At 46.3% G+C, this 70449-nt stretch overlaps 7 protein-coding genes across 7 annotated transcripts in view; 1 reads left to right on the plus strand and 6 right to left on the minus strand.

Annotated features, from left to right (window-relative positions):
* Window positions 1–1881: 1881 nt before the first annotated feature.
* cfap206 (cilia and flagella associated protein 206) lies at window positions 1882–8544 on the minus strand. The gene is made up of 12 exons (XM_030345994.1): window positions 8327–8544; window positions 8167–8250; window positions 7985–8075; window positions 7506–7694; window positions 6784–6942; window positions 5976–6190; window positions 5465–5584; window positions 4554–4752; window positions 3930–4070; window positions 3462–3655; window positions 2766–2906; window positions 1882–2259 (listed from the first exon to the last, which is right to left on the minus strand). Exons 1-12 carry the CDS (start codon window positions 8432–8434, stop codon window positions 2038–2040), a joined length of 1863 nt encoding a protein of 620 aa, XP_030201854.1. The 5' UTR covers window positions 8435–8544; the 3' UTR covers window positions 1882–2037.
* A 538-nt stretch (window positions 8545–9082) lies between these two features.
* LOC115534534 (uncharacterized) lies at window positions 9083–28050 on the minus strand. Its single transcript, XM_030345576.1, is given in 24 exon segments — window positions 9083–10704; window positions 10706–10833; window positions 11198–11331; window positions 11874–12067; window positions 13600–13724; window positions 14299–14491; window positions 15477–15605; window positions 15719–15841; window positions 16199–17791; window positions 17983–18084; window positions 18586–18694; window positions 18839–19882; window positions 20258–20526; window positions 20760–20945; window positions 21571–21699; window positions 22452–22554; window positions 22870–23016; window positions 23790–23950; window positions 25504–25620; window positions 25718–25828; window positions 27085–27187; window positions 27306–27429; window positions 27531–27605; window positions 27833–28050. Coding segments are annotated over 24 exon segments (5526 nt in total). The 5' UTR covers window positions 27852–28050; the 3' UTR covers window positions 9083–10596.
* A 980-nt stretch (window positions 28051–29030) lies between these two features.
* Window positions 29031–30362, minus strand: smim8 (small integral membrane protein 8). The gene is made up of 2 exons (XM_030344825.1): window positions 30055–30362; window positions 29031–29592 (listed from the first exon to the last, which is right to left on the minus strand). Exons 1-2 carry the CDS (start codon window positions 30181–30183, stop codon window positions 29434–29436), a joined length of 288 nt encoding a protein of 95 aa, XP_030200685.1. The 5' UTR covers window positions 30184–30362; the 3' UTR covers window positions 29031–29433.
* Window positions 30363–30691: 329 nt separating this feature from the next.
* Window positions 30692–33009, plus strand: gjb7 (gap junction protein beta 7). The gene is made up of 2 exons (XM_030344823.1): window positions 30692–31075; window positions 31603–33009. Exon 2 carries the CDS (start codon window positions 31633–31635, stop codon window positions 32449–32451), a length of 819 nt encoding a protein of 272 aa, XP_030200683.1. The 5' UTR covers window positions 30692–31075; window positions 31603–31632; the 3' UTR covers window positions 32452–33009.
* On the minus strand, window positions 32759–48466 carry znf292b (zinc finger protein 292b). Its single transcript, XM_030344822.1, has 8 exons — window positions 48255–48466; window positions 44753–44907; window positions 44174–44252; window positions 43523–43658; window positions 42748–42953; window positions 41584–41720; window positions 40749–40890; window positions 32759–39812 (listed from the first exon to the last, which is right to left on the minus strand). Exons 1-8 carry the CDS (start codon window positions 48429–48431, stop codon window positions 33180–33182), a joined length of 7665 nt encoding a protein of 2554 aa, XP_030200682.1. The 5' UTR covers window positions 48432–48466; the 3' UTR covers window positions 32759–33179.
* A 458-nt stretch (window positions 48467–48924) lies between these two features.
* On the minus strand, window positions 48925–51101 carry htr1e (5-hydroxytryptamine receptor 1E). Its single transcript, XM_030345552.1, has one exon. It carries the CDS (start codon window positions 50383–50385, stop codon window positions 49183–49185), a length of 1203 nt encoding a protein of 400 aa, XP_030201412.1. The 5' UTR covers window positions 50386–51101; the 3' UTR covers window positions 48925–49182.
* A 15360-nt stretch (window positions 51102–66461) lies between these two features.
* Window positions 66462–70449, minus strand: part of pcare2 (photoreceptor cilium actin regulator 2) — a 4264-nt gene continuing 276 nt past the window's right edge. The window contains exons 1-2 of the mRNA XM_030346203.1: window positions 67814–70449; window positions 66462–67077 (exon numbers count right to left, since the gene is read on the minus strand). The exon at window positions 67814–70449 is cut by the window's right edge and continues 276 nt beyond it. Of these exons, the coding sequence (XP_030202063.1) occupies window positions 67017–67077; window positions 67814–70398 (2646 nt within the window). The 5' untranslated portion in view covers window positions 70399–70449 and the 3' untranslated portion in view covers window positions 66462–67016. The remainder of the gene's footprint in view (window positions 67078–67813) is intronic.

Here is a 70449-nt window from a genome sequence, read left to right on the forward strand (position 1 = left end):
TGTAGATGGAGAAGACAAGTAATAGCCAGTGATTATAATAAACCGGGGGTAAAACTGTTTTCAAAAGAATGGGGGAATAAAAGAAAATAAATGCCCTCCATTCAGATGCCTTCCAATAGTGTCTCTCGGACAATGACCTTGGACATCTTTTGACTTCATGTGGTGGGTGTATGGTGAGGAGAGAACTGTCAATCTGTTGGATTATTTTCGGTTGTAAGTAGAATGGCAAAGCAGAGTTTTTTGAATCACACCAAATACTGACAAATTGTTTTGTTACACCAAGGCAAATACTATGCATATATTCTGGGACAAAATGTTTGATAATGTCGAAATTAGAAAGTAGCAGCATGTTGACTAGGTCCCTTAACCCCATTAACATCTGTGTCTGATTGTATTGCAGCAGATGCCTGATGGGTAGTCTTGTGTTCTTAGTTGAGGATACTCAGTAGAGTGAGGATATACACGTGTTAACCCTTTTCCCTTCTATTTCCGTTCTATTTCTCCCATATGCAGACAAAACCCACACCCATATCTGCCGTTAAATTGTTTCATGTCCTGTACCATGGCACGGGCTGGCGCATCACATATGCGATAACTTTCTGTTATCTATACTGAAGTTCAACCTCGGAAAAATAAAATGCCTTTATTCCTGTAGCATCCAGTAGATGCCGCCACCGACAAGGCAATAATCAGGCTGATTCTTTCTCAGATTCAAACAATTGAGTCTCTTATTCACCCTGCATAACACCAGAATAAATATTTTAATTTGACATTGATAGGCCCATCAATACCATCAACATAATACACTTTCTTTGAACTCTGTTTTTGTCTTGGCAATTTCTGTGTTTTAGATATATTATCTTGAATCTGGTGTGAAGGTAACATCGTGTGTGTGAACACCACCAGGGCCCAATATCAATTAATCATTCAATCCAAGGCTGATCCATGATCTTAATTGAGGATAAATGGAACATGGACGTCCATGCGACCGGTACGTATCTGTCCGCGGACGCAGAACACTTAAAGTACGTCCGAGCCTTAAACCAAGAGCAAAACTTCCCTTGCACAGAATGCACCACTACTCGACTCAGTCCGAAGGCTTGCCATGCAGCAACCGCACCATGTCACATTGATCCAATGGTCCCGTACGATCAATGGTTTGCTGCTTTAACTTCGAGTCGGAAGAATCTTTGCATTCAAATTTAAGTTCAAATACCAGAAGGTATGAATCAAACCAGACCACGCCAGAGTATCTCGAGGGGCTCTGAGTCCACAAACAGCAGTCATGTGCAGCCAACTCATGTCCCATGTGTAGCCATTTCAAGCTATTTATGGGCAGTCTATTCAATGTGTAAAAGCATGCTAGTGTATGCAACAACCAAATCTTGGTCATTTGAGGTTTTAAAAGGTCAGGCCCTATTTGAGGTGCATTTACCGATGCACAGAGAACATGAGGTAATGCTATAAAAGGAGCATCCCGGGTGACACGGCAACTATAGAACAGGCTCCGCAGGTCATGGCGCTAGCCGTGGTGCTGATCTGTCGGTTGATTCTATTAGGCAAAAGGTTTATGATAATCTCCCATCAACGGCTCAAACGCACTGGAAGACATTCAGTCAGATGCATTCATTCATCATGTTGATTGTTCTGATGATCCCCCGCTCACTGCCTGAGAAAACGCTTCACAGGAGAAAGCTCACTCACACTGGGGGACACAGGATATCCCATTTAAGTAATGGGAAGACCCCCAAGGTGTCCCCAAAGGTCACACTACAGAAGAGACACAAGAGGACCTTTGAGTCTTTTAAGATCCAAGAGTCAGTAAAGAGTTGCATTTCAGAGATGGAGACCATTTAGAGCCCTTTAGGATTTCAAGACGGATGTCACATTAGCTGGTTTATTGTTTGCAACATTTAATCAATTACAACTATCAGCCAGTGCTAATGGTTTATTCAACAACTATGAGAGCCAAATAAACCAATAAATCAACTTTTAAACTGAAAAGTGCATACATGAAAATCCATCAACCAATCAGGCTCAGTCTTCCACAGGTCTGGTGAGGTCTGTCTTGACGGCGGGGTGCTCATGGCGGCCGCGGAGCCGGGTCATGTGCACCAGGGGTTTGGGAACGTTGGTCTCGCCGTCCCTGGTGGTCTGGCAGGCAGTGTCTTGGGGGGGGTACGTCTGGGAGTCGTTGTCTCGCCTCATGTGGCTCAGGTGGGTCTGCGTGGAGTGGGTCACCCTGCTCTGCAGGTTGGCCTAGTGGGGGGGGGGGGGGTTTGGATACAGTTTGTTCCTGAACAATTAGGTTTGTGAATAAAGTTTAAATACGACACTGAAGGTACTGCAGTGTCAACACGGTTTTTACCTGCGTATTAAATTCAGAGGCAGCCGACTTTCCAAAATAAATGTGCTGGACGGTGTAATTTAGCCTTTTCTTTTGCACTCAAACCCTACAACCCATCCATTTAACCTTTAATTCTTTGCAGATGTTATAACTCCCGCCGATTTAGAAAAAGGGTTGGCGAGTGGCAAGTGTAAAGAGGATCTGCTCAGCAGGAGCACAGCGAAACATCCCCTAAAAGTACGATTTTATGAACGCTATTGTGACGCTATTGTTGTGTGTGAAGTGTGCAAAAACCAGAGGTAATAATGTTGAAAAAGACTTGCAAGGAGGTGGTTATCGAAGCGATTTTTTGTAACTATTTTGTAGTTATTTTCCATTCACTTGGGATTGGTGTGTTCATTGAGATAGACGAACAGACCAGTCGGATGGCCTGCCGGCGCAGCTCCCACTCGTTCCACTGGTACGTGGTCGCCAGGTTGGTCTCCAGGAGGTGGGTGTCCGTCTGGGTGCCGCTGTCGCACCGGCAGACCGCCTTCACCTGTAGGGTGCCCCCTGGACCCTGGACCCCCACGCACACACACACACACACGTACACGCGCACGCGCACACACACACACGCACACACACACACACGCACAAACGCACACGCTGTGTTTATATAATAGCCTAAGTAGGCACAGACAAAAATACTGGTCCATCCAGTTGATTGAAATAGCTCAGTAAGGCAACGAAATATTGCAAGTTATAGGGATATTGCATATAGAGACAGGACCATAGACACCCAGATAAATGGCCCTGCTGGGACTTCTGGGTGCATGACGACCAGTTTCCACTACGCACGGCATAATAACCTACTGCAGCAATCAGGGTACCTAACTGCCATGTAAACACAGAAGCCCGGTTACTGAGGACTAACCTCAGAGCAGGGCGGTGCTAACCTCAGAGCTGGGCGTGGCTAACCTCAGAGTAGGGCTTGGCTAACCTCAGAGTAGGGCGTGGCTAACCTCAGAGTGGGGCGTGGCTAACCTCAGAGTAGGGCGTGGCTAACCTCAGAGTAGGGCGGGGTTAACCTCAGAGTAGGGCGGGGTTAACCTCAGAGTAGGGCGTGGCTCACCTCAGAGTAGGGCGTGGTCCCGGTGAACTGATGGTGTAGCTCCAGCAGCTGGATGAGCTCGGGGCACCTCCGCGCCCGCTCGGCCACGCGGGAGGTGAAGTCGTCTGGGCAGCTGGAGAACTGCTCTGCGGCCTCCCGGGAGCTGAACACGTAGTACTTGTCCTGGAGTCTCAGGACGCCGATGCTGGGATTCCCTTTAATTAACATGTGTGGCATTGTTGTTTCTTATACAAACAGACGCACCAATGTTTTAGTCATTATTATCTGATTCTTAACCATAATTCAATACAATAACACAATTGAGAATACATGGATTTGTGAATACGTGAGGTCATTAAGGAGCAGGTAGAGGTTAAGCGCATGGATGCCTGCAGGGAGGCTGAGGACATTGGGGTACAACATAACCTGGGCGCCTGAGCCCAGCCCCCCTCTCTGTAGAGGGGTATGACCCGAGGGGTCCTGGCTCACCCGGGAGCAGCAGGCCGTCCCTGGCGGCCAGGCTGTAGCCACACATCCCTCGGTACTGCAGCGGCAGCTTGGAGAAGTTCCCCGTGGTCCCCGGGAACAGCCACTGCCGGCCTCGGACCTCCTGGACGTTGACACGTTCCTCTAAAGATAAGGAAGGTGGTCAATGGTTAGCCCCTTTCCCAAAGTTCCTGCCTGCCATTGATAAAGGATCATCTTATCTTAGAACAGGAACACACTGGTAGGAATCCTACCAACATAGGAACTTTAATATAACTTTGGATGAGTCTAACAGCCAACTAGAGAACGTTTCGACATGATCGCCAACAAGAAACCTCATCTGACAACCAAGAACTCATCAGGTATGACACACTGGTGCTGCTTTTACTTATTTTAAGCGCCAAATGTACATTGCGCGCTAAAAATGTTGTACACCTTGACCGCAATTCTGTGTGCACACCACGACCAAACAGAAAGTGTGAATGTTCAGTTCACAAGGATATACATGCCACAGCTCGGTGTAATATACAGCGTGGGAAACATACGGAAGTAACCAGACGGACAGAATAACCTCTGTCCCAGACTGAAACCTAGCTCGTATTACGCCCTGCTCTGCGTCCCACTCACCCGCCGACTCGGCCATCCGCTGCTCGTCGCTCCTGACCTCCGACCCCTCCAGCAGGAGGTCCAGCTGTGCGGGGGGGAACAGCTGGGCCTGGGCCAGCAGGAAGGGCTGCAGGCCCAGGGCCACCGCCTCCTGCACGTTGAGGAGCACCATCTCGTCCTGGAGCCCCGCCCACAGCTGGGACAGCACTGTGAAGTGGGGCTGGAGCACCGCACTCTGGGTGAGCTTCACGCACAGGTTAGGGGAGTTGTGTGCTACACATTCGGCCATTTCGAGGCTACCATCGGCAACACTGTGAACTCCCACAGGCAGCGGATCGAGTGCGTTGCCTCGGGTTATCATAGGAGTCGGGGACACTAGCGTGAATATAGATGATGCAATCGGTGCAGAAGCTATCTTGTCAATGCAGGAAGGTGATCTTTATTATTGTTAAAGGGCCCTCTCGCGCCTTGACCTTTCCATGCAGTGATGTAACCATTCAACCTTAACAATAAGCAAACTTGTTATTGTAATGGCTTTATATACCACCTTCCAAACTTGTGTATAACAATTACGGTTTTGATAATTTATTCCCCCCTTTTTAAATATTATTTACCTTAATTAATTTGGTTGCTTTCTTTTCAAACTAATGAAGGAAGAAGGCAAGGTGGGAAATGCTCATTCGTCCAATGAATTTGTGATAACGTGTGGTGGACGTCAATTTGTACCATTTAGGAGAGAAATTTGTCTGCTTTTGAAATTGTCTAGAGTGGTTGTGTGTCTCCGTGCGTGTGTGTGAATACAGAAGCATGCATTTGTGTTTGTGGCGAGCCCCAAGAAAAGATATTTGCACCAAGGACCACACAGGAGGGAAGATCTCTGGTTTGTAGTCACGGTAACAGTGAGAGTAGGAGGGGGGGGGGGAGATACGTACGAACACCACCGCGGTGGACACGGCCGTCCTGGTCTGAACCGCTTCCTTCAGGTTCAGGAGGCGCGACTCCAGGTCGTTCTGCAGGGTCTCCACCTGCCTGGCACACAGAGCCACATCAGCCTGCAAGACAGACAGACAGAGCCACATCAGCCTGCAAGACAGACAGACAGACCCTCATCAGCCTGCAAGCCAGACCGACAGACCCACATCAGCCTGCAAGACTGACCCTCATCAGCCTGCAAGACAGACACACTGACCCACATCAGCCTGCAAGACATACAGTCAGACATAAGCCTGCAAGAAAAACAGACCAACATTAGCCTGCATGACAGACGCACAGACCCCCCATCAGTCTGAAAGACAGACAGACAGACCGACAGACCAACATCAGCCTGCAAGACTAATATACCTATATCAGCATGCAAGAGAATGCCTAACTTCCCTTGTAACTTAAGTATAAGTTAGTAACAAGGTCTCACTCTCCTCTCCTCTCCTCCGCCGCTAAACCCACCAGTATGGCTTTGAGGAGGGCTTCGTGCTGTCGGACGTTGTACAGGGCCTGTCTGAGCAGGACGGGGGACTGGTCCTTCTCCCCGGCCGGCTCCTGGCCGCCCGCCAGCATCTCCAGCAGCGCGGTGTACCTCCAGGCCAGGCCCCGCGTCTGGAGCAGCGAGGCCTCCATGGCGCCGCTGAGCTCAGGCAGCGCCTCGTTCAGGAGCATGGGCACTGTGGAGCACGAGGGGACAGGCGTCAACGGCCTGCAGTTACACACACTGGAACCAACCTGATTGGTCCATTCACACAAGGGTGCCACAGTAGACATTTCTGCTGACTATTATTCACCATGATGCATTGTGCCGCCTGCACAAGATTCTTACAATGATTTTCATCAAAACAAACTCCATAGCCGTTTCTCCCATGAAGTCTAACCATTTTGAACCGTAGACCAAGGCTTAACTTAAAGTTCTGTTTCGTCCTCTATGGCGACACCTATGGCAATAAACGGTAATGGCGGTTCTGTTTTTCGACCAAACCACATCCAAGTGAGCTGAAGAGGGAGAATGTTGCGTTAACTACCCATACCCCCACTGATTGAAAAACCACGGCTGGGTGATGGAAAACTCTGGGATTTTCCCCTTAGAATCACACAACCGACAGTCCATCATGGTGTTCCTAACATTCTTAAAAACGTCCCAAGGGGGCCATAGGCTGCTTTGGGTTTGGAGTCCAAACCCTAACCCAAAGACCCTCATCCTCTTTCATCATTTCATCTGAAATCTTTCTCATCTGGTATCCGCGGTAACGATGTGTGAACTCACAGTCGTCGATGCCCTCCCCTCCCTTATTCAGGAACTTGTTGAAGATTCGTATCCCCGTGACGACGGCGGTCAACTCGGCCAGCTGCTGCTCCTTGTCCTGACTGGAGAGGGACAGGAAGGTCCCAAGCTCCTCTTGAGGAAACACACTCTGCAGTGCCGCTGGGACAGGAAGTAGACACAGGAAGTACAGAGGTTTAGAGTGGAAGTAGACACAGACAGGAAGTAGTCTCAGACAGGAAGAAGGGAGGTTTAGAGAGGAAGTAGATGGATACAGACAGGAAGTAAAGAGGTTTAGAGAGGAAGTAGCCACAGACAGGAAGTGTGGGGGTTTAGAGAAGAAGTAGATCGATACAGACAGACAGGTCCCCAGGTCATGCTGTGGTAACGTATTCTGCAGTGCTGCTGGGACAGGAAGTAGACACAGACAGGAAGTATTGGGGTTTCGAGAGGAAGTGGTCAGATACACTCTGAAAGGTCCCGAGATCCTGGTGAGGAAACACATTCTCCAGCGCTGCTGAGACAGGAAGTAGACCTACAGACAGGAAGTGGATACATAGACAGGTAGTAGAGAGATACAGACAGGAAGATCGCCACCTTCCGCTTAGGAAACACATTCGGCAGCGCCGCTGGAACAGGAAGTGGACGGACACAGACTTCCTGTCGGTGTCTTTGGACGGTGTCCTTCCCATGTACCCGTTCCCCGTTCATTCAGAGACCCCTACCTGCGGCCTCCCGGACGGTGTTGACGTCGTTGGGCGAGCCCACCCCGGAGCTCAGCAGCATGTAGCTGATGATCCTGCGGTAGAGCTCCTCCAGGTCCGCCTGCGTCCTGGCCTGCATGTCCATGATGTCCCGGGACACCGGCCCCAGCCGTGTGGCCAGCAGGCGCTGATGCTCCTGGATGAACTCACCTGCCGGTCGGAAAGATTTGGTCAATTACCAGTACAACAGCCAAGGGTTAGTTTACTAGGCCAATTATCCAAAGACTCAACTGAAGAAAACACCATTATTCTATGTGGAGGATAAACGTTTAACAATTTGTAAAAATACAAATAAAGGTTGATTTAAAAATTGGACGCACCTGCTACTATTTCTAGGACAAAAGGATGCAGAATGTTGAATACACAAATACAGACAGAAACAGTGAGTGACCCGATCATGTGTTATAAATGTGATTTAATGAGAACAAGGCCCAACTCACGTCGAGATGTGTAGTTCATGTCAAAGTAAACCTGCATCTTTAATGTGTCGAGAGCTGGACTGCCTTCCTCGGTCAGTTTACCCACACACAACTATGAAAAAAAAAACATTTAAAATGGTCACATAAATGGTAATTACTAGGTCGAAGTGTTGTTAAAGAGTGTTTACTGTCTGTTACTTTACCTCTACCAGCTGTCTCACGTCCTCTCTGGTGAGAGTCCGGTCGACGTTGAACCCGTTTTCCGGGTCCAGAACCACAGCCTTCACCTGCGGTCAATTTATTCTCTACATTTATTCACAGGCAACTCAGTAACGCATTAAACATTACACAGTATAAACTCACCATGAAGGCCACCAGCGTCTCGGACGCGGCCTGGCCTTTTGCTGCGCATTCCTCGCCGATATCTCGGATGATGTTTTTAATCACGCTTTCTGCCTGAGCCCTGGACATCTCTACACAAATGAATTACACTATGGGCAGTCATACATGAACGGGTCGATCGATACTGAGGTGGTTTGAAACCAAGACAAACATTGACTTGTTGAGAGTTGTCAGGGTAACTGACTGCCTCCTGTCCACTAGATGGCGCCCTTGTCCACAATACAGCCGACTTAACAACCGTTTGTCAATCATAATACTTGTATATTGGATTGGACCCTGCACACATATATGTACATTATAATTTAGTAAGAAATAAGTTGTAAATCTATATAGCCTATTCATCTTTGGAAAAACAAGACTACAAAGGACATGTCCCTATGTTGCCCAATTCAACTACAATTAATGGTGAAAAATAAACTTTAAAAGTTAGGATATCCTTCGCTGGTTTATAGGCTATTTATGTGCCTGTTAAAGAGCCAAAGCGTTTTAATATCCACTTCAACTCAAAGTATTTACAAAGTACATGTCCAGTTGGCACGAGTTCCACAAGTGGTTAGAGTGCATATTTGGGACGCCAGCGACTTCCACCAGGGTTTATGTGGGAATTGAAACCAGCTGCGGACTCGGGGTCCGTGGCTTTCTGTGGTCGGACTATTGTAGCCAAGCTTCCCATACCCCCCACTTCTCATATGAATACAATTATAAATGCAACACACATTTTAAAAGATAAAATATTTATTATTAAAAAACAGACATGCGACTTGGTGCAAAACATCCATAGGCTCGTCACACATCATACGTTCAACAGAGTAGTAAGTTTATTCTCCGACCCTACGAGGCCAACCCGTCCCACCGATACAGTCCTCGTCTCCCCCACCCGACCTGAGCCGCAGAACCACATGACCGCCACGTACATTTAAACAAGGGCAGTACACAATATTAAACACACTTCAGACACAGAACCATCAAACATATATGTAAACAGAAACCAAGCAATACACAAAGTTATAATGCTTAGTTATAAGCTGAAATAAAATACTTCCATAGCACACAAAAAGTTTAAAAACCAAAAGCTGTAGCAAAACACTTGTAAATCAGCTGGTGTTTCTAAATGTTTAGGTAGTTTAGTTTTAGGCAAAGAATTTTCTAGTTTCAAGTAAAGTAAAAATGCATGTATTTTTGGCACAGAGGGAAAGGCTTTCACAAATGTAGAAAGAATACTGCTGAACAAGATGGAGGTAAAAGCTCAAAAGCAACATCACACAAATATAAAAAAAAATACACAAAAGACACTCATTGATCTCAAACCATGCAGTTAAAAACATCAAACAAGTCATCAAAACACCTGGAACAAGTTGGCAGTTATTCTAAGAAAATAAATCAGCGTTTCCCACCATAATTCTCTGCATTTCACAAACTCGCTCAAAAAGACTTTGCATTTGCATTGGCTCAGGTAGATGAACAACACGAGGAAAGTATAAAGACGAGAAGTGTATTGCATTGTAAAGTCAGAGTGAAGTTTATAGTTCATTCAGTTATGTGCCCCCACGCGCAAGTCATGAGGAGCCGATTGGTAGCGTTGACGTCTAACTACAAGATGTTTCATTGGATACCGGTCGTTATGACAATCAACCTCTTCATCACGGCCCATGTACTCATTTGTCTCATTCACCAACGTACACCAAATAAACATGTATCAAAATAAATCGTTCCTTTTTTTAAATACGAATTTTTAATTAATTTAGTCTTAGAATATTATTTCATTTGATGTTAGTGTGTCTCTTAAAAGGCTTAGGAGGATGGCGTTGAGGCTGAATGGGCCCACTGTTAATCATTGAACGACATGCACCCAATAATCCCTGAACTGGATTTAAAGACCATGGCAGTCAAGGCTTGTTTGGTAGTAAAAGACAAGAGGAAAACATATTGGTCCAAATCCTACCGTGGGTTTGGGTTACCTGTTGGACATTACCCCCTTCTGAGAGATGTGGAATCATTCATGAAGTAAGAGATTCATAAACACGCGTTACAACAAGTTATGGACGGACAAATTAATCGGAATACGTCATCTAGAATAAGACACTCATTTATAAATAGATTCCCAGAGCAGAGGAGAGCACCATGGCACCAGAGTAGAAGAAGCTATAAATATAAAATAGATTTGTATATTAAATATCATTTTTACACACACATATTGCACGTGACGTGTGAGGCAGACACCTGAGGCCGGCTCAGAAGCACTTCCTGAAGACGATCTGGGGGCCGTACTCCTCGTACTCCTCCCGGCTGATCCAGGCGCAGCCCCCCGGTGCCGGCATGCTGGCCAGCGCCGCGCCCCCCCCGCCACACCGAGGACCCTCGGTCCGCGGGGCTGGAGACCCGCACCCGGCCCCCCGGCCCCCCCGGCTCTAGGCAGCCCAGCTCGCGCTGCAGCCGCTCGGGCAGGCCCGCCAGGAGCGTGTTCCCGCCTGTGGGGACGGACGGACAGACGGACGAATGCTGTGATTGGAGAATGGATTGGATCTCCTGACACATGGAGTCGTCATTGCAAATCATGGAATTTCGTTCCGTGGTAAACAAAGCGGGAAAAATGATGCTTTAACCAAGGTTCGATACTGTGGACAGAGGCCATGTTTGTTTCAGGATGACAGCAAGCGCCACTGCTCAAACCGTACAAAGAACCTTAAGGTATTCATTAAAGGACCCACACAGGAATGTTAAAGGAGGCCAATTTCCGGTTAAGATAACACGCTGCCAGCGTGCTTGCTAGAGCGTCTGCAGGTTGAACGGGTGACCATGGCTGACTGGTGAAACGTGACCCGGGGGCTGTACCTGATAGGACGATGTTCCCCAACAGTTCCCTCCGCAGGTCCACGTCCGTGCTGAGGACCGACTTGTAAAGGCTCTCGTGCATCCCATAATGATCCCGGCCAATCAGCTCAGGTCTGAAGAGAATCTCAGGTGCCCTGAAAGAACCACATGGAGCAGGTGAGCTACAACTGGTTTCAATAAAAGGTTTAAATAAAGTTAGGATACGTTGAATGAGAGTTTGGCTGTAACACATATCATGATGGATAATAGAAGATTAGCTTCCTATTATTAAGTCACTTGGCAGGTGTTATTATTCATAGTGAGTGACAGCAGATTTAAGTTACTCGGGGCTGGTAAGGGTTAGGGACAACTGGCTCAAGAAAGGCGACAGGAATGGATTGGGGATCAAACCGAGAACAATCTGGCTTGGAATGTTCCGTGTCCCGTAACCGTTACACTATCCCTTTGCTGACCGCACAGCAGATATTTTGCAACATTTCAATAAAGCAAATTAAAAAAACAAAACAAATCTACACTGACACGTTGCCACTCCAGAACTAAATATAAAGGCTCACATAGGCAAGTAGCCAGTAGCGGATGATGTCGTGGAAATGTTTTAAACACCACAGAATAAAATGGATTCACAAACATTGAGGGCATGATGTCACTTTAGTTGCCCCCCCCCCCCCCCGCTCACCTGAACCTCTCGGTGTCCAGACACACCACCTGTCCGTCGGGCAAGGTGTAGCTCATCTCCCGCCCTGCAGAGGGGCCCCCGGGGGCCAACTCCACCTCATAGTCCAGGGCCACGCGGCAGCACCGCTCCTTCATCTCCCTGACGATCTCCAGCTCGGCACTGGTCCGCATGCACACGCCCTGCTCCTGGAGGAGCTGGGACACACACACACACACACACACACACACACACACACACACACACACACACACACACACACACACACACACACACACACACACACACACACACACACACACACACACACACACACACACACACACACCGTGTGTAGTAAAGGCTCTACATTCTCTAGTATGTGCTTAAGTACAAAGAAATCTGTATTCATCAATCATCAATCTTGAGAAATCTGATAAATCCTTCAAGGCCATACAACCAACTGATAAAACCCCCGAAAAACAATATCATGCTGCCATCAACAATGTGTCCACGGCAGGAATGTGCTCCACACGTTGAGGATTTAATAACGCCCAATTTCACGTCAGACAGCCTTCGCTCAGCGTGACCGGAAAATCCCTTCCCCTAATGCTGATTGGTCGGATCATTTATCAATTCTTGGAAAGGGCCCTCAATAAGATCGAGGGAACAAACAGATCTGCAGAGAGAAACAGAGTGAACTCTCCAGAGCAGGACACTGTCATGGAGGCCAGCTGTCCCCAGCCAGATGCAAGGGGCTGAGGAAGGGCTGTTCGAACGCAACGTTCAACGGCTCCGGTCGAGCTGCAAGGATCAGAGACCTCAGTGAGGCTCACAGCCGCCTCATGGCGGAAGAGGTACACATGCAGGGTGGACTGTACAGATAACAACAGCTTCAGGCCGTATCCTCTCCCCTGGTTGTAACCGAAGAGGGGGGCTGTGTATTATTCATGAGCCCTCTGGCGGAGACTGGGCAGGGGGTAAATGCTCTACCGGTAGAGGACCGATAACCCACTTGCAACTCAACCGAATAGGCCACACTTTGAAACACCTCACAACCACAGCAATGAAACTTGTACGTTTAGACTAATATAGAATGGGCACAGATGATATAAGAATGGCCAGTGTTGAAAGGTTCCTTCACCAACTGGTGAATCAGAACGTTTAGCATCTTGTGCTTTCAAGGATCTCAAACCCAGCTATAGACACAATGGCCACAACATAAATGATTATCACTATGTAGATCATATGGAGTTATCGTTTATACAGCTCCTGTTTGATTGAAGTGAGGGGAGTTGCCTAGCAACCACGCATCTTCTTCCCTGTATAAATACATTTTAATTACACCTAATTAAATAGACCAGAGATAATGACCACTGGGATAATTCAATGGTTAGCTCAACAATTTCCATATGAATATTACCATAGATCTCAATTGCAAACGATCCATAAATCTAAACCAAGAGGATCATTATCTGGACAGATACAGACCGAATAATCTGAGATTAAAATGTTAAAGCTGCAATAAATCTCTTAGGATCTGTTATTTTTGAACCCCAGATGGGTCATTAGGATCTCACAGCACAGCTACAGGACAGTTAAAGTCCAAATAATAAAACAATGGATGGAAAAGTGGAATGAAAACTAGCAAAGGATCAACAGGTAAAAGGCCTCTACATACACAATGAGTAGTAGAAATAAACCATGAACCATGAACGAGCAGACACCTGAGGCCAGCATGGGGGGGTACCTTGGTGAGGTGCAGGGTGACGTCGAGTCCGGCCAGGGGGAAGCGCTGGACGGCGTGCGGGAGGCTGTAGCCCTCATACACCGGCACGCTGTGGCTGGCGCCGTCCCCAGAGTCCAACACCACGCCTGGGGAACCACAGGGCGCGTTACTGGAGCCCCTGATGCAGAGGTACCCCGGTCCACAACCATCTAGTAGTAGCTTTGTCTCAAGCTATATGTTATAGTCTAATGTTTGAGGAGATATTAGACTCAATTAAACGGTTTATTGAAACATTCTATCTCAATGCAATATAACTCAATTTAAACTCTTATGAAAATCCCTTTTGTCTCATACGTGCAATTGTTGGTTTAGCTTAGAATTGTTGGTTAACTCTTATTGTTCGGAATAATTGAAACACAAACCTATTAATAACATTTGACAGTACTTTAGGTGATAACTAACAGTCAAATATTAGTTTTGGAATGTGTTGAAAAATATAATGTCTCCTAACGCACACTTGCTCAGGTGTAGCACAGGGAGTGTGCGTTTTTGCTTGCGCGTGTCTTCCTTTTCCTTTTGAGGAGGGAGTTTAAAGAGATGCCCCCACCTAAAAGGCATTTTGGGGTTGAAACTAAGATGCCCCCCTCTCAAAAGAAGGACCCCTTTTAGTCTGAGCTGTCCCTAAGCGTTGTGTCCCTAGAGTCCTCTGGCCGGCCGTACCTGTGCAGCGGCCGGCAGCGTACAGCGCCAGCACGGCCTGCATGGCCACGTAGACGTAGGGCACGCAGAAGCGCTCGAACATGACCTCCACAGCGCGCTGCCGGTTGTGCAGGGGGCTCATGGGGGCTTCGGTCAGCATCACCGGGTGGTCCTCCGGGTCGGCACCCAGCTGCTGGAAGGCGTGGTGCCAGATCTGGAAACATATTACAAATGTTGATCTGTTGTAGTGTACTACAAACATTAGAACTCAATTAAAAAAAAAAAATTGGTATGAGAATAATATTGCAAAATGTATAAAAAATCCCTATGCAAAAAACATGTACATTTCTATATGCATTATTTATTAGCATACAAAACATACGCAAGACATCCTCAATACAACATAATACTGACATAGCATACACAGCTGTAAGTGGCTCAGAGATTCTGAAGGAATCTGTGCCACTGGAAGGAAAGATTTAATCTTTCCTTCCATAACGTACATTTCTATTCTGATTCTTAGGGTTACTTCACACTAGGTGCAGATTTTTTCAAAACTCGATCACAAAGCACTTTTTTGTGATTGCTCCAATTTCATATGCTTCGACTATCCTCCACCTTAGACAGTAGAGTCTGTTAAATTAAGCTTTAGGGTACGTTAGGTACAGTAGCCCTAACTCGCAGAACCACATTCACATCGGTGGTTTTTCGAGTAGCACCGGAAATTCGGGTGAGGCTCAACACAACAGATTAAATGTAATTGTTTCATTGTTTGGCAGGCAATATTGCTCATACCTACAGCCTACTTAATAAGTGATCAGGCATTTGACACACACACACACACACACACACACACACACACACACACACACACACACACACACACACACACACACACACACACACACACACACACACACACACACACACACACACACACACAGGTACCCGTCCCAGTTCTATACACACTGGTACCCGTCCCAGTTCTATACACACTGGTACCCGTCCCAGTTCTATACACACTGGTACCCGTCCCAGTTCTATACACACTGGTACCCGTCCCAGTTCAATACACACTGGTACCCGTCCCAGTTCAATACACACTGGTACCCGTCCCAGTTCAATACACACTGGTACCCGTCCCAGTTCAATACACACTGGTACCCGTCCCAGTTCAACCCACTGGGTGCTACCCGTACCTTCTCCATGTCGTCCCAGTTGTGGATGACCCCGTTCTTCATGGGGTACCTCAGGGCCAGGACCCCCCTCATGTGCTGGGCGTCATGGCCGATGAAGCCCTCTCGCTCCGAGCTGCCGTTCATCATCTCCTGCAGAAGAACCAGAGAGCGCTGAACAACTGTAGCCCTTCAACATCTGTGGCATCAACATCTGTTTAAGCCTTCTATGATCCGACCACGATGACCTGATCTGCTGACATTACCTCATACTTTGGCAGGCCAATGACGGTGGGGAAAATAATCGCCGGAAGTTCCTCATCGGCAAACCCGGCCTTCATCACCCCAGACCCCGTGTCCAGGACGATGGGGGTCTTAAAGTCTGAGATCTGAGGCGAAAACGCAGATACATCAATTCATGTAAACGTCATGAGGAGTTGGACGTAACCTTGTTTTACTCAACTTCAACATTTATCACTCCATCAACTGGCTTCATTTGATGGAGTTTGAAACAGATGTGAAATCGTTAACCAGAAAGTATTATTAAATAGCAATTAATCTATCCATGTGTGACATCACAAGTGGGAGTGATGGACTGATGAAGCTTAGCACTTGGAACAATCCACTTTGGAGGTGACATGGCCATCATCCAGACATCTCACCGGAAACTTGTGATGTAACCAGTGGATTGTTTTTTAAACAGCTTTCAAATCACCCTCGCAAGTAAGGCGCCACACTGCCAGTACCTCTGAGTAATCCTCTTGCTTCACGGTCGGCTGGTGAGCCGGTAAGAAGGTTCTGCTGATCCTGGTGGACGCCGAGCGCTGAAACCCGTCCGCTACGTCCTCACAGTCATCCGACCTCCCGCAAGGGTCGCACGCCATCAGCTCCCCTGGGGTCTCCAGAGGGGGAGAGGGGGGGACGGAGGAGCAGAGACCCATGGGGGTCTGGCTCCCGAGGGGGTATTGTGATGTTCCGTTGCATGCCGGCGCCATTGCAGCGTTGTCCGTGTCCAACGCGTCCTCCATGAAGGACGCCGGAGACTCCTCACTGAGGGGGTTGTTGTTGTTGTGGTTGTTGTTGCTGTGGCCGCTGACGGCTGAGCCAAGGAGGCCATCGCCACCGGATAAGGGTCTGTGCTTCCGCTCTTTGGGTGGAGCTTCGGTTGGTGGATCGCATAGGGGTGGATCGCATGGGGGTGGATCGCATGGGGGTGGATCGCACGGGGGTGGATCGCACGGGGATGGATCGCACGGGGGTGGATCGCACGGGGGTGGATCACACAGGGGTGGTGTTGGTGTTGGAGAAGGCTCTGATGTGGGCTCCACAGAACAGGGCCTCTCCTGTATCTCCATGGAGACTGCTGTGGCCTCCAGGGAGATTGCCCGGGGCTTAGGCCCAGGAGGCAGCGTTGGCTCACCGCCGGGGTCAAACGCTCCATCCTCTGGTCCCATCTCGGGGATTAAGGAAGCTTCTGGTTTGCAGGTGAGGTCACTTCCTCCTGGTTCCATGTCCGTTTCCATCTCAGCCCTCGCGCTCTGAGGCTCTAAACCCTCTTCTGGAGGAAGTCCCTCAAGATCATATTGGGAATTGCGGATGGTTGTAAGGTTGAGAGTTGGTAGCGGCTCTGAAGTTTCATCAACATCAGCCGCGAGAGGGTAGAGATCACAGTTCAAGGATTCTTCATCATGTTGTTCATCCGAGTCTTCATGACACTCCTGTCCTGGAGTGTCACGAAGAGGCTCTTCTAAGTTCTGCTGAAGTGCCCTATGGGAACGCCGCCGGCTCCCTGATAGAAGATCATCGCAGAGTTCCTGGTCGTCCGGATCCAATGTTCCAAACGTCACGAGGGCCGAGCACTTGACCACCTTCCTGGTCCGGCTGCTCCCGGAGGCCAGCTCCTGTTTCAAACTCGTCTCCATCCTCTCCACCTCCATCGTCTCCTTCTGCAGCTTGTGACGAAAGGCCTGCCGCTCCTCCCTCTGACCCACCGACCCGCTGCCCGCCGAGGGATGCTGCTCCCCGCGGTGGGCCCCCCTCCGCTCCTCCTCCAGGGTCTCCACCTGCCGTCGGAGCTTGTGGATCTCCAGGTTCTCCTCCAGGATCAGCTCGTCCAGGATGTGGATGTTCCTGAGCTCGGGGAGCAGGTCTACCCGGTCTCCTGGCAAATCAAACCCTGAGGGAGTCCGGTCTTCAACACGGTAGCAGCTGTCCAGCAGGGACTCGGACCCAGAGGAAGGGGTCGGTGTTGGGCACCAGTCACGGGTGTGGCAGTCGGGGTAATCGAGGTCCTCATCCAGGCCGAGTACACCAGCTTCAGCCAGCTCACTAGCGCACATCTGAAAGTGCAAAAAGGGCAATGCATCCGACAATTCTCAAGTCAAATAATGAAATGCTAATTTTTCGATAGAAGTTTTGCCATATGAAAACAGTCAAAATACAGTTAAAAGCATTATAAAACATATTGATATGTTGATTGATAGATTATAGCTATATTTCAGATTTCGTCCATTTGTGTTTATGAACATACCGGACCAAGCTGCTCCTCATTTTCCCATAACTCCCAGTGATGAGTCTCAGACCTCACAAGGTCCTCAAACATGGCTTCCTGGGAGAGGACGTCCTCTTCTTCCTGTACATCAACACAGAAGTCAATCATAAACACTTTTTATATAAGTAGTCATTTTATAACTATTTTTTTCTCGTTACTCCTGGCCAAGCAAATGTCCAACCAACAGCATTTGCAATGTATGAAAAGTGTGCCTAAATAAATCTTGGGTAGTGCACAGGCTGACTACCTCAGGTATCCGGTAGGTAGTTAGGTAGGTCGATAGACCGGTTGGCTTATAACAGATCTGGGAGACTAGATTTTGTTATTTTTGGTCAGGGCATTTGATTTATTGATTGCTAGGAGGTAAAGAAAATTAAAATAAATAAAGAACAAAAAATAATGGCTTACCATTGCCTTAACTAACCATTATGGAAAAATTGTTGGTTGACTTTTGTGCAAAGAATTATTATATTCGATTTTGTCTTGAGTTTTTCTGCCCTCTAGTGGCCAGGGAGAAAGTATTGCCCCTTTAAACAAACAATTGTTTTCATGATACCAGGGATAAATATGAAGTCACCGTACCGCCAGGATCCCATCAGCCCGCTCCAGGATCTCCTCCACGTTCCTCAGGTCCTGCTGAACCGTCACGTCCCAATCGATCATGGAGAAGTCCTGGACACTGCCACTGGGCCTGGACCAACAAAACCAACGACACGCAATGATTTCCATGATTTCCATCAATTAAAGGTCAACTACACTATACTAGGTCAACTCATACACATCATGTGTGACAGAATTCAATAGGTTTCCCACTCAAGAAGGAGTGTTGGTGTACCGCTCATGAGCGTGGTTCTGGTCGTGGAAGTCGTACGAGTCCCAGATCAGCGTGGGGTTCCCCTCCGCTGTGCATTCAGACTTCTCCATCCCATCCGTGATGGTGCTGGACAGGAGATGACGGATCGGGCTAAGTCCCGGATCCCGGTTACCACCGAGCGACGGCAGGATCCCGTCTGCTGCTGGCGGCCCGGCGTCGGACAGAGGACTGGCAGGTACCTCTGTCTGTGTGGGCTGGTCTCGGGAACCACTGGAATGGTTCCTGCTGAGATCTGGAGCCTTCTGCTGTCCCGGGGGATTCTGGGTAATGGTGACGGTGTAGGAGTTCTCCAGGTCGTCCACTGGGAGGCTGAGCCAAGGGTTCTGCGGCGGTGTGGCCGACCTTTGAACCTTGATCTGAAAGTTCAGCGAGTCGAGTTTGATTTTAGGGACGACCTGGACGCTAGCCCTCGATGAATTCCCCACGGAACCAAAGTCAAAGGCCTCCTTCAGGTCCTCTGCATCCAAAGCGCCAGACGAGTTCTCCGCGTGGGTCCGGGGCGGCGCTCCAGAGGGCCTGAACGACTCCCTCGATCCGGTCCCACCGGAGAGGCCTTGCCACGCCTCCCTTCCGCCGCCGCCACCGCCGGCTGCTGCTTCGAGGGGGCTGCAGCCGGCGCCATCGAAGCCAGAGTCGAAGGAGCTCAGGGAGGAGGGCTTCCCCTCCGTCTGAGGGGGCATGGCCAAAAGGACCTGCTGCTGGTGTCCAGAGTCCTTCCCAATCCTCCAGGGGCCCGGACTGGTGGGGGAGCACCGGCAGTGGGAACGACTCACTGCCGGTGATCGGATCTCACAAACGGGATTGGAGCGTGAACGAGGGGACAGAGAAGGGTTCCTTTCTGTTTGTTCTGCAGTGCCGTTGGGTTTCGCAGCCTCAGGCGGTAGAGCATGAGGGGGGCTGACATGGCTGCTGCTCAGAAGGTCGTACTGCCATTGGATCGCTATCTGGAGGTCACTGAAGGCCAAGGTGTCCTGCGAGATGAGGAGCTTCCTGAGAGTCATGCACCTAGAGAGGGTCGACAAAGCATAAAACCTTTCAGTTGAAAACATCGAGAAAGTTGGTCAGGGACACATGGTCGATCTAGTTCAAAATATGCAATAATTCAATTTAATTGTATTTTTATAGCCCTTAATCACATGTACCGTCTCCTAGGGCTTAACAGGCAATACAACTGCACCCTGTGGATGCACTAGTAAGTATGTGACTCACACTTTAAACGATTAAGGTCTGAATTTACCAGCCACATGCAACAATACTAGACCACAAAGAATTAACACGCCAGATTTCCCAACCATCAACCGCTCCTGAGGTCAAGTCCCTCATACTCGTCATTATCGTCAACATCACCCCGTCTGAGACGTAGGGGACCAGACCACTCACCGCTGGGCCACCTGGCGGCCGGCCCTCTGCAGCCGGGGCTGGGGCAGGGTGTGAGCCAGCTGGGCCAGGACCAGCAGCTCCTGCAGAGCCGGAGGGGGGTTCCCCCGGAGGAAGGCGGCCAGCGCCTTCCTCCGGGGGTCTGGGCCGGGCCCCTGCCCCGACCGGCCCTGACGTTGGCCGGACACGCAGGAGGGGGACTCCTCCTTCAGTCCCAGCAGCAGCCCCTGGAGGAAGTTCTCCCGCAGGACCAGACCGTACCACCTGTTAGCCTGGAGGGAGGGGGGCAAAGGGGGTTTAACGCACCACTTCACAGCGTTTTTCAAAAGGTTAAACATGGAAGACTGGTTCCAGACCAAGCTGCCATGATTCTGACCTGCTTTAGCTCCATTGCTAGCAGCGGCTAAATGCGTTTGGTTTCATCCCCCAGATGAAACGCTACAGTACCGGTGGTCGCTGGGGTGTTGGAGCCGAGCTGCAGAGACCTCCCTGAGCCTGAGCCTACCTTGCTGAGGCAGCGGTGGAAGTCGCACTGAGCGCCGATCGTCTGGTGGAGGGGCTCCACCGCGGAGAGCAGCTGGTCCTTCAGCGCCTCCAGCTCCCCCACCCAGGGCTCCCTGCCCGGACCCCCCCCCCCGGGGACCGTCTCCTCCAGGGTGTGGAGGACGTCTTCTGAGCAGCGGACCAGGGCCTGCACGGGGTAAAGTATTTAAAAAATTCTGAATTTGTAACTCACTGCATAGACTCCTTCATCTAAAAGTGATTCATGAGAAGGTAGGGGTAAGGCATCCGGCTCAGGGATAATATAGAGTCATAATAACAACAATACATCTTATCTATGTATCATTTATCTGGAAACTACAATAAAAGTTACAAAAGTAACTAGAAAGTAGTCAAAGTAGTCAAATCTAAAATTAAAACATACAAAAACATACAGCGTGCAAATTAAGTAGCAAGTTCATGGACGTGGGAATTGAAGGCTCAAACCCAAAGCCGCGCGAGAGCCTGAGACCCTCACCACTAGACCAGCCTGTTTTGACCCGGAGAATAAGGACCTCTCACCGGACTAAGGCCCAATCCCATTTCTACCCCTTCCCCCTTCCCCTTCCCCCTCCCCCTTGTTTGGAAGGGGGAAGGGGAAGGCGTAAGGGGTAGAAATGGGATTGGGCCTTAGGCCCAATCTCATTTCTACCCCTTACGCCTTCAAAACAAGGGGGAGGGGTAAGGGGAAGGGGAAGGGGTAAGGGGTAGAATGGGATTGGGACTAAGTCCTAATTTCCCGAAACCAGGGCACTGGTAGCATTAGATTCTCTCACCATGGCCGGAGTGTAGACGGACGCCTCAAACTCTGCCGCCGTCGCCCGGGCCCTCTCCTCGTCTTCAGCGACCTCCACCCTGTAGGGCTGGACCCTCTCCGTCAGGAGGGCCTCCATCTGATCTCTAATCTGAGGACAGCCACATTGCACATACAAGGATTTGTTTGTCTGGTAGGTTGCCGCAGTGGGGTATGAAAAAGTCCAAAATACAAAACAGTAAACTATAAATTAACAGTTTCTTTATTTGATATTATTAACAGTCGTGTTTCGTGCAGACTCGCTTTGTATCGGCTGTTATTCACCAAGCAGCCATCTTGGTTCTAAACGCTGGCTGAGCGACGAATACCACCTTCAGTTCCCCCACCCAACAATCTGAAATAGCCTTTGTCTGTCCAGAGACGCGAGTTTCTGATATGAACACTGTTCTTATTTTCATCTTCCCATTCGCAAACATCCCTACAGAATGGGCGTGGGAGCAAAACCAATATGCCAGAACAAATAAAACATGAGCTCACAGATTGGTCTGCAAGCTCAGACCTCCAGTCTGATGTCTTGCAGAACTGGAACTGTTACTCTCAATTTGATTCTATGCTTTGGTGTTCCCATTGTATCGTCTGGATTTAAAAAAGCGTCTTCCGTTTGACGAGATGCAAGAACTTGAAGGTTTAGCAGTCTGCAGTGACAAAAGAGAGCAGAATGAGCAGTGGAGCACCCAGGTCAAAAAGCAGGTTGTAAAAAAACACAAGGATCAACAGTAATTTGATCCCTCTGTACACATTCCTGGTTAACTGGTTGATACTAGTAGTGGACTAACGCGCTAGACAACAGTTTGGTCAACAGTTCAAATTGAGGACAGAAGTACTACTTATTATTAGCCGTACCCTCAGTGCTTCCTTGTGGAGCTGGAGGAGCCTGAGCTGGGCATGGGCCTTGTAGAAGGCCTGTTGCCATAGCAACTCAATTTTGGCCACGGCGGAAGTTATTCTGTAAGCGTGAGGGGAAAACTGTTATAATTAAGAAACTTTAAAACTATATGATGAAAGTCCCAATTACATAGATGCGGACATGATGAAATGAACATGGCTGAATTAAAATGACCCATTTAATCATCCCATTCCATCGAGAATTTCATTGTGGGAAGTCAAATCAGCGGATTTACAGGAAGGTGAATATGACAAATTAACCAAACATAAAATATCTACAGGCCTACACGTAATATGTGGAGCAAAATGTAATTTAGAAAGCAGCTTGTAAAGGTCTTAGATATCCTACGTTATTGAAGGGGGTAAAGTGCACTACCTGCTGTAGTGGTGGAGCATGTCCCTGGCCGTGTCTGTGAACAGGGGGGTCCCGGCCATGGCCAGGTAGCAGGGGTCCTGCTCAGGGAACCTCAGCTTGCTCCCCATCTGTTCGCAGTGGTCCTGGAGCTCGTCCAAACCCAGCTCCCTGCAAACCCAATCAGAGACAAGCAACCAGTCACCCAAGGACCAGGACAGGGGCGTGTCCAGATACGTTCAGGATCAGGGGGCCCAAGGGGGGCAAATAATAACACAGAGCACATGATCGTAGCGGACTAATGTTTGATGGAAATGCAGAATAAAAACAGGACTGGTATCTCTACAATAAGAACATGACTGTGCTCCAGGCAGTGAACCAAGACGATGTTATCCCTACAAAAAAATACAGAACCTGTGACCACAGTCTAGTTGCATACTGTTCGGAATCAGGAAAGCGGATGGCAGGCTAGCGTGTTTATCTGCATAATGCAATTTATTCCCAAGATCGCATCTTTATTTTACCAAGGCATTTGGGCCCCTTGCTACAAAACCACAGCATAAGATATGTTACAAAACTGGATTGAGAGGATTTCACGTGATGCACGATTGATACTTTAGCCATTCTTGGGGCATGGTAGCAAGCAGGAAAATTGCTAGCATCAACAATAAACATCCCTGATCCCTCCTACAATGGTTGAATCCCAAATATCCTGTAAATACCAAATACCCCAAATATCCATGGGTCAACTTCATGCTAGCAATAACATGCTTCACTTTTTCCTTATCCACTCAAAGGCTAAAATAACGATCAACCGAATTCCTTAAACATCTCTTACCCAACTCCTTAACGAAACCATCATAACCAGCCAATAAAATAAGCATCAGCACATCAAACACATAGGATGTGAAAACAAATGCAAGAGTGAATTGCTGCACCCTGACCTTCTGAGACGGAGGAACAGGTTCTGGTTGGCGGAGCAGAAGTCTGTGAGCAGGTGGAGGTCCTCTGGGATGGGGAGCCTGGAGATGGACTGGAGGGTGGAGATACAGGTGGGAAGACGCTGCACCACAGAGAGGAACTCCTGCAGGAACAGGTCTATCTCCTGTCACAAGAGAGAACCGCAGCCATGTAACGCTCAAGAGAACCAGGAGGTACCAGAATGTGGGGTTAATGACTGGACAACGAGTGGACGCGCTACTGCCGTTCAAGTTCTGGAACTCCCTAGACCTCGGTCTATAATACTTCCAGATGTTCTCCTAGGTGGGCATTGTACCCCACCTAACCAATATTTTGTAAGTAAGAGAAGCAGCTTAAAGTGGCAGAGGAAGCATCCTACACAGGACGAGCTTGAGATTTTTTTGATAGATGTGGGACCACAAATTCAAAGTTAACTTGCATGAAACTTCTCAATAGTCGGTTCAATTGCTTTATTGAAATAACCATTGTCTTTCTACGTATCTCTGATAGACAGGACCTATAAACTCTATTTACTACAGTCCTTAAATCTGGCTAAACAGTTGCATTCTTGTAATCGCTGCTTGTGGTAATGTATGATAATGTAATAGCTGTATAGTTTATGATGGCCCACTCCTCGTCTCCATGTCGGGGGGGGGGGGGGGTATACACGTCTCCAAGTATACCCCCACCACCACACTGAGTTATTATGGGTCCGCTTGCCACACAATCTATTCATTCAAGCTGTTGGACTAATTGTTATGTCAGAGAGAACAATGAGTCTTCACAGCCACTAGCTCATGTTTAAAAGAGGCTCTGGGGGTGGCCTAACCTCCAGAACTAGAACGGCCTAGTGTGAAGCCTTGCATCAAGCGTTGCATTAACCACGAGCCCTCCCGACTATGGACTCTTGACGCTACGCTAGGGCGACGATAGTGGTCCAACATGGCCGTCCGCCCCCTTTTGAACATGACTGAATATAATCTAATGACCCCGTGAACACAGAAGCCCCTTTCACTTGCTAATGAGGTCAGCTGATTGCACGGCGCTCTTGCGCAAGCAGCGCCATGGTAACAGACAATGAAGGAGAGGTGCTCTGACGTGAATGTGTGTGCGAGTGCGAGAGTGTTTGTGTCTGTGTATGATCATAAGATCGGGTGACTCTCTAAATATGAACATAGCTGCTCTTGCCAGGGGCCTGCACAATAAACCTGAACCTAGCCCGAGTCTCCTGAGCCAATCCCACGCCAGATCATCCCCGCCCCAAAATAGGTGGCAGAGGCACTTATAGGCTGGGATGAAAACCTGCATCCTAGTAGATCTATAGTAAGCATACTTTTAAGGTTTCTTACTTCCTACAGCAGGGTTACGGTGTTCATTCTTTGGGAGCTAGAGAGGCAGCATGGAGTGGCTTCATGAACGGGGGGCCATCAGTCTTTCCCACACACAAGAGGAGTTTTCGACTAAAGTGTTAAGACCTACAGTGGACCCTTATAGCACCGCCAGTTTGCTTGTGATTGACACAGATAATCAACACGTCACTTTTAGTTTCCTCGAAGGTAAACAGGAAAAGTGCTTGGGATGGAGCCTCCGCATCCCTTGGTTTGATTCTCCTCATGTAAACATCCAAAAACACTGCTAATACCCAGAGATAGAGAATAGAATGGAGGGTGGGCAGTTGTTTTATAGTGCTGGACGCACCTTGATGAAGGCTACCCAGCTCGGGTGATGGTACATGAAGTAGCCTCCTAAACAGGGTGGCAGCTGGCTCCGGTCGATGTAGTTGGAGAGTTCAGCAACGTCCTTCAGCAGAACTTTCTGAAAGCAAACAGAGGAAATCCACTGGGTCACAGCCAAGAGACGGAGCGTATGGATACGAGAAGAGTTTCTCTTCTTCTCTGGGCTTTGACTCTACCTTGAAGGCGGTGTTGTGGGGTTTTGAGGGAGCGATGCTTTTCTGCAACGTCTTCAAGACGTCTTTCTTAATCGGTAGGACGAGGTAGGCCGTGTGGACCGTGCTGGCAGTCTGGTGAACAGACAGACAAATTAACATTCCAGGAAAATTCCTCGGCGTGTGTGTGTGGGGAAATGTGGCCGTAGCAAACCCAGCGATCCTAGACATGTGCAGGGCAGGAGCTGGGGAATGTGTGCACTTTAGAAACCAACACAATATAAGATCTGGTTTCTTATAGAGGGTTGTGTTTGGTAAACAGCTCAACCACAATCATTTCCAACAGCCGTTATTTTTCTAATTAAACATAATGGCTCTCTTCCCCGGTTTATGTACTTCCCCAGTGGTTCTTGAATGCCCCGAAACATGTGACCCGACTGATGTGACATCATCACCCAGTTCACTACCCATGCTCCTGTTCGCCTAGGAAGGAATTCCAGTATGCCCACATCCAGCAGGAAACTGCATTCCCAGGGTGCTTTGCACTGCGGATCACATAGTGCAGGGCAGCAATCTGCATTAAAACGTTGCATAATATTCAGCATCACTCAGGATTGAGTGAGCTAGCCAGCTAGCAAGGGGATCAACTCATAACAGCAGGTAGGCTGGTCAAGACTGGTACCCTCCCTTTCTCCTCCCTCCCTCCTCCCGTCGTTTTCCTTTGGCTTAGCGTGTATGGTTGTGCAAGGCAGGGCTGGAATCAGCAGCTTTGCATGTTCTGCCCTTTGCAATCAACACTGAAACCCTGCTGCCGGCCTTTGAACGTTCAGGGAGGACCGCCTAAGTCTGGAGGTCTCGCTCCGTGATTGGATAAAGTGGGACCGGGATACAAGAAATTCCTTCTTGTTTATTGTACGCCGAAGGGACTGGGAGATCCAGGTTACTGACCCAACAACTCCACATAAGAGGTGGGTTGTCGGAATATAGAGCCATTTAACACATTTTTAAAAAAATATATCGCTTACAGTGCCTTTAACTGTTGGAACCGAATTGTATTTGCAGTGGATATGTTAACCCCATCACTTCACTCACTGGTTTGCAGTAAGATCGATAGGAAGATAACTTTATTAATCCCTCTGATGAGAAATGTGTATGTAACACAGGAGTCCTTGGAAGTACTAACTTTAAAAACAGTGAAACTTGTCTCATTGTGTATATTATACATTTAAACGTGTATGCTTTGTGAGAATAAAACATGTTCCAAATCATGACCAATACTGCAACCAATTTACAAGATGGATTGTGGTCGTTTCCCATTATTCCTCTGTTTCAACGTGGCGTTTGATCCTTTCCATCTTAACTAGACCTAAAGCACATGGCAGTGTTTGTACCTGAAGGAGGAGCAGTGTTTCCGCTATGATTCTTGCGGCAGAGAGAGGTGCCTGCCTCAAATCCGCCACGACGGAGACCAGGCTGTCTCGGTCCTGTTTTTTACTGTTGACAGAAGAGTTATTATAAAACACCCATGCATGGACATCGGTATGAAAATATTTGAACCACGCCCCCACCCTCCCTCTGTCCGCAGACAGAGACTTCTTTGTCTTGGACTTACTTATGCAGAATCAGAAAATAGTTGATGAAGTCGACCACCTCGGCTTTATTGAGCTCCGTGGCGAGTTTGTCGAGACCGTCCGCTGGGAACACGACCAGGGGACAGCCATGTTGATCGAAAGCACCTGTAAGTCAGACAGGGTGCACAACGAAAATAGTTGCACAGGGTTTCATTTTACAAGCGTGAAACAACACAATAAACGACACGTGGAAGTGAGCATCGTACCGGGGAAGAGAACTGCTCCCGAGTTTAAGACGTGGTCCGCGGGGAGAAGCGGGGACGAGACGGGGCCGAGGCGCTCTACAGGGTTTTAGTGGGGAAATTAAGTGTTGATGTTGACAATATGCCACACAAGAAACCATATGCAGCACATTTCTGCAAACATCCCATCCATGGCTGAAGTTTAAACCGCTTTAGCACACGGCATTGCCTCGGACAAAGACAAGATGAGCAATATGTAAATAATACACATCAGACGCGGAGTACAAATACGCTGCACCTGACTTGATGATAAAAGTGTATCCTACCTGTTGACCGTCGGCTCATCTTAAAGCTCCTTCACAGCCTTTTTGTGTCGATTGTTGCGGGGTTTGCACGGTGGGACGGAGTACTTTAACATAGTCCCGGCATACGGCGAGAGGTGGTGTTGCTGTGGCCCGGGGAACAGACGTGTTGGACCGCCTGACTTTCCTCCGCCATGTTGCTGAGCTCCCAGTGATACGGCTCTGCGAGCAGGAGATGCTGAGCATGAATGTATAACCTCAGAGGGCGGGGAGACGCGCACACGCGCACACGCACACACACGCACACACACACACACACACACACACACACACACACACACACACACACACACACACACACACACACACACACACACACACACACACACACACACACACACACACACACACACACACACACACACACACACTAGCGAGTGTTCTGGTTTGGGCACATAGCAGAGTGCTGTGTAAACCACTCGACTTGAGGAGCCGAGAGGAATTGTGAGATAATGTTCTTAGCCTACTTTATTTGTTGTTCCCTATTTTCTTGCCATTTAGATATTACATTTTCGGTTGTTACTTTTAAATAATGAGTCATCAATCAACTTAGTTACTAATTCTACCGCTTGATTGAATCTAGCGATATAGCATTAATGACATTTGTTAGATATTGCATTTCAATTAATTTGAAGTTTAATAAAAAAAACGTTGCATTTTACCACTTTACTCTCTTTATTAAAATCCCTCCCTAGGTCTGTTTATTTGTATCTATGATTTTAAGATAATCTAGTGATCCACGGATTCACCAGTGGGGGTGTCTATACATCAGCGGCCTCTGGTGGGGAACCTGTGTTATACACCGATTTAAGGAGTTTTCCACTGGCAACAGGCTAGGATCCACTTCTCTCTATGAAGTAACCTCAGTTTACTAGAAATGATTCCAGATCCGATCGCTTATTCATTCATTCTCCAAGACTTAAACGGTCATTGACATACATATTAATACATTTCAATTTAACATAATGCCATAAATACCGCAAGCCAAACTATATTGGAGTGTTGGTCTACTGCCATGCTGCTTTAATATAAATAACGTATCACTGTATCGCCCTGAAATTTATTTGAATATAGACCTTAATCAAAGCAGCTGTCTGCAGTTCTCTTTCTAAAGACGCATGTGTGACCGGTGGTTTACATTCATTACAGCAACAGCACAATATACAATCAAACATAATACTTTATTTTCATCAACATAATGCAGATAGAGGTCAAGGGTGCAGGATGCGGATGTGGGGGATCAAACCCAAGACCTTGTCTAACATAAATTCCACTTTCGTTTTCTACTTAATAAGCCATCTTTTGTAGGCTCTTATTTCAGAGGTAAAAAACATTCTAAATTCATGAAAAGTTCCCAAAAGAATTGACAATAATTAGAAAGCAATGTTTCTGCTTGTTGCCTGATCTTTGCAGTCTGCATTTTACAAAAACCACAAAAGAAAAGTTCCCATTTTAATCCTGAAATATTTGCCACAGTAGACCTCACTGGTCCCATTCGTACATTTAAATAATAGGCCTAAATTACAGATATAGCATTGATGATATAATAAAACATTGTCCCCCCATCAGTCCCATTTGGAGGTTTTCCTCCTCATGTACTTCTCCCCCTCGCTGTCTGTGGCCTCGTACAGTGTCTGGTCGTTGTCCTTCATGGCGTGCAGGTACCCCAGGTAACCCACACACACGCTGATGCTCAGCAGGCCAAACACCATCACCGGTTTGTTCTGCAACACATATGGCACAACACACGTTAATACAAGATAGGCTGCACGTTGTGATATACAGGTTATGATGGCAAATACACTTTGACAGAAAACAAATACACATTATTAGACACAGGTTATAATGACAAATACATGTCAAGTCACTTTTTATAATAACCTGTATTTGTTGTATGTGCGTATGTTAGACATGGATCCCAAACAGTATGCCTTTTTTCAGGATTTTAAACATAATCTTGAAAATGACTTCTTATTTTGATCAACCACTATCGGTTAGTGATACATGTTTCTGGTCGGCTGGGTTGGTAATATCGCGAAAGATATTGACAAGCATATCTAGTGTGTGTGGCGTTTTAACAAACTCATTCCCTACAACTTTAAGATTGTGCATTTCTGTTTGGTATTGGTGTTAGCCCCAATACATGTTGAGAACCAATTGATGGTATAGTGCGTCACTGGTCTCACTGGTTTGATGAAGAGTTCAGGGTTGAAGGCTCTGAAGAAGGTGGTGGTCCTGGCGGCTCTCAGCCCCGGACCCCTGAACCCTTCTTTCTTAGGGCCTTCGGACCCCCCACCGGAGTCTGCGGACGACATGTCCAAATGTCCAAAGACGCTGATCTATCGATTAATCGATCCGGATTACCGATCAGTCATAGACGCTTTAAAAGCTGGGACATTGCATATGTATCTCCCATTACTTTGGTGCAGCCATGTTTCACATTTCAAAGTCATCACAACCAACAACAGTGTTGCCAGATTGGGCCAAATATCATTACTGAACTGTACCAAATCCACGACCACAGCACCCACAGTGGCTGGAGTGGGGATTACAACAAGTACAACTTCACCGTCAACTTATATCCAGCCTCAGGTTATATACATTTTTAATTGATGGGAAGATGAGTGTGGTTTTTTTTTGTTTCAACGTTTTAAAATCTGATATTGTCGTCCTTAAGGGGCAGATCACCAGAAAGAAATCCCTCCATTATTTATTCCTGTTGTAACTAAATAACTGCACTCATCAAACTTGAATGATTCTGCTCATTTGGTTACATCTCCACGACAAAACACAGTCGTGTTATCTCTCCTTCGACATCCTCGCCTATACACAGCGGTGGTTCTCGATCCTTGTTCAGCTTGTGGAAAAGAGTACTTTGCATTGAGTGACCATGGCGATGGCGTCACACCAGGTGTGACCTTATTTGTGTGGATGCAAACATACCTACCCTCGACATTTTACAACACAATTAGCTGTAGGCGTCCACATACCAGCTCTCATACCAACAGAAAAGACAAATATCAAGTACACTTTGTAGTTTGATTTATATATGTATTTAGTGCACTAGTGCACATCCCCTTAAACTATCGCTCTTGGATCTATCCAAATAGCGTGTTGGGTTACAAAAGGCGTGGCGTGCCACTTTAACCAGCAGGTGAGACGACAGACGGACAGGAGGGATCTCCCGGGATACGCGCACTTTATACGGTTAGTTAATAATACATTTTCTTTATATAGCAATTTTCTAAGTATACTCAAATACGCTTTACAGAGTGAACACAACAATAAAGTCCTTTAATAAGAACTTATATCATTAAAAAATATTAGAAAAGGAGGAAGGGGAGAGAAGGGAAGGAGGTCATTTCTGGAAAGTTAACGTTAAGAGTATCCCTGTAGGATGCTGTTATTGATGATAGTGAGTATTTTATTAATTGCAGGAAGACGGATCGTTTCGGCCCAACTTGGAGTGGTTTTCAATGCGCTAGTCAAGCGCAAACACTAGCGACTGTTGAGGGATGAAATGGAAATTTAAAATAAATATTGAAAAACAAATGTGTAGTTTCCCCCCTCCTTTTCTAACTCCTGTGGACTGTTGCTTTCACGTATTAATAATATGTGTAGGCCTACCAATACCAATAAGAGTAGATCCACTTATTGTTATTTCAAACTACAAACGCCTGTATGGAATAATAAATGTAGGCCTAATTCATGGATACTACTTTGTTCATGTTTAGTCTTAAAGACGGACGAGGGGCAGCGCAAACATGAACTGGGGCTTCCTGGAGAACGTGCTGAGCGGCGTGAACAAGTACTCCACCGTCATCGGTCGCATCTGGCTCTCCATCCTCTTCATCTTCCGCATCCTGGTGTACGTGGCGGCCGCCGAGCAGGTGTGGAAGGACGAGCAGAAGGACTTCACCTGCAACACCCGGCAGCCGGGCTGCGAGAACGTCTGCTACGACCACCTGTTCCCCATCTCCCAGACGCGCCTTTGGGCCCTGCAGCTCATTATGGTGTCTACCCCGTCCCTCCTGGTGGCCCTGCACGTCGCATACCGGGAGCACAAGGAGTCCAAGTGCGGCCACACGCTCTACGAGGACCGGGGCAGGATCGACGGGGGGCTGCTTGGCACCTACATCGCGAGCATCATCATCAAGACCTTCTTCGAGGTGGCCTCGCTGCTCGCCTTCTACTTCCTGTACAGCGGGTTTGAGGTGCCCCTGTTGTACCGCTGCGAGGAGAGCCCCTGCCCCAACATAGTGGATTGTTACATCGCCAGGGCCACGGAGAAAAAGATCTTCCTGTACATCATGGGATGTACGTCCGTCCTTTGCATTGTGCTGAATGTGGTCGAGCTTTTCTATATTCTATGGAAGCAGTGCTCCAAGTACTTTAACAAGCGTTATGTCTCCGTGGAAGAGAGGCAACGCAGACGCCACAGGTTTATGGTTTCTAATTACAATCTGCCTGTTTCTAACGTCAGCAAGCCCGCATCCCCGCAGGCTCCACCCGGGCCGAACAAGGGCCTCAGGCGATCAGAGCCGTCCTGTACACAAAGCCTCCCACATCTGATGAGACATTGAATTAAGCGTCCCACGGTGTTGGATGTTAATCGTAAGCAAACTGAAAGGAATGACCATGTGGGATCCAACAACATGCCATGTCACACAGTTGGCCTAAGCTAGGCACAACAGCCGTTATCTGTATGGAAGGCAAAATCGTATTCTTGTATTTTATGCAACAAAGATTTCCTTGTGCCTGTAGGAAGTACATTACAACTAATATTACTAAATATATATATATATATATATATATATATATTTTTTTTAGTAATATTAGTTGTAATGTACTTAATAGTACAGATATATCATATAAGGGAAGAGGAAAGTCTTAATTACAAAAAAGGTTTATTGTTATATTCAACCTGCTGGTGGCAGTAGTTGTTTAAAAACACAATCAAATAATTCGAGTTCAGACAATGTAAGATATAAGTAACATTATTCCTCTGTGTGTTGTATTACTAGATCTATATTTATATTTCCCCATCGGGACAGTTTTAAACTCCACAGCTGATCAATCTTCTAAAGAGTTTATAAATACAAACATGCTATACAGTTGACAAAAAAAAAAAAAATACATTTTACATAAATACAAATCATTTCGAGGTCTCCCACTCACTACATGTCAATAAAAAAAAAAAAGTTTTGAAGGGCACCAGTGCGCAGCAGTTTAAAATGTATTTTTTTTTTCTACACCTGAGATTGTATTGTCAAAAAATAAATAAAAATACAAAAATAAAAATCACAGAAAATTAGTCACTTTTTTCCAACATCACCGTGGGTCTCATATCTTGCAGCTGTTTCAACAGAAGGGTGGCCACGACGGAATACGCCCCGTCGACGACAATCCTGACCTTACCGAGCGCCTCAAAGTTCTGCCGGTTACTGAATACCACGCAGGTGTCTTTGGTGTGCAAACTGGACTTCTTCCCGGGGGGCCGACCTCGGGCCCTTGTGGAGTTCTGTTCTGGCGGTGTAGAGTGTTCCAGGAACTTCAGGAAGGACACCTCAAAACCCATGGGTTTAAAGGAGGGCAGAGTATCGCCGAGCTGCGTGCCGTCGTCTGGCGTCAGGGCAAGGTAAGCCGAGGAGTCGCAGGAATCAGTTTCTTCATCGGCGGCGCTGTGCACTATGCGATTCCTCCTCGTGGACCTCGATGTTGCTTTGGGTTTCCCTGCGTTTCCGACCAGCTTGCGAGGTCGCCCTCTTTTGCGCTTGACCACAATAGGCTCTTTGGACACGGCCACTGAGTCGCCGTCCTCGTCTGACGGACCGCCATCAAAGAATCCTCCCGACCTTTCTGCAGCCACCCTTTTCCGCAAGCCGGGCTTGGCCGAAAGGTATTCGCTGCCTCCCATGCCGGTGTCCGCCAAGAGGTCATCGTCGGACAGGTCCGAGCTGTTGTCGGACTTGGAGTCGTCACTCCGGCTGGAGTGGTGTTTGAGTCGGGAGAACTTCTTACAGAAGATGTAGTGGCTTCTCTGCTCCTCCAGGTAGCGCTCAGAAAGCCCGTGGCCCATGTAATGCTTCATGATGCTGCGCTCCGACCTCATGACCGACTCGCAGCCTGCTAGCATGCATGGGTATTGCAAGGTGAAGTTCTTGGTGCACAGCGCAGAGGCCTCGCCCTTGCTCTTTAAAGATGGCTTGCCATATTTAGTCCAGTTGTTCTTCTGCGTCTTCTCCGGTCGTTTTTTCTCACTTACTTTCTGAAGCTTCTTATTGCTCTGGATGTTCTCCTTCCCGTCAATGGCTTTGACAATTGGGTAATGGGTATTATGGGAATTCTTGGAATTCTGTTTTGCACACTCTTCCGGTATCGTTTGATTCAGCACTTTCAATTGGTAGGTCTCGGGGTGCTTCTTCATCGTGTGTCGCAGCAGGTTATACTTTGTGGCATATGTTCGGTTGCAATCTTCCACATCACAACTGAACCCATTTAATGTTTCTTGTCTGGACAGCGTCACACCTCCGTGTAGTTCCTTGATGTGTCCGACGTACTTCCAGAAGGAGGTGAACATCGCCACACACCTCTGCTGGTCGCAGGCGAACTGGCCGAGGTTGATACGAGATAGGATCGCACCAGCCTTGTCCAGGCTGAACTCGTGGAGCTGGAGGTAGTGCTGCAGCAAGCTGGGAACCTCCTGGAAAACTCGACAACAGTCCTTCTCCTGGCATCGGAATTCAGGAACAAATTCGTTCTCAGAATCTGCCACCTCCTCATCATCTTCTTCAGAATCCGTTGACTCGTCCGCTGCATCGGTTCCATCCTGTTCTTTTTTGACCGCCAGCACAGAGAGAGCAGACTGGTGGATAGCCCGGTAGTGGAGGATGAGGTTGTGTTGAACTGTAAAAGCTGCGGCACATCCCTCGTGAACACAGCAATATGGTCGGTACGGATTAAAGACTGCATTCGATTTCTTCCCTTTTAACTTCTTTGCTACCTCTGGAATCGGCCTCTCGACTCTGCTGGCTGAAGTTGTTTTGGTAATTGGTGGTATATCCAAAGGTATAGTTATGTTAGCTTTAGGTGGCGATGAGGGCAATGGGGCCAGAGGAGTTGGTGCAGATTGCAAATAGAGTTGACCATATCGATCAGCAGAGTATCGAGTAGGCGTCGCGGGGAGATGTTTGTATTGTCCAGCCGACAAATCTGAACCAGAAACAGTTTGGGGTGGCAACAGGCTGCTCCCTGTAGATGCCTGGGTGGCAAGATTTCTGTGGACTTGAGTGAAACAATTGTCATTGCTGGAGTTCTGCTGTATAACATCTTTGCCGCAACACTCTCCAAACAATGGTGGTTGGCCTTGGAAGGGTTCTTTGAGGGTTATGCTTTCATTTTCAATGGCATTCTGGTCTGCTTCAGTTTGGGTCTGGTTTTGGGTACCGGGGAATTGAACGACAGGGGCTAAAGTGGGCTTTACGGGTAATTTGGAGATTTCATCGATCGACATCCGGTGAGCAGTCTGGTAGTGAACCCGGCGATTGGAGTTACGTGTAAATGCTTTACTGCATTTATGACAGCCGAATGGTGCTAATTTAGCATTCCTTTGCTTTGCATTGTTAATCATCTCTAGCGTGTAGTTGTGGACTCTAAACATGTGTTTCCAAAGCACATCAGAAGACATAGCCCTAAAGGTGCAGTCTTCACTATGACAAGCAAACGGCTTGACGAATTCTGAATCAGGATCAACGTTTGTTGGCCCAGTCTCTTCCTCCTGTTTCACAGAGGTTTGTATATTTCCATTCACCTTTCCGACCTTTTCGGGTCCCCCACATGCATTATGATCATCTATTCCCCACGGCCTACAAACTCCAGAAAACAGCACTGTTTCGCTCTGTTCCCCCATGTGGTTGAGGGTCAGGGAACCAGTTTGCTGGGATGAAGACCCGCTTAAACCAGTGAAACCCACACCTCCTCTGGGACATCCACTGGGGACTGAAGAGGGAGTTCTAGATTTCTTTGGAGAGACCCGTCTTGATTCTGAAGGAGAGTGATGAACACTAAGGTTTGAAGGTCTCGAATTAGAACTAGAACTAGCGCTATGGTTGTCTGAATGAAATACGCAGCTTCTATGTGTGAAATCACCAGATAATATCTGCTCTCTTAATCGTTTCTTGACATCTTGTTCACTTTGCCACTTTGACTCGCCATGATTAACACTGGATGGCGCCAAACTATGCAGCCCCATGGAAGTTTGCTGCTTTGCTTCAATTGAAATTATATCCGTTTGCTGATTAGTTGTCGCATGATCAGCAGGAAGACTTTGAGGATTAGGCCTGGCATTTTGGTTTTCTGACAGGATCTGCGAGAGTATGGGGTCGGGGTAAATGGGACTGCTATACTGAGGGAGGTTTGATTGAAGGTAAGGTTCAGGGTAAAACTGCTCCTCCTTAAGGTGCACATCCCCGGTGTGCTGTATAACAGAGTTTTGTGGCATCCGCTCAACAGCGCCGTAGGTACCTTGGAAGAAAGGCTGGGAAACTGATGGCTGGTCAAATAGATCAGCCATGTTTGCTTCAGCCATGATCCGTTTCAGAATATCATCCTCAGATCCCATCTCAGGTGAATCAGCATGGGTGAAGCCCGAAGCAGGAAAAGCATTTGGGTGTACTGTAGTGTTTTCCACAGATTGTGATAGCCCCTCCTGATGGAGTGCAGACTGATCGGGTAGCAGCTGTGAATTAAATACATTCTCTGTTGGCTCAGAGTTGAGAAAATCCAAGAATGATGTAGGCAGATCTACTGCTGGTTGAGCCTCAGACAGTGGCTTGCACGTTAGACGCTTGGACAAGTGGCCACCTAAGGATTTGGAACTGTTAAATTGTTTACTGCACCTCGGACAACTGTGTTTTCCATCTCCAACAATGGATGGCCATTTTGGCCTTTTTCTGGGTTTATTTTGAGTGTCTGCAAGGCTTTCAGAGGTCTCACCATTTAGATATTGGTTATTGCTACTGCATGAAGATGAGAATTTGTCCTGCATTTGCCCGTCATGCGTTTCTTTTGCCTTTGTTATTGCCGGGGCGATATAATTTGAGACAGAACAATTATCACTTAGTGATGTGAAAGATTGAAGTGAATTCCCCACGTCACTACCGTCAATGTATGATGCTGAAACCGAATGAGGGCGTTTCCGAATAAGAGGCGGGTCCATTGAGTGCCCCAATTGAAGCCCTCCACTGGTGAGATCCACCTGTAGCATCCTTTGCATATTTGATGGATAAACGTGGGCGGGAATCTGACCTTGTCCTTGATTTCTGTGCCATTGAGGGGTAGTTGCAACTTGAGATTGCATAGGTGCGCCTGTATCCCCTTGACTTGCCAACTGAGAAACAACAATAGGATTAAGGATATTCCTCATATTCAAGGGAGCATCATGATTTTGAACAGAGGTGAGTTGACTGGTGTAACATGAGCTTGGATCCATAGTAGGATAAGGCAGAGGTTGGTGGACAACTTGTTTCTGGATGGCACGCATTTGGACAGCTTCAGTCTCTGAGGTTTGTGATGGAGGAACCAGTTTGGTACTCCCTGCAGACCCATTGGCAAGCAGCATGCCCTGGGGATTCTTGACATTTTTCCTCGCAATTTTCCATTGATCATAAAACTCTGGGTGCGTAGCACGCATGTGCTTTGTGACACTTCTGTAGGAGCTGTAGTTCCTCGTACAGTTTCCAAACGCACAATGGTGTCGCTCTTGTGCTGAGGGAGTGGCTTGGTTTACAGGATACGGTGCAGCATTTCCTGACCTGATCCCAGATGGTGGAAGAGGGGTCATCGATGGACGAAGGGTTTGACACATTCCTAAAGGTATGCCATTGTCAGATGGATGCATGTTGGTGCATGTGGGCGGGAACTGTTGCGGATAGGTTACGTTGCAGTTGGAAGAGTACATCATCGACCCAGGGCTTTCATTAGGGGAGAACATCGGTGTCTGGTCTTCAAACGCATTTGCGTGCCCACTGTGGAGTCCTGCAGTCTGAGCTTCAAATGAAGGAGTGTCCCGACTCTGCAGGGCGGCTCTCAAATGATCGAAAGAATGAGTTTCTGGACTTGCCATGGGTCTATTTGGATGGGAATTGATATTGGAATTCACAGAGGACCGAATAGCAGAAATATCTAAATCCTGCGTTTGACCGATGGAGGAACAAGGCATATCTTGGCATTCACTTTTGATCACGTATTGTCCAAAGTCTTGCAATGGCCTGCGAGGAGAGGCCAGCAGGCTTTCTATTGAGTTTAACGGCGGTGGCTGTCGACTACTGACATTAGCACAACTAAAGTCCTTTGATTCATGAGAAATCTCAAGTGAAAAGGAAGTCGAGTCGGACAGCATTCGTTCGATTAGCGAAGGGCCTGAATTTTGGGAATTTTGTTGTGAATTCTGTTCTGGGTTCTGCTCTAAATTCTGTTGTGAATTATGTTGTGTAATCTGCTGCTCCTCTTGCATTGTTTCAGTGGTGTGTTCTTCCTGGTGTAGCTCTAACTGGTTTTGAGAATGGAATAATTTTCGGCAGTCTGGGACTTTACACGTGAAGTTTTTATAGTGCTGGGCCTCGTGGTCATAGAGCTTAAAGGCTTCGTTAAAGATCTTTCCACAGTTCGGAAATATGCATCTTGCCTTGAACACAACGTGGCTTTTCCTGTGAACGAGGAGTTCAGGGTTGGACTGAAAACTAGCTTTGCAGTTCAACTGGATGCAGATGTAGGGGTCAACGCCACAATGCACCTGCAAGTGGTCGTTGAGGTGGGCGACGTTGACAAACTGCCGGAGGCAGTACTGGCAAACAACCTTGTTGCTCTGCATCTCGAGGTAACGCTTGGCCTCCTCGTTGTCCCCATGGGCCTTCACATGTGTAAAAAGATTTTTTAGAAACTTGAAGCTCTTTTTGCAGCTTGACACAGGGCAGACATTTTCTTCATGGCTTTTCACCTGAAATCCAGAGACATCGTTCCTGGCGGTGTGTGATGCGCCTCCGCTCGGTCCTTGCGAATCTCCATTCGTGTGAAGGTAATTTTCAGACTTGGCTTTTAATGCTGCTATAATTGGGGCCGCCGTTCTAGGATTAGCCAATTGTTTGTTGTTTTTCATCGCAGTTAGCCTCTCCTTAGAAGACTGCTTTACGTGTGAAGCCACATGCGGAACCAAAGTGTCTTTTGAGGTAAACGTTTCAGCACATATCGGGCAGCTGAAGACGCCAGCTTTAAAATGAGTCTGTGCGTGACGCACTATCCGGTGGCCCAGAAACTCCTTATCGCACAGCACGCAGTACTGCATGTATGCCTGAAAGTTCCGGAACCTGGCAGACACAAAGCCCTTCTGCCTCAGCTTTTTAATTTCTCTGTTTTTCTGCCGCCGGTCCGTGATTTCGTCCAGCTCATTGGTGGTGTCCACAAAGCAGGTGGTGAGGTCTCTGCGGTCCTCCTGACCTCGGTGCTCTGGCCCCTCCTCCTCATCGGGACCCTCTGGGTCCTCGTTGTCGTTGAGCAGGTCGATGGAGGACACGATGGAGGCCTCCTCGCCCATCAGGGCCAGGCACTGTCGCTTCAGGGCTCGCCAGTCCCAGAACTCTGGGTCGAAGGGCCACTGGGTCTTGAAGACCAGTAGGAGCTCACAGCGCAAGGAGTTGGAAACGGGCATGTTCTCCTCCTCGAGCTTCTGGTCGGGCTCGTTGTACAAGCTCTCCACGGCGTAATAGGCGTCCACGGTGGGCTCCAGGAGGAACTCGGTGAGCTGGCAGGCGCGCTTCACCTCCAGGTCGTTGGAAAGCAAACAGGAAAGGGTTTTGCAGATGGTGGCCTTGGAGTTTCCGTCGCTCGACTTCAACTGCAGAGCCATGATGCACATTTCAATGCAGGTCGGCAGTCCAGCGCTGTCCATCTGCGAGATAAAGGATACTAGTGTCAGTTCAATTGACAAGATATTACATGTTAAATAACTGATGTTTAGGGCTTATTAGGTTCTACATCGTAAGTATTTCGTAAATAAACAGAATATTAAAGTTCCTTTCACTAATAGCCCAGCCAAAATGAATTACTAACAAACTTTTCACAAAGCAAAGCCCACACATTTAACATAAAAAAGTGCTTTAAAAGATATTGTAAACATTTAATTTTAACTATTAATTTATAACTATATATTAGAGCTGTCAAGCGATTTATATTTAATCGTGATTAATCGCATTAATGTCATAGTTAACTATCATTAATCGCAAATTATTTTTCTATGCTAAATATCCCTTGATTTTTTTGTCCCATAATTCTTCTCATTTTAATTCTCTTATCAACATGATGAAGTGCATCGGCTTGCCTTGTGCAAATGATTTTCTATTGATAACAACATTGGCATATACTGATCAAAACAGGACGATACAAAAAAAGAGCCTATAGTGCAAATAAACGACTGCTTTGAACAAATGTCATTTGAACATAGCAGTCAGGCTACTGCTTCTTTGTTTTGAGCCAAAAAAAAAAAATTTTTTTTTTTTTTTTTTAATAAAATAATTACGTTAATCGCGCGTTAATTTTTTTTAACGCCGTTAAATTTGGTTTGCGTTAACGCCGTTAATAACGCGTTTAACTGACAGCTCTACTATATATATATATATATATAATTTTGTTGCAAAAAATGATTTTTTGTTAACGGTCTATTAAATCAGAAAAACTAATAAAAAACAATGGTTATATTACATCATTATTATTTACATCATTATTACCAAAGATGGAGAACATTTCAGGCCGCACTTTAGTAAATCGCCACCAGAGAGCATCATCACTCTCCCTTTTGATCCACACACGTCAACGAATGCTGACTGACCTCTGATTGGACGACTTTTATAAGGAATAGGATGTGGAACACGGTTTTGGAGAGCATGGACATCTTGCGGCATCTTTCCAGGAAGTCCTGCTCAGAGGACTCAAGCCTCTTCAGCAACTTGCTCCAGAACAAGGTGAGTTCCCTGGTGGAGACAAAAACACTTAAGACAGCGAAACCCTTCTCAATGAGGAGGCCGGGTGGTTTAGAGGTCTGTGTGTTGGACTCCCAGTCGAAAAGTACCGGGTTGAACCCGAATTTCCACAGTGAGTGTACCTGTACCTGTATACATCTTTGAGCCGGATGCCCCAAGCACTTCCTCTCAGGATTAGCTATTAAGTAGCCAGTTTTGCATAAGCATCTGCTAAATTAATCAATAGTACATTGGTAAATAGTGAATTTGTATCAACAGATGTACTTTTAGTAGCAAGCATTGGATAGAAAAGCTAATGTCATTTGATAGGGTCTTCCCAGTGTCTCCAAAACTTGAGTCGGTCCCCAGTTGGGGGTCGCCTGATTTCATATTAGAGCATATGGGATAGACGTATGCGATAGACAGGTGAAGCTACCTTTTTATATCCTATTTTTCTGTTTAGCGGCTTAAACAAAAGTATGTTAGTATATATACAAAATACACTGCCTAATGAGTCGTAGCCAGCAGCAAACACTTGTGTGATGCGATGCCCATACTTCCCTGGGACATTGATATAACAGGCAGAGGTTTATTGGGTTAGAACGATGTTTGTAGAACTAAGAATTATACAAAAAACGCAAAACGCTAAAGTCTCGGGAACGACTAGATTTGCTGTGCGGATGCAGTAGCAGGGGAGCATCTTACCAGGCGCAGTAGGTGTCTGCTTGGAGGAGCTGATGGGTAAGGAAGGCGGAGCAGAGGCTAAACGCCACCCTTTCGTCACCGTCCGACTCCAGGTTACAGATCATCTCCAGCGCATCCCGACAGTCCACCTTAGACAGCTGGGAACCAAACCAGCACAGCACCGGTGCGTCGTTAGCACAGGGAACTTGACCGTTAATTCCTGTGGTCGTTTCCATTAAGGAACCTTGCATTGAAATGCATTGCTTCCTAGGTCTAAAGGTCATATCCTTTTTAAATCAATCGGGTGGATGCTGGATGAAAATATGGTAAAGACAGGTCTATTGTTTCTTTGCTTTCGTCAATGAAAATTAAGAACTGTAGAATTAAAACTGATGGTCATCGTTCTAGAAACGAAATCCTGGTTAAGTCACCAATCATTGGTTTCCATCTATCTGTTTACATGTCAATGGACATGTAAACAGATAGAGTCCATGTCCTCAAACGCTTCTCAAAGAAATTCCAAAGCAGAGTCAATTAAGTTGAATGGACATGGACACTAACTGGTAATCAAATCTCAGCCGAGGTTATCATTAGGGGCCACTCACACTAGGGCCGCGGCCCCGAGTCCGAGCTCGAGCTCATTTGCATACTAAAGTCTAGAACGTTTGGCTAGTGTGACCAGACCACGCCATCCGTATTCCAGCACGGAACAGCCCCTTGGCCATGGCACACTTGGGAGAGGTGTGCCGTGGCCAAAGTACAGATGCTAATGCGCGGATACGCAACGTGAGCTGGATGACGTAGTCCTTGCACGACCCATCTTTCTTTATAGGTCCATGCTCTTCTTCCTCACAACCATCATTTAAACAATGGCGGCAAGCGGTCCGAGAGTGGGTTTACGTTGGTGCGATAGTGAAGTCGAGTGTTTACTTGAAATTTGGGCTGACGACAGCATTCACGTTGTTGTTCTCCATTGTTGTTATGGCGGCGAGGACGCTTGGTGATGACGTATTTATCGTATTACGACGTGATGACGTATGTATGAAGGAGCAATCGTGCCCAGGCCACGGCCTTTGGGATCAGTGTGACCACGGGCCAGCGGGGGGAATCGTGCTGAATCTTCCTGCAGCACGGAACAGGCAAACTTGCCTAGTGTGAAGGCGCCCTTAGAGAATGTGAACTTGCCTCCTCCATGAGCTGGTGGTGCTCTGCAGTGGAGCACAGGCAGATGAGGTGCGTTTGTTTAAAGTGCCCCCTGCCCTCGAAGGCCGGGTGCTCCGCGCAGGCCTTGGCCAGCACCTCCGCCCCCTTCAGACGGCCCTCATCCTTCATCAGCTGCTTCAGCCTCATCTCCAGCAGCACCGGGCCCTCCTGCTCCAGGAACTCATCCACTGAGGACGCGTAGAAGAAGGAAAAGGGGGGACTTGATGAGTCTTCAACACAATCACAGACTGACCGATTTGTGTAACTTTAGCTCTGGCGTTGAAATGATACACATTTTGTTGGGAGGCCACCAAGTGCTTTTTTATCACCAAGAAAGCACTTGGTGTAAATGAGATTTTCATTTCCGCAGAAAATAATGACCCAATAAAAAATACATATTGTAGTATCCTCATGTATTGGTTCCTTTAGCTACTCTGCACTTTTTAGAACTTGGTTGTGCAACACTGGAATGTTTCCTTATGGCTAATTGTTTGATTGTTCTCAGCATCACTTGTAAGTCATTATAAATGGTATGGTAAATGGAATGGCGGATGAAGAAAGTGATATTTAGCTCAGTTGGTCATCCAATGATGCACGCCGACCGCAGGGCTGAACGAAGTGAGGACTTGACTCCATCTCCGTCTCGTAGCCAATCAAATGTTCCGACAGGCCCGTGTTGCAAATGTCTTGTGTCAACACTCAGACAAAATAAATAATAAAGGAGCAGGTAGGGTATGGAGAGGAACAATAGGCTCACCTTGTTCCTTCGACTGGGTCTCCTGGGAGAGAACGCCCTGCAGCACCGGGCTGGCCCACACACCCTTCTGCTGGGTCAGGGAGCACAACAGGCTCAGCTGGGGGATCCCGCTCTCCTGGAGCCGCGAGTGGGCCCTCTGCGCACACACACACACACACACACACACACACACACACACACACACACACACACACACACACACACACACACACACACACACACACACACACACACACACACACACACACACACACACACACACACACGCTTGGTTAACATCAATGATAACATTGTTTACATTTGGGGCATTTAGCAGACGCTTTTATCCAAAGCCACTTACAATAAGTACATTTGTCAGAAGAAAGGGAAACTATATATCACTGTCGGGTACATCAAGATAAATACTGAGTTCTGAAAGCTAACATGTGGTAAAGCTATCGCTCTACACTGAGGGCTAACATGAAGCCAGTTGCAAATAGCACAGTAAAAGGTTATATCAAGCACTAACATCAGGCTAATCATTAAAGGAACTACGCTAACAAAGTCAAAACAAGTGCAAAAATCAAGCTCAATGCTAACATCACGACACATGACGGCCCAGTTTATGAGTTAAAAGAAGACAGCTGCAGTATGCAATGTCCTGTGGGGTACCTGGACTGAAAACCTCACTTCCTCCCAGAAGCTGGCAGGAAGCTCCTCCCTGAGGGACAACAGCAGCTCAATGAAGCTCCTGCAAAATTAAACGTAAAAAACATAAATACTGATATTAGATTCACACCGATCATTGAGGCATGGTGGGAAAGCAGACCTCTGCTCTGTTATATATTCATATCAACCATGTTATCAGGTTGCAGTTAAAATCAAATATTTGGTTCATGAATCATTATAAAAGGAATAGTTTCGTTTTTCTCGGCTGCTTGCCAGAGCAATCACATTTAAGACCAGACTTTGAACTCTTGGGACGGCAATTTCTATTATTTATAGAGTAAATGATCAAACAAAGATAGTAGTGTATGGAGCATAGCACCGACGCACCAGCCACAAATCACGCCACTAAAACTGAACACCAAAGAATAATGTATGGTTATACTTGAGTAATACGTGTCAAGTGAGAAGACGCACACTTGCAGCCCCATGACCCTGTCTTCTATGTGCCCGTTGCCCCCCGCCCTAACCCTGCGATCCTAACGAGGGCTGAGCCCCCCCCCCCCCCTTGGGCGCGGTACTCACAGGGCCAGCCGCTCCAGCACCAGCGGGACGCTGTCACACTGAGGGGAGAGGGAGGCCGAGGCCTGGCTGTAGGCCTGCAAGGCGGCCGTGTACACCTCCACCAGCGCCACCGGGTCCTGCTCCACCTCCCAGCAGCCGGCATACTCCACCAACGTCTGGGGGGGGGGGGGGGGGGGGGGAGAGAACCAGATGAGTCGTAGGAGGAATCCCAAATCCCAAGGGGGAGGTCGCCATTGCAACACCAAGAGTAAGAACGGGGAAAAGGATCAAATGGCTGGCTCTTTAATACAGTTTGACAGTTTTATCCTAATTGACTTGCAGTGAATTTCCATACAGGTCATAAAGGAGCAGTTAAGGGTTAGGAAACGAACCCAGACAAATGTCATCAACCAGCAGGTAGAGTCATTTTGCTAAAAGGATGCCTACATGTTATTCTGTGGCCATTGGGGATTTAACCCAGAATCCTGCCCATTTCAGGCATTTCAGCTTATGAATTGTCAGGATTAATTGATGTAAACCGACCATTTAGTCGAAGATATGCATATTCTGTGTGAAAAACACGCCTGCATTTGCAATTCAAATGTTGACCCACAGGTAAATCTGTGTGTCAATAATCCAAAACAGATTTTCCCAGCCCACAGTTCCTATCACATGTTTGAACCCCCTACAGGCAGTATTAGGAACTGCAGTGACTGATCCAAACAAAGCTAAAGAAGCAGCTCTACCAGAACAGCCTCAGCCTGGAAAAGCACACACACACTTAAAATGTGTTAGCCTCACTTCCTGTTGCTTGACTTTTAAAAGTAAAATGCTCAAATTTTTCGTTCATTCATTAGATCTATTATGGTTAATGTTACAATTACTTCCATTTAAATTTGAGGCCCTTTCAACCAAAAGCGACAATGTATGACCTTAGATACATGTCCTTAAGGAGCAGGTATTACGGATCAGGCATCTACCTCAAGGATGCTTACAGTAGCCTTCAGAGTCAGACATTGAGAATCAAACTAGGGACCACTACACTAACATGTCCTTCTTGTTCATGTGTATTTCATGGTCTGTTGTATTTAAAATCACTGCTTGGTTACTTGACAGTGAATGGTGATCTATAAGAGGAGGGTGTTAGTCTAGTGCATTTTTCTATCATTAACAGTGGCTAAAGAGAGCTTCTGTTGTGCTGCTCAAAACACACAGACTCTGTTGCCTCAGAGAACCGGTCCGACACCTGAATGGTTCTCCCCCGAAGGCACGGGACTAACCCCAGCCTCAGGGGACAGCTCTAGAGGAACAAGGGTGAGATGGCCCGACTACACGTGCCTCATTAGGGGCTGCAGAATAACAGAAGTGTGTTGGTTCAACAGAAATCTTAAATTTGACAGCATCCAAACAAACCATAATCAATTCCAGCTTGTATTGTCTTTTATCGTTCAATAAAAAGAACTTACAGAGGAGTGATAGTCTAGTGGTTAGGGTGTGGATTCCCAACCGAAAGTGTTAGGTTTTAACCCTATTTCCGCAGTCAAACCTGTATGCACCCTTCAAAAAAATGCTCTGATCCCTACCCTGTCTGTATCTAACCCGCACCAGTTCTTAGATTACTCGTCGCTGTATCCAATGTCTTACCCCTACCTACTCCTTAATGACCTGTCCCTGCATTCATTGTGTAACCCCTACCAGCTCCTTAATGACCTGTCCCTGCATTCACTGTCTAACCCTTACCTACTCCTTAATGACCTGTCTTTGAATTCAGAGCCTAACCCAAACCTGCTCCAAAATGACTTATATTTGGAAAAACTCACTGTACGTCACTTTGAATAAAAATGGTTGCTAAATTACTCAATTAAAAATAGATTCTAGATGGTCATTGTTCTGATTCAATGAAAGAAAGACACTATGGAGATATTTGGATATCTTATTCAACCATACACCTGCTATTAGAAGCTGTACAAGATATTTTTCCTGTTGATAGTTTACTAGCAGCTACAGAGACACCCTTCCAAAACCACGTCGGTCCCTGAGTTCATTCACTTCTCATGATTTCCAGATAGAGGCCACAGCAAAGCTTCTTAAATTAGTGACATTGTAATTGTCACAGCAGAGATAAGAGTATTGACCAATCAACAAAAAGGCCACATAGGTTATTTGTACCCGCCATTATGAAGTTAATATGCTACCATTGAGATACTTCCTTAAAGGTGCAGTGTGTAAGATTTTGAAATATCCTTTGGCAGATGCAAGTAAATGAAGTAACAATTAAAAAATGTCCAATTTAAGAAAAAACGTTGTGTGTGAACAATGAGCACATCCCTAATAGAAGATCATAAATAATGGCTATTAATCAGGCAAGGAAAAGGCTCATTTTGGATTTCTCTGTGCCTGAAATAGTATTCAAATGGTGCGCGTCTTTCCCTGCAATCTGATATTTTTATGTCAATGGAAGTGGACCCTCTCTCTGTGTAGATATTAAAAGTTCATTCTGAGGAAACGATACCGCGTTTCTTAATTTCACGGGATTATACACTAATTAGAAGAACATAGTCATGGATATTATATTCCATTTCTGTCGAGACCATTCAGCTAAATCCCACAAAAATAATTTAGTGGCATTTTGATAAAAACTAACAGCAATAACATCATTAACAAAAAGCGTTTGTTAACACATACCATTTATGTGAACATACATTAGTTGTTGTTATTCAATATCGTGTTCATTCAAATAAAATAATGGTATTTATATAAAAAAAATAAAGACAGACGGTTTATCATTGTCTTCAATGCTGATGGGAGGTTCGTCCCGTAATTCCACAAAACCTAAAAGGTATGTCCTGTTCTCTCTAACACACCTCATAGAGACAGACAATAAAACGACACAAACGTATTAGATTGTTGACCCTGTAAAAAACGCATATTCAGAAATATTAATTAAAATAATAACTCGGAATAATAGCCTGCACCATAAAGCTATCAGGTCGGGCTGCTTAGCTAATAGACAGACTAACATTAAAATCACAATAAGGTCTCCGTCCAGTCGGAAACAGTATTAAGCAGCTCTATTAAACATTGTAATAGCCGGTCAGTCCTTTACACACTTGTCATTCAACAACAAACAAGTGAAACCCGTCATATTTCAGTAAACATGCAGGAGTGTCTGCTAGCCCATGCTAGTAGCAAACAATCATACCCTTACGGAGAGGTCGGGTACGTTTGTTTTTAATGTCGGCGTCCCCCTGTAGGGTGGAGAGAGGGGCTTCTCCCGTCTTCACGGCTTTACATAATTTTCAACCCAACAATAGCATGGAACATAAATATCTACATTACCAAATCCGTTGATATAGTTGTTAAATATAAAATACTACGGGAGCAAAATGTAAAATACCATGGATATACCTCTCGCTCACCCAAAACAACGCTTTACAAGCCTTAACCCCGCCCGCTAGTGCGGCACCATCACCATGATCCACGCATCTCCCAGGATTAACCAGCTGTACAGAATGAAACATACCCGACAGAAGTCCTGGCAGTACTGAGAAGACGCCTCAACAGGGGAGTCCGTACTGTCTTTCAAGACCACGTCGTACAGCTCTTGAAAACGTCGTTTGAGGGTCCCGATCGTTGTATCGATACTGTTTGTTATACTACGGATAATGCGCTCCGGGTCTATCTCCTCCTCGTCCGCCATCTTCACACCCGAGTCCGGCGCGTCCCACTGCGCGTCACACAATACGCAGTGGTTGCAGCCAGGAATGGGAAGATGCCCCCTTCTGGAAGAGCTTGCCATAGGCTACTACAACCAATGCATATATTTTTATTCCTAGAAAACAAAACAATTACGACGTAGCTTACGAAATTACTTTAGGCGTCTTAGGCCCCCTAGAGTGTTAATTCATTGAGTTGCTAAATGTAACAGTATAATATTAGTTCATAGTACAATACATTATCAATAATGATGCTAAATGAAGTAAGTATATGATATAAGTTCCAAGGAAAAAAGTTGATAAGGGGGTACAAAATATAATTGACTAATCAAATAATTTGGCTCTCTGTGTCACGCTTCAAATAAAGCCGTACAATTCTAACAGGCTCTTCTGTGTACCATGATATGGTACACAATCAATTAATTTGACAGAATAAAGAAAAAAAAGAGGACCAGAAAAACTTTAATTTGTTGATGTTTTACATTTTATTTTCAGTGTTCCTTCTCAAGGTTTGATCCCTCTGGGAATGAGGAGGTGTTTTCTGTCCTTCGGAGTGCTAAGGGTAAGGGGTTGTCGTATATTGGGATTTTGAAGCAGTCACTGTAACTGTTATTAAGGGCTATAAAAGGTAAACACAAGTGACTTGATATGTCTTTATAGTTCTGTTAAAACACAGAATCCCCAGTGTATTCCTCGACCTGTTTATGTAGCAAGTTTAGTTTAGTTTAGTTTAGTTTAGGCGTGGGCCTTCCTCCTGAGCAGTTTTCTAAAGGCCCGCTTGTAGTCGTCGTTGAAGCTGGTGTAGAGCAGGGGGTTGACCAGGGAGTTGGCATAGCCCAGCCAGGCCAGGACGTCAGACACCCGCGGGGAGGGCTGTGCAAGCCTCAGCCCCACCAGCAGCTCCTTCAGGAAGAACGGCAGCCAGCAGAGGACAAAGGCCCCCAGGATCAGACCCAGGATCCCTGCCGCCTTCCTCTCCCTCCGCGACGCGCCACCCTGCTGGCTCCGCCCCTCCGTAAGCTCCCCGTCCGAGACGGAGCGCACCCCGGCCCTCAGGGTGTCAACGGTCGTCAGCCCGGCGTCCGACACGCAGAATGCCCGCGGCGGCTGTGGTTGTGGCGGCTGTTGCCCCCGGCAGCGGTCCATGGAGCTCTGGCTCCCCAGGTTCCGGAGGTTCCTGGAGGAGGAGCCCCTCTTCTGGTACAGCGTCCTCGCAGCGCGGTAGATGCTCCGGTACAGGACCAGGATGACCGCCATGGGCACGTAGAACGCCCCCAGCGTGGAGTACACCGTGTAGCCCACGTGGTCGTGCCTGATCACACACTGCCCCTCGTCTCCGCCGTCGTCCACGGCGACCGCAGCACGCCCGCCCCCGCGTCTCCAGAACAGCGGCGGCAGGGAGATGAAGACGGAGACGAGCCACGCGGCCGCGATCATGAGGGCCACGCGGCGGGCCGACTTCCTGCGGGCGTACTCGGCGGTCGCCTTGGTGACGGCCCAGTAGCGGTCCAGGGCGATGGCGCAGAGGTGCAGGATGGAGCAGGTGCAGCAGGTCATGTCCACACTGAGCCAGGCCTCACACGCCGCGCTGCCCAGCCGCCAGGCGCCCGACGCCACGTACAGCGCCGCCGGCGGCATCACCAGCGCCGCCACCAAGAAGTCGGTGAAGGCCAGCGAGCAGATGAGGTAGTTGGCGGGCAGGTGCAGCTTCTTGGTGCTGCAGATGGCGGCCATGACACCGCCGTTGAGGACGGCGGTGGCGAGGGCGAGCGGGGACAGGAAGGCCAAGGCGAACGCCGCCGAGCCCGCGGTGTCGGCGGGCTGGAGCAGCTGGGGTTGGGTGGAGGTGGGCGGGGCCGTAGTGTTGGAGGAGGTGTTCTGGAGGAGGATAAACGTGGCGGTGCCTGTGGGGTACGCCAGGTACTCCACCATCGCCATCTCCGTGGCTCGGGAGGCTCAGTGCTCAGTCTGCCAGGAAGAGGGTCAAACGCGTGAGCGGCGGGGTTTAACCTGTGGGCTGCCACCCATCAACGGCTCGCTGGGACTGACCACAGTTAAGAAACGCGCCTCATCAGTTTCCATTGATCCTTAGCGCATTTGAAGACTGAAAAGTAGAAACGTCATTGATGAGCATTACATAGATACAATGTTCATTACGTCATTAATGTAACTCTAAATTAAAGTTAGGGTTAGGTAATTTAGTTTAGAAGAATATTTTGTCATATTTGTGGCAATTCTCTTTACATCCCAACAGCAATCAATGAATCGATAATCTGACCAAAAAAGGTAAGAAATCGGATAGAACGGGGGGAAAAGGTACATTGTTGATCCCGAAAAAAATAGTTTGTAGACCCCCACTCCGCCCCCGGTGGGTTGTTCAGACTGGCCTGTAATAAGCCTGTTTAATCATTTCATTCGGCCCGAAAGGAAATGATGGACGGCTGACCTGTCTGTCTACCTAGCCGCCCATCTACCTGCTCACGCTGTGCCTGTTCACTCATTGTGCTAAACGGACTCTCTTCCACAGTGCTAGGCGGACCTACTGATAAAGAGAGGCAGGTGTTCTGGGGGAGAGTTTTTGGAGGGAGGCCTGAAGGGATGGTGTTGGAACTTTTAGATGGATCGGTGTTTGGATGCGTCCCGGGCAAAAGGTACCTCCTAAAGTGATGAAAAAGCTCCATAGCATATTTTTCAAAATGATAATATGCACGGGCTCTACTGTTGCAGATAAAGCCTATAATTAAATGTTACAATCATTCAGTAATAGTCTTACAAATGTATTAAAGCCTAGGGGAAAGAACTTAGTAATCTCTGCAGTTTTTGTGTATGTGCTCCCTTATCAACTTCCAATTAGTTATGGTTTTCTTGAAGGCACGCCTGAGGCATTATTTGTAGGCTACAAACATTATGCTGGGGTCATGTTGGGGCTTTGGTGAGCTCTGATCCATTACAGCTTAGGCAAGGCAAGGCAACTTTATTTATATAGCACTTTTCATACACAAGGCAGACTCAAAGTGCTTCACATATAAACATTGTCATACAATAATATAAAATAATAGATAAGTAAAAGAAAACATATGCAAAGTCCGTTATTCAAGTCAAATCAATGAGTAAAATAAAAAGCTTTTAGAAAGTGCAATGTATTTAAGATTTAGCAGAAAGCTAAAGCAAACATAAAAGTCTACAATCTTGTTTTAAAGGTTCTCAGAGTTGGGGCAAGTCTTAAATCCTCAGGGAGTTTATTCCAGCTATTTGTTGCATAGTAACTAAATCCTGCTTTCTCTGGGGATAATTCACAGATTGATCTCAGAAGATCTTAGTGTTCTAGAAGGCTTATGTAGTGGAAGCATATCAGTTACATATTTTGGGCCTAAACCATGAAGGGATTTATAGGTCAGCAACATGATTTTAAAATCAGTTCTCTGACCTACAGGAAGCCAATGTAACGATTTAAGAATTGGGGTAATATGTTCACATTTTTTGGTCTTTTTTAGAACTCTAGCAGCATCATTCTGAACAAGCTGACGCTTCCTTAGAGTTTGTTTTGGGAGACCTGTAAGGAGACCATTACTTACATGGAGAACAGGGAAGAGAACGGGCTCTATCATGCAGAACCGTTCTGGCCAGAGCAAACATGCCTTTCAATAGCTTCAATTTGCCAGGGCTTTCACTCAAGGGACAGACAGTCAAAGTGATTGATTAGAAGACATTCAGACACTACAACCTTCTTAACTGCTTCCAGAGGTGCCTTGAGATGGTTAATTAAAATAAAAAATGACGTTGCTTTTGTTTCCCTGCAACGCATTATATTATGACTGGAATGTTCAACCGTGACGATAAATTACATCAGTCAGCCACTTGGGGGCGGTAGAGTTAACAAAATCAGGAGAAGGATAAAGTAGGCTCATCATCTCTGCAATATATACATAATTTTTCTATATATTTCGTCATAATCATCTTTAATGAATAATATATCGTTGTAATTGATCATAACTTTAAAAAGTAATTAAGAAAATTGAGTAATAAATGTCTTTCTGTCGTTTACATCATGCTTCTCTAGTACTTACACTGAACATATTTTTTAAGACGTAATTAATGAGCAGATCGTCAAGGATGCCCACAGGCAGACATTGGGGAACGAACCCAGAATCTTTGAAGTGGGAAACAATCTAATAACCACTATTAATTCTATCTAAGTCGCTACATGACGAGGCTTCTGTTCTGCTATTGAGACTCGTTCTTTGCTGTTCACAGATTTGTAAAGACAGGAAATAAGAAACTTTGTTTAGTCCCAGATTAGTCATCAGTGTGCATCAGCACTTCAGTGCTTTCAGTCTCAGAGCCTCCTCTCTTCAAGAGGGTTTCTTATGTGGACGTTATTCTGTTTAAAATTTAGTATTTTTATTTTTTTTACTTCTCTGTAACTTATTTATGTACGATGCATGTGAAAAAAAAATCCACAAAATCAAGCAGATACCTTATGCTTTATGACACTGTGTGTGTGTGTGTATGTGTGTGTGTGTGTGTGTGTGTGTGTGTGTGTGTGTGTGTGTGTGTGTGTGTGTGTGTGTGTGTGTGTGTGTGTGTGTGTGTGTGTGTGTGTGTGTGTGTGTGCGTGTGTGTGTGTGTTTGTGTGTGTGCATGCTCGCGTATGTGTATGTATCTAGCCGATCTAATAGGATGCAGATGGTAGTGTTTGACAGTTTTCAAGAATTATCATGACTGGAACAGGGCCCTATAACTCATCTTTATTGCTAACTTTGATCTGTTATGTATAAAGATACTAAATATGTAGCCTATATTTTATTGGCACCATGGAGGATGTCTGGAATCCAAACATTTCGTTCTCTAATGCACATTGACTCTGTTTGCTCTAGGTGTCTCTGAACCTGTAGCTTTGTTACAAACCAGAGGTTAAACATTAAAGTTCTCCCCACGCACAGTGTCACACATCTGAAGCCGGACGCAGTTCACACCGCCTCCGCTCCTTTGGTTTATTAATATGAGTTTATGAATATTCACCGCGCGGTACATCCCTGATCGGAATATCAGAGCCCCGGGGTACAGTAGCGTGGGAAGACTGGGTGTTGGGGGGAATGGACGCAGCAGGATCTTCTTTTTAATGCTATCAAATATTAATATTTGATAACTTATTTATATTGTATAAATCTATTTTAATGATCATTTTTTAATAATCTATCACTTATATGCCGATCTTAAATGGGACAAGAATATTCAGATGATGCAAATTTAACTTTACGTGGTTATGGTGACAAGATCGTCATAAGGTCATATCCAGAAAATGCAATTTTAGATATTTCCAAGGGCTCAGATTAAGCAAACAATAGGATGGAGTGACACAAGAACAGTGGTAAAGTTGAGGACGAGTCTCTTATCGTTCAAACACATTTATCTTATTTTTCCAGTTTCTTTAATGCATGTAGGCATTGTTGGGTTTAATTGGGGTGGACTGACTGACTACTTTAGATTTCTGGTTAATTGCCCATTCCGCAGCAATACGCATTAATTAAATAGGGAAATAACTCGATAATTACCCCTCCCCCCACCCACCGGCACTCTTTATAAGCAGCCCCTGTTGAAAAGGACTTAACGTGGGTGGGTGCTGTTGCCCTCTGTCATAACAGGCAGAATAAAAACAGAAAATCTGGTGTGACGGGATCACGACCTACTGTATGACTTTACCAGAGGGGAGGAGACCGGAACTATTCACCCCTTCATATTCACCCCTCCAGCTGACACCATCACCAACCCTTTTGCAAATAGAATAAAAAATAACACAATGACGTGGAAATTAGACATTGGGACGGCAACACAAAATGATTCAATGAATCTGATATTTTTACTAATGGACTGCTTTTGACACGGTATCACAACACCAGCATACACAAGGTAGCTTACCCAACATGGTATCGCCCTTGACCGAACACAATAGTGTGCGTTTTAGGAATGAGCCGGTAAACTCTTAATATGTCTTCAAAATGGTTTTCCCGAAGACTTTAAGGGGTAGAGTTGCAATAAAAGCTGCCTGCTGTGACAACCATGCCGCTTTATTTATTGGGGGAAATTCACAATAGAGGATTGAAGGTTTTAATAAAGGTCAAAATAATTGTATTAAAATACACAGAGAGAGAGATAGCGAGGGAGAAGGTGAGTGCTTGGTTTTGCTGAGCTGTCAGTCTTCCAACATTCAGGACACGGCCCCACCCCACCACCCCAACGTAGAGAACAAATATATCAGACGAAAACAGAGAGACAGAAATATATATAAAGAGAGAGAGGCAGAGAGAATTAGAGAGAGATGGAAAGGGAGAATAAGAGAGAGAGAGAGAGAGAGAGAGAGAGAGAGAGAGAGAGAGAGAGAGAGAGAGAGAGAGAGAGAGAGAGAGAGAGAGAGAGAGAGAGAACTACATACGGACCGAGAGATAGAGGGACAGACAGAGAGAAGCCGAGAAAGAAAGAGACAGATAAACCAATAGAGGCAGGGAGAGAGACAGATACAGAGAGAGAGACTCCAGGATTCCAATAGGATGTGGAAGTTGTCACAGGACGATCAGACATGTTCCGCTTCAAATCCTAGTTTGGCTCGTTCAAATCCTAGCCAAAAGGTTTTTGGTTCAAACCCCAATGTCCTGTGAGCGTCCTTGAGCAAGATGCCCCCAAACCCCTACCCGCGGCTCAATGAGCTGGATCTGAACCCACTACGGTCACTATGCATGGGAGTGTTTCATCAATTAATAAACGGTATAAAACGAGTATTGAATAATACATAGAATAATAATGGAACCGGGGAATGGGATGATGAGGAGTTAAGGAAGAGGAGATGAAGTCAAACGTCGGACAGTTAGCCCTGTCAGCCGTCCACTGACGCCACCAAAGGCCGCAGAGCCCAACGAAACAAAGCCAAACGCCGTCCCTTCAGCGGAGGAAAGCACTCGCCTGGTGCCCTCCCACCTCCCTCTCATTGCCAATTACGTCCCATGCTACCGCCACGTTGGGTCTATTAAGCAAGGAGGAGCTGTCACTTCTAAGGAGCCAGGCATTAGTGTTGACCCCCCACACCCCCCCTCCCCCACACCCCCAGCCCATCCCCACATTAATATGAGGCGGAGAGATGGAGTCAAAGAGGAGAGAGGAAAGGAAAGAGGTGGAGAGGAAGAGGGGCAGAGGAGAGGTGAGTAAGGGCAGGTGGTGTGTGTATTGTGGACATTGTTACAATGACATTAACAACAGTTCAAAGCCTCTACCTTTCGGTAGAGGCATCAGCGACCTTTCGTTCACTGATGTTCTTATGTTCAGCAGTCCATCTCCTCACAAACCTGGCCCCTATGTTGACATATTTGCTAGTGTAAAACATCTTGACAGCAAAACAACTTGCATGACCATGGCCTGAATGGATGGCCCCTCAGGGTCTTACATCACCTCTAAATTGAGTTGAACTTGAAGGTTATTTGATCATGTCCTGTCTCAAAGTGTAACCGACAGTGGTAGGCTTCCATTGATGCTGGCAAAATATTTTGACCGCTCCCGAGTTCACATCCACAGGACTCGAACACAGTTCCTCTGTCCTTCCCCCAACATTTACGTCAGCGGCTTAGGCGTTCAGCCCACTCGACTATGTATTAAAGAGCAGGTCAAGGCTGCTCTTTTAAGTCTTTATTACAGTAGGTACCAGAAATGGCAGGGTCTTCATAATATGACATAACAAGAGATGTTTAGAGAGCAAATACGTTATGTATTCAGTAAATAGTGCAATTCTGTAAAAAATGAAACGCAATATGACGATTATTTTCTGTGATGGTATCTTTTGTGTCTTTTAACATTTTGTTTTGTGTTCAAAAGTCCTTTGAAGACATACTTGATTCAAATTGACGAACACAATAGATGCATCACGCCAGAAGCGAAGAAGGATGATACTAACCTGAATCGACTTCCCCCAGTCTATAACTTTATAACTTAGGATCTTCCAGACCTAAAGTCGCCTCATTGTCTGCCAGGGTGGACATTGATGTGCATGATGTCATCCGCTGGCCCAGTCCGTCATGTTGTTATGTCGACTAGGAGGAAGAGAAGATTGTTAGGCTTGTTAAAAAGGGGAAGCGGTCAACCCCACCACCTGACACACGCTGTTGTGCATTTGACTGATGATAGTTTAATTAAATTTTAAATAAATACCGCTAACAGGCAACTTAATGGTGTTAAATCTGCTAGTTAGCTTACTAGTAATCGACATGAAAATATTAGTTTGTTAATTTATAACAGAGAGACAGAGATGAAGACAGAAGGAGAGAAATGGAAGGAGAGAGAGAGAGAAAAATAAAACAGCAAATCATAAAGAGACACACAAAGACAAAGAGACATAAAGCAAATGTATAATTATCCTACCTCCTGTTAAATGTTCACAGCTGTAGTGAATAAATGTTCACTTTACCACAACATTAAACACAGCATTATCTGCTGCTGGAAAACAACAGCAACGACAAAAATCAATAGGCCACCAGAACGGACTTCCTTCCTACCATTTCTCAGGTTGGATTACACCGGGTTTGGTTGTTTTAATGACACCAGTAAAGCCTCAGCCTCCGCTAGTCTCTTCCACAGCTCCCCAGTCCATGTGTGGTTTGGGCGGACATGGTTCTTCTAAAAACACAACACGCTTTTTCTTTAAGGTTTCTTTGTTGCAAACATATCATATCCGTTTCTGAACACCTGTATTGATAAACTTATCAAAATACCCTTCTGATATACTGTATGGATAACCTTATCCATATGCCCTTCTGATCAACTATATTGATAACGTTATCAATTTCCACCTCTGATCAACTCTTTTGATAACCTTCTTTATTTCACCTTCTGGTAGACTATATCTATAACCTTATCCTCTACTGGTAAACTATATTGACAACCTTATCCCCCTCGGATCAATACAGTTGATAACTGTATCCTTCTGTTCAACTTTATTACTAACTGTATCCATATCTTATTCTAATCAGCAGTCTAACTTTATCCTATTCTGATCAACTATATTGATTACCGTAATCCAAATCCCCTTCTGCTAATTGCCTGAAACTGAAATATAGCCCAGAGAATCTGTTCCCCAACTACAACTTCAAGGACAACAGACAAGAGTGTAAGTTTGATCAAATACACTCTGGACTCTGTCCACATCTAGAACGAGGAACTAGTGGCCCGAGGGTATAACCAGATATCCCTGTTGTCATGGAGCAGCATTTACCTCCTGGCTCCTCATTACAGCTCATCACTTCAGCTAAGCCTTGTTGTTGTATTGACAAGTCTGTTATTCAAGTCAAATCAACTTTATTAGTCCAGCCGTTGATCACAGTCCTTCACAGGCCTACAATTAGACACCATCTAACCCTTAGCCCCCTTAAGGAAAAGGAAAGACTCACTCTTCAGTGCCAGAGGGAAGGAACCTTAAGAAGGAACACAGAATAGGGCTCACTCCTTCGAGAGTTGGTAAGGAGGATGATAGGTGCTGAACGGGAAGACATACAATGGAAGCACAACAGAAGAAACAATGTTTTTTTAAACCATTGTCAAACGATTCTAAATGTCGATACTTGTCTCACTGTCTCTTGACCTGTGTCACGTTATACCTGTCTCACTGTTTATACCTCTCTCACATTATATACATGTCTCACAGTCTACACCTGTCTCACTGTTTATGCCGTTTCAATGTTTAAACCTGTCTCACACCCATCCGTTCAGAAAGATATCAGCAGGTGGTTTTACTAGAAGCAGAAAGGAAGACTTTTATCATGAGATCCGCAGAGAGATGTATGCACACACACACTCCCACAAAATCAATAGTTAATATACCAATCTGGATTACTTCCGCCAATGTGTGGTTTAACATCGATAGCGGCCGAGTCAATGGTCATGACATTTAGCACATTTAAAATATTGATTTATTCATTAGCGTTTGATAAAGTTAAACGAAAATAAATAACAAATAAAGACGTTGTAAAGTGTTGAATTGACTCAACAACAGGTATTCAATCAACAATGAAAAAGTGCAATGCACGTAAACTAAGCCCTGTTCTTCTAGTCATGTCTCTGGGTTTGTTTTACCCCTTTGAGTTCCCTGCAGCCTACTCGACGGGTCTTACCATGCGTTAATCCTCCCTGGTGTCCACGCTGGTGCAAGTCTTGAGCGCTCTGAGAGACATAGAGAGGCGCAGGCGAATACTTTGACGGGGTTTCTGCAAATCCTCCCGCCTTGAAGGTCCATCCTCAGGTGTCTTCTTCACATTATTTTATCATCGTTATATTACCGCTGCCCACCGCTGCGTCTCTTGTCGTGTCGGAAACGCTATCCGCGCCGCCGTGCACTCACGCGGAAGCGCATTTACCTGTGCACGCACCCGTGACAGAACATGCGCTCGTAATAACGCGGCGTTGAGAGAATTGTTCAGCTGTTTCCATACAAACTGTCTCTGGTTTCTGTTTAAGATATATAGGTACAGAAGACTACCCAAACAGTGGTCAGAAGCTATTTTTAAACATTTGTTCAGTTGCACAGTTCGCAACCTTTAATTGCCTCATCGGTTTTATAAACCCACAAGCTCATATGCAGGTGTTTAATAACTCAGTTTATTTCCCTTATCGTCCATCTGTTTGGAATGGTAAGAATCAGCCAGAATCAGGGTGATATAGTTTATGTTGGACTCCTAGTTTTTCAGATGTCCACAAAGATCCCTAGCTGTTCATGAGGTCATCCTCTTCCTTCAGCATCCACCTATCCATCCATCACCGATCTGGGTCAACACTTTCCCTTGTGATGTATCTCGCGTCGATTTTGTAATGGATAATCAACATCAAACCTGTTAAAATAGGCATAATAGCGTCGATGGCTCTCCGTGTCTACAGACTTTACGGAGGAGTATAAACCAGCCTTAGGTCTCCATAGTACATGCACAAGGGCGAAAACAATTAGTGTGGACACATTTTTGTGTTGTCATCAACGTTGTCTCCTTGCTTTATTCAAGTGCGTAAACAATCGCCCGGTCAGCTAGATGGTCGCCGTACGAGAGATATAAGGGTCAAGGAGAAATTGCCATTAGTAACCCCTGTAAAAAGGCCAACTCAGACTTCGAAAATCATTAGTTTTACTGCATGGCTCCCTGCTAAAGATATGGATGTATGGTATAACCGAGTGTACCCTCCTTAATGTCTTCTGCAAACGTCCCAGAGGTCTTTCCTCTCCTCCTCTTCTGTTCTCATTCAGAAGAAAGAAGAGGAGTCAACATGGGTTAAACCGAATGTATTCAAATATGTTAGGACCTCTCAGCAGCAACATGGTGCTCATCATGCTACTACTAATACACTACAATTGCCATTGGACGCTACCAGACCAAAAATAACGGGTACACTGCTATACCAGAATAGGGGGGGGGGGGGGGGGGGGGACGTGGCCAATACGTAATTATTATGATTAGATTTTTTTTCATGGGCCCCCCCTCTGCCTTGGGCCCCCCCACAACTGTCCCCTTTGTCCCCGCAGTCCGTCGGCCCTGCATGAGTGTACCAGGCTAAGAATGTACACTCGCTGTATATTAATACGCTTTGAAACTAGAAGCATCCAACAGATTGCATACACACCGGTAACTTCCTAGGCCTATATATTATTTAACTTTGTTACTTTGTCATTGTCTGCTTCTGAACAAAAAGTACCCATCCAAGTAAGCATGCAGCTAACTTCTCAAATTTGCAGGAAAAGAACAAGGAGTAGATAAATGAGATGTTCTGGAAATGATAAACAGAATAAACTCAACTCATTTACATAGAGCAGAACGCTAAATCATTTACCCCTGGAGAACAACATTTTAACAATCAAAGAATCATCTGGAGTCATAAATGCATCATCAGCCACTGAACTACTACCACTATGGAGCCGGTAGGTTAGAACATCTTGCTCAGAGATTCTTAAACGAAGAGCACGGCCATAGTGTTCAATAGCCGTTAATAACGTCCGATGATATTGAGTGACATGGCCCCGTCATCTTCAGCTGGGAGTCCAACACCCTCAACCAGGACTGTCCTGGACCACCAATTCGAATAACTTTAAGAATGGGTCAATAGAAAATGGCCACCAAAGGGCTAATTTAACATGGCAAATCAATTATTTATCATATGGTACATATTGACGTGTGGCATGTGATCAATTACAGCAGCTCTGGCTCACTACACTACGATGACAGTCAGTATCACATAATTATTTTAGAGTTTTACAGTTAAATTCACAGTCTTTAGCAGCTTTAAATATATCTACACATAAGAAGCAATAATACCTTTTACTATATATTTTTACGATTTAAATGTAATTGTATAATTGTAAAGAGATTGTCAAATGATGTTCAACCAACAAACAATGCTTAGCTAGCTGGCTAATTAAAAATTAAAAATTGTCTTTTGGATGAATAAAACATTATGTCACATAATGGTTGTCTCCTAACCACCAGCAAGTTTGAAGTTCTGCCTTGAAGGCTTTAACGATGAGGACCAGAACGTTTGTCCTCTTTTTATGAGCCCCTCACTCATTAAAGAATTTCCTCTCCGGGGGATTAATAAAGTGTTATCTATCTTATTCCTTATTAGTAATTGGCCTTATAAGATGTATTAATCCTCTGCTTTCTCTCTCCCGTTCCAGTACGATTTAGTTAATTAGATTCAAGTGTCGCTATACCACGTTCTTGCTAATGGTTTCCTCTGGTCCCCTAGCCTCCAATGGAGGAGGCTGGGGATTAACCTGCAGCCTCCTCAACCTCTAGCCAACCCCATCTTCTCCGTTCATACTGTCTGGAAAGTCTCTCAAGGACAAGATATTCTAGAAATTCAAATTGTATTTTATTAATTCAATATTTTAATATTCAATATTAACCTCTAAAGAAAAGATTTTCTGAGGAAATGAAGCCTACAAAAGGGCCTATAAATGTGTGTTGGAACGTGAAGGGTTAAGTGAAAGAAGCCCCTTTGTCAGCCATCAGAATGCAGCTGACTCTGCGTTTGTTGGGAAGGACAATGCTATGCAGCTCTATGATGGGTGGTTCCCGCTGTGATTCCACAGAGGTCTTGTAATAGTAATTCAACTCCTCCAGCACCCTACCTACAATGATGGTCACACGCTGGACCTCGTCTTTACCCGTGGTGTTGACATCTCAGACCTGGTTGTCTCCCCGTACACTTCAGCTTTATCAGAACACTTTCTGCTCCCTTCCAAGGTGGTGGTAACCCGACGTCTGCATCCACAGCCTTGGCAAATACCCCATTCAATTGATAAAATTGAAAGATAAACAGAGTTACCCAATTAAATTGCTCCCCTCTGTAAGGGGCTCTGTGGCTAGTCTCACTGAGGACTTCAACACTGCCTTATCTACATCCATCATCCAAATGTGCATGACAAAAAGACCAGCACCCAACTTAACCTGAAGTCTTGCATCTTGCATGGCATAACAGCCTCCTCCTCTACAAAACTGCATTTGCTACTTCCAGACGCACCTACAGAAAATAAATTGATGCTTTTCATACATTCTCTCTTTTGAACGTCCTACAAAAGCATCACCATGTATCCACCTCGACAACCTTCCTGCAGCTCAGCACAATCTCTGTGGATGAATTGCAAAACGAGGACAGGCATCTAAGCCCACAACATTATGCTGGATCCGCTCCCTGCAAAGGTTCTCAAATAACTCTTTGAAACTGTGGGACCTGCTATGCTCACTGTCATGACGCTTTCCTTGTCTACTAGAACAGATTCCTCTAGTTTTAAGGCTGCTTTGATAAAACTGCTACTCAAGAAGCCTGGCCTGGACCCTGGAGTAGGAAGTAACTATCAGACACTCAAATCTACATCCCTAGTAAATCAAAGAACTCCACCCAGATCAAGAAGGTTGAATCTTACCTGACTGCAAGATGGATATCCAAGTAGTACTTGGATAGCAGGTTAACACGGGGAGCTGATAGTCATCGGCCCAAAGCAACGCAGAACACAATTCGAAAATGTCTCACTGTTTTGCTTTGCCGCAGAGTTCCCATGTGAAATATCTTGTGTAACCTTATGTGAGGAATGATGGTGTCCTTCGTCTTTTGAACATGTAAAAAGAAGAACGCCATTCTTTCATCTGAGAAACATTGCTAAAATCAGACCAATGTTATCCATTGGTCTGATTTTTCCATTGGAATGAAAAAAAATTCTCATCTCTTCCTATTCTCGCTTATCTACACTTATTCCCAATAACTGCCAGATCAAATTTAAAGGTGCTTCTGCTTACCTATAAAGCCTTGCACGGATTAGCCTCACCCTGCCTGAAGGATCTTATTATTCCTTATAGTCCTTCTATGCCCCTCTGGAGTTGGGGAAATGGCCTTCTATGAGTACCAGAGGCTAAGAAGAAATCAGCAGGAAACAGAGCATTCTTATATCGAGCACCCTTTCTATGGAATAGACTGCCACCTGTGATCAGGGAAGCTTACTCTGCCGCGGTATTCAAATCAAAACTGAAAACCTACCTCTTTACTCTTTTGTTTGGCACCAGCTGAGATTGCTGCTGCTGATGGACACTGGATTAGATGATGCTTAGATGAAGTATCTGTGCACCCTGCTCCTTTTTATTCATAATGCCATCTGTTTTAGCATGTTGTGGTGACTGTGACTGGATTGCTTGTTAGTTGTGTTCATTGTCAATATTTACGCCATGCTTATTAAGGGAGTTTTACTTTGCCCTCTGGGGAGCAGAGGGCAATATAAAACGATATGTCCCGCTATATCGCAAAAACTAGGGCCACACACATCGACCAGCCGGTGTTCCAGGGCCTTAAATGGTGTAGTTCACGTTTTCTAAAGACCTAAGGTTGTTTATTATCTTGCAGAGAGTAAGGGGAAGAAAGCAAGCACAACAAGAGCAGCCTGGACTATACAAAGGTAGGCCGATCTATACATCATATATCTGGGTGAAAGATCCCACTTGTGATGTCACTAGAGGGTAGAGAGAGGCGCTTGATGACTAATCAACATTCCATATGAGGAAAAGAATAGGGGCCCTTTAAGTGAGTCTCAATGGTGAAACAAACAAACTGGTCCAACCTAGAAAAATTATACCTATTCATGTTGCCTATATCAGCAGATGAGAGGTACATAATGAAAAACATGCATGTGGGTACGTGTGTTTTTTATTTTAAGAGTATGCACGTTTGGAATGTAGGTTTGCAACTTGCAGTGATAAAAGTTATGGAGCCCAAAAGGTTTGCTTTGAGAACACACTTAAATGAATGTAATAACATAAATTCATTCCTGTCCATTATGCTGTGGTGCGTGGGTGAATTCAAGGTAACGAGTATTCATAATACGGGCAGCACATTCTTTTATCGCCAAGGTTGTACCTTTTATCTTTGTTTTTGCCAATGACAGGCTCTGATTATATTGTATCATCATGGAAAGGATCCCCACAGAGAAATCACTTGTTTCTTAACATTTCCCTTGATCATGGTCTGTTCGTTTTATTGTTTGTGTCCAACCAAGAATCACTCAACGAGAGGTTGAGTTAATTTGTTGCAGGAAGAGAACAGTGGAAACTTGAGGGAGAGCTGGAGAGAGGAGAGTTTGATGTGTTGGACTGGGTTCAAAATGACAGGCGTGTCCCACCGTTTCCTTTTCATCTGGCCGCTGATTCATCTCCAACGTAGAGGATGATGCTGCCCTGAACAAAGGGTCTCATGCATCATTCAGAATCAATAGCACAATGTACTTTATTGTGAAAGTTAACTAAGTTTAACACGTACAAAGAATTTGTATTCGTATTTGGTGCTCAACTATAGTAATAAACATAGTAAAGAATCATAAACACAAAACACAAAGAATAATTAAAGTTGCCTGCAAGTACTGTAGTTAAAGAAACTGAAACATTTACCATAAAAAAACTAATTGAACAGCAGTTCAGGTTGAGCAGAAATGTGCTCCCAGCCTCACTGTTCCACTGCTTTTTTTTCCTCACCACAGGTTTACAGAGATTTATTTTGCCTGTAAGCAGGGATGAGCTGGACCATTATGTGAAGGTTGATTTGAGCAATGTGGAACCAGGTCTGCATAGAACTTGGTCTCGATCCCCATCCTTCCCAATGCATCATCTAGTTATTCAACCAAATGTGCATATTTTTTTCTGCAAATGTATCAGCTTCCACTTATAATTATCGGTGTCCACTTCAACTCTTGAGACTTGACTTGGAATTTGATTAAAAGACTTGAGCCTCGACCTGGGAGACAAAGACCTGACTTTAACCTGACTTGGAATGTAATCATCAGCCAGTACGAATAATACAAACTACAGGGGAGAATAGAGGGGAATACAGCTGTAGGATCATGGTCATGTCGTTGCACCAGCCACTGTGTACAAACCAATACCTCCACCTTAAGTCTTGCCGGAAAGTTTTGGTCACGAGCCAACCTTAAGAATATTATGGAACATCTCAGTGAAGCACAAAAAAGAAGATGCAGAAAAATTCTGTCTAAACCCAAAAAGTAGTTGAGTACATCCAGTGTATGAAGGTTAGAGAGAATCATTGCCGGTAGCGGTCTGCGAAGACTGCATTTGTGGAGGCTCACTGTGTGCACAAATTACAGGACACCTTTGACCAGAATGTCCTGTAATTTTACAGATGTGAGTAGGATGAGAAATAGATCCGCAGGGGTAATATCTTGGATGTTCATGGCGTGTGCTCTGGTCTAAGATCTCAAACAAATCACAATATTTGCAAAATGCACATTTAGGGAGAACCCATGATATTCTGCAGTCGGGGTATACACTGATATAATTCAGGGTAGGCATAGGGTCCAAAGGCATTCTGTGGATATGAATACCGTCAAACTATACATTTCCCTGTTTTCATTAGAAAAGTCTGCTAACCTTATTAAATACCATGTCTAATAGTCGTTACAATGTGTTTCACCTTGCTAGGTATTTTAACAAGCTGCCATGCTCGATCGAAACTTTACTTAAGGAAACTCAACAAGATGATGGTCAAAAGGATTTAGAGCAAGTAGCAAGTAGCTATAATGCACCCACATAAAAGGTGTGCGTTAGGTATAACCTTGGCCGCGAGGAGTTCTCCTCTCACCCCTACACCATTGCAACCTTTTGTTTTTCCTTTGTCGCCATCTAGAGGAGAAATATGCAGGCACGAATACGAAATATGTAGGAACGAATACGAACGACGTGCAACGATGTGTTGCAGTTCATGCGAGCGCAGAGGTTTAGATATGTTTGGCCTACATATTTTCTCAGCATACATAAATGCAATGCATATAGAAAACCTCTTCTTTTTTTTTGAGAATTCTATGGAACCACCTCGGTATGTATTCATCCTAGTTTCCCCTAATTTATTAAATGGCTATCCAGAGACAAAAGTCCCTGAAAAGGCCAACAGAGGGAGCTAAAGAACCAGAATCTAGCCACTAGTGGTCGACTCAGAATCATTATTATGTTAACTGTTTATGGATAACTGCCTTTTAATCGCTAATTTTTTTTAATGCATTCTTGGTTGGGGCACTCTTGTGATTTGAATCTCAAAATATTGACTTTGTTTACGTTGTTGAACCATTATGTATGTTGTCATTGTGAGCTTATTATTCGCATCACCATGCATTTTTTTAAGTGTTTTGCCTTGAGAAGAGGGTTTTTTATAACTGGCAATTATGGGAGCATCGATGCAGGTGGCGGGAGTTGACCTGATAAGTTCTCTAAAGTGGTTAACAATTTGTGTATTTTTAGCACTTAAGGCCTACATAGGCTTTGTGAAATGCTTGGTACTTTCCAAAATTGTTCAGATTAGATCAACTTTGATTAAAATACCTGGGATATGTTGTTGTAATGAGATATTTTGCTATGGAACCCATTCCGTTAGAATACTTGGTAAGGCTGAATGTCTCTCGCCTTTCAACTTCCTGAAAATGGACTAACAATCTCAGAAGTTATCATAGACATTTTAAGTAGAATTGACATTTTATTTCCTTAGTTTTTATTTAATTGTGTGAGAGAGTAAAACGATCAATAAACAAACAAACCAAAACAATCCAAGCTAATGTGTCCAAACCGGAGGGGATGATAAAAAACTGAGATGGGCTTCAACATGATCCCAAAACCACACAAATAAACAAAGTTAACCAGAGTTACGGTTACAAAATTGTATATATCATGTTGAATAACAAATAAAATGGACGTAATTTGATTAATTTCTCCAGTCTCTTCAGTGTGTTAAACATGGTGAATAATCACGAACCCTAACCCATTCAAACGTTGGTTTCTTTGTTTCTCTGACATGTGTCAAGAAGGAGGCTTAAGTGGAAGAGAAAGGACTTTAACTTCAAAGAACTGTTAATCTATAATCTCTTTGAACGCTCCCTCACACATACACACATAGCAAGCACAAACACACGCACTCGCAAACACATACAGACATGCACGCAGGCATACACAAGGACTCGTAGACACACGTAGACACGTATGGGTGTGCATACAGGTGTATGCTCTCTAGGATACTCAGGAAAAGGCACCAAAATCCAAAGGGCACTCTCCTCCACTCCCTGGAGGACTGCTGGTCCTACGGGAGAGACAAGGTAACAGGAAGTGGGTTTAGTGAAAGAGGATTACAGGGTGAGTGGGGGAACAGGGCTAATCTGTCTTGGATTACAATCTGATATCCCTCCTTGGCATGAAGCGAAACTCTACTGCGCATTCTGTCTCCAATAGCCTTAATGAACACTTCAAAGAAATGACTGGCAGGACTCTGGCCAACAGCTGTTGATCTTCTGTTTACTTAGTTACTCACTGTTACTAGTACGTTTGTTGGAAGACCTATGTGAACACATTTAATCAGAAAAAGGCCTTGTGTAACCGTGTAATGAGGAACTAAATAGCCTACGTGGAATAAAGAAGACAATTGAAAGAATTTGTTGTTATATTCTGGAATGTTAGCAAACAATAGACATCTGTTGTTTTGTGAAGGTGGTGAAGTTTATTTTGGTTGTGGAGGTGGAGGTGGTGGGGCTGGAGGTGGTGGTGGTGGTGGCCCGGCCTGTAGTGTGCCGATCTCGTATCAACATTTAAAAAGGAACTGGTTACAAAATAATCTCAGAGATTTGTCAGATTATTGTTCAGGTATTGATCGCTCTCTCTCTTTCCATCTTGACCTATGGTCCTGGAAATATAAACATACTAAAGGCAGGGCAAGCAATGCACGCATGTTTCTATTTCGGCAGTTATACCATTTAGAATACACCATCAAACTGTTGTAGTTACATAAATTCGAAGTACGTGAATATTTCACTTCAACATACCTTCTAGCGTCCATCCCTAATTGGCTATTGACACTGGATCTCTGTTCTGATTGGGTGCGTCTGGAGCCTGGTCCAGCCTCCCCCCGTGCGGCCTGCCGGCCCCTGGCTGGGTCTCCCCAGAGTCTGGGCAGGGTGGAGCCGGAGGAGGGGGTCCAATCATGTCCACTCTGGTTCTCCTTCTGACAGAAGATGGAGCGGGCGGTGCTGAAGGCCACCATTGGAACGATCTCCTCGCTGTCGTTGTTGTCCGCGGCCGACACCACCACCGTCCTGGGGGAGCTCGGCCTTGACGAGGCCGCCATTCTGGGCGAGCTCGGTCGGGACAACCCCGCCGTCTGGGGGGAGCTGGGGTACCGGCGGTGCACAGAGGGACATGATGGTGGTAGGCGTACCCTGGAGACTGGCGGTGCTGTCACGGGCGGGGTGCACTGAGTGAACCCGGTCTCATGCAGGGGGGCTGCTGTGCAGTGGTGATGCGGAGGCACTGCGTCCAGCTGACGGAGGTGCTGGCGCCTCCTGGTGGGGGAACCTGCCACATTGCGCAGGTGGATTATCTTCTGGGCCTGCTGGTATAGAGTGGAGGACGTCGCTCTCTCTGGATCCACGTCGTCGTCCAGGTCTTGCTCTGGGTCCAGTTTGGTGGCCTTAGTGGATTTGGCGGAATTCTGACTCACGGTGGCGCGGTTTGGAAGCACGCTGACGTTCTGCCCGGAAGCCCTCAGCCGCTGGGACAGCCTGGTCCTCGGGAACGTGACGGGTCTTCCGGGGTTCTGACCGGTGCTCTGGAAGGAGTCATCCATCAGAACCTCTGGTGGGGGGGGCGGTAGGCTGTCCACGTCCAGGTCGTCCTTGCTGTCTGGCCAGCCGTTGTTGTTGTTGTTGCCATTGCTGATCTTGTCTGCAGTTCCTATGTCTGGCAGAAGGAGGGCACCGCTCCTCCTGGGCCTCTTGATGTGAGGCGGGATGTTGGCCAGTTGCTGACCCGGCCGCCCGTCCACCCCTTGGCTGAACGTGTTGATCAGCCGCCTCACAGAGTTGCGTCCTGGGGGACGGGGGGCGTACCCTGCCACTGGTAGTCCATCAGGGAGCTGGAAGGCCCCCCGATCGGCACCGGAGCCACTTAGAGAGCGCTGTCGCTGTCGCCTGGACAAGTTACAGTAAGGCTCAGTAAATCCACCGTCTCCCCTGCCCCTTCTCCTGTTCCTCATCCGCAGGTCCAAGTCTCTTTGGCTCTGTTGCAGCTCCTTGATTGGCTCAGAACCGCCGGCGGATGCACAGCGTTTTGGTTGGGTGGAGCTCAACGCGGTCAGGGGTCGCCTGTTCTGAGGGTGTTCAGAGGCCACGTTGGCAAGCGGTCGGCTGGGATCCGGGGGCGAAGAGTTGGACCTCTTCCTCACTGGCCTGTCATACTCCTCCTCTTCATTTTCCTCCTCCTCCTCATCTTCTTCTTCCATCTCTTCATCTTCAAGGCCCCAGTGGTTTTGGAATGGATTGGGCGGACTGTCGAGCAAGGCCCGGACATTTCCCACAGACCCGCAGCTCCCCGAGCCGGTGCTGCCGCCACGGTGACGGCAGCGGTGCCTCTCCGACCCTGCCATGGACTCGTTCTCGCCGCCGATGCCGCTGTCCTCGCTGGTCGTGGTGATGTCGTCACCGTGGAAACCCTTCATGGTCGCCTGCTCCACGTGCAGCAACACCTGCACCAGCCGTCCCTCCGCTGCCCGCTTGGTGCGCAGCTTGTCTGAAAGCAGCCTGGAGAGGGAGGCGAAGTAATCCACCTTCTCCTCCAGGGTGGCGTTCCCCATGGCCTGGAAGGAGCTTCCCACCAGCTTCATCTGCTCCGTGGAGTGCTGGAGCAGCTGCTGCAGGAGGTCCGGAGGGGGGTCAGGGACGTTGGTCGCGACGGCGGGCGTGACGTATGGGCCGGCGGTCTTACCGGTCGCGGGCCAGGCCATATAGTCACCGTGTTCCCTCATCATCAGCTCACCCTCCTCGGCCATCTCCTCCAGAGCCTGGTTGATCTCCTCGAAGCGATGCACCAGGATGCCCATCATGGGCTGCAGGGAGAGGTGTGTCTGGGCGGCCTGGTCCAGCAGGCCCAGCAGGGTGTTGTACTTGGCGATGTTGGGGTTGAGGTAGGCGTAGGCCGCCTGGTGGGCTCGCACCATGTGCGGAGGCAGGTCCACCTTCGTACCACAGGACGCCGCCTTCTGTTTCTCTGTCTGTGGTCTCTTCTCGGCGCCTTTAGGCTTTTTTTTCTTCTCCGTCTTCACCGGCGTGGAATCGGCTACAATCTCCTGACACACGATTTCTCCCGATGGCGGCGAGTCCATCTCTGCAGCACTCTCCGTGGTCCCGACGGCCGCAACATCAGGGTCGGCTGAGGGCGGTGGATCTTCTTCTTTGGAATCCTCTGGCGTCAAGAGTAGCACATCTTGTGTGTGGGGTACTTCAACCTCTTCATCATGTGTGTCCGTCTTTAAGCATGTCTTCTTCTCTGCTTGTTCCACATCCTCTACAGCCTGAATAGCCGGTTTAGCCTCTGGTCCCGGGAGTAGCTTTCCCTTGGAGGGAGAACTGCCCATTCTCACTTCCTAATGACTCCGAACAGGAAAACTTGAAAAAGCTTATACTCC

Source organism: Gadus morhua, chromosome 21, assembly GCF_902167405.1.
Source record: "Gadus morhua chromosome 21, gadMor3.0, whole genome shotgun sequence".
In the NCBI taxonomy this organism is placed as follows: domain Eukaryota; kingdom Metazoa; phylum Chordata; class Actinopteri; order Gadiformes; family Gadidae; genus Gadus; species Gadus morhua.

Coding starts and splice junctions, on each gene's coding strand:
- cfap206 (XM_030345994.1), bottom strand. CDS start 8,434: ATGTCCAGGGCTCAGGCAGAAAGCGTGATTAAAAACATCATCCGAGAT. Junction 6,943..7,505: donor CACCGTCCGGGAGGCCGCAG/GTAGGGGTCTCT, acceptor TTCCTGTCCCAG/CGGCACTGCAGAGTGTGTTT. Junction 2,260..2,765: donor GCCGGCAGGCCATCCGACTG/GTCTGTTCGTCT, acceptor CCCCCCCACTAG/GCCAACCTGCAGAGCAGGGT.
- smim8 (XM_030344825.1), bottom strand. CDS start 30,183: ATGTCGTCCGCAGACTCCGGTGGGGGGTCCGAAGGCCCTAAGAAAGAA. Junction 29,593..30,054: donor CTGAACTCTTCATCAAACCA/GTGAGACCAGTG, acceptor TATGTGTTGCAG/AACAAACCGGTGATGGTGTT.
- gjb7 (XM_030344823.1), top strand. CDS start 31,633: ATGAACTGGGGCTTCCTGGAGAACGTGCTGAGCGGCGTGAACAAGTAC.
- znf292b (XM_030344822.1), bottom strand. CDS start 48,431: ATGGCGGACGAGGAGGAGATAGACCCGGAGCGCATTATCCGTAGTATA. Junction 43,659..44,173: donor AAGTGAGGTTTTCAGTCCAG/GTACCCCACAGG, acceptor GTGTGTGCGCAG/AGGGCCCACTCGCGGCTCCA. Junction 40,891..41,583: donor GCAGACACCTACTGCGCCTG/GTAAGATGCTCC, acceptor TGTCTCCACCAG/GGAACTCACCTTGTTCTGGA.
- htr1e (XM_030345552.1), bottom strand. CDS start 50,385: ATGGCGATGGTGGAGTACCTGGCGTACCCCACAGGCACCGCCACGTTT.